The 72089-nt window shown below is 36.7% G+C and overlaps 2 protein-coding genes, 1 long non-coding RNA gene and 2 pseudogenes across 3 annotated transcripts; 2 read left to right on the forward strand and 3 right to left on the reverse strand.

The window, feature by feature from the left end:
* Nucleotides 1–7271: 7271 nt before the first annotated feature.
* LOC120181530 lies at nt 7272–15196 on the forward strand (annotated as a pseudogene).
* On the reverse strand, nt 9156–26446 carry LOC120181531. The gene is made up of 3 exons (XR_005521768.1): nt 26435–26446; nt 11082–11086; nt 9156–9291 (listed from the first exon to the last, which is right to left on the reverse strand). It is a non-coding gene; the product is annotated as an uncharacterized LOC120181531 (long non-coding RNA).
* Nucleotides 26447–28997: 2551 nt separating this feature from the next.
* Nucleotides 28998–30569, reverse strand: LOC120181529. The gene is made up of 2 exons (XM_039186629.1): nt 29636–30569; nt 28998–29314 (listed from the first exon to the last, which is right to left on the reverse strand). The coding sequence occupies exons 1-2, from the start codon at nt 30441–30443 to the stop codon at nt 29154–29156; spliced, it is 969 nt and encodes a 322-aa protein (XP_039042560.1). The 5' UTR covers nt 30444–30569; the 3' UTR covers nt 28998–29153.
* A 16-nt stretch (nt 30570–30585) lies between these two features.
* On the reverse strand, nt 30586–35239 carry LOC120181488. The gene is made up of 10 exons (XM_039186599.1): nt 34481–35239; nt 34280–34378; nt 33980–34176; nt 33542–33735; nt 33241–33347; nt 32811–33095; nt 32172–32196; nt 31651–32079; nt 31339–31420; nt 30586–31235 (listed from the first exon to the last, which is right to left on the reverse strand). Exons 1-10 carry the CDS (start codon nt 34546–34548, stop codon nt 30586–30588), a joined length of 2136 nt encoding a protein of 711 aa, XP_039042530.1. The 5' UTR covers nt 34549–35239.
* Nucleotides 35240–37077: 1838 nt separating this feature from the next.
* On the forward strand, nt 37078–47634 carry LOC120181489 (annotated as a pseudogene).
* Nucleotides 47635–72089: the final 24455 nt, after the last annotated feature.

The raw sequence follows: 72089 nt of genomic DNA on the forward strand, positions 1-72089 counted from the left end.
TACACGTTTAGCTTTGTTTGAGCTTTTATATTGTTAGGAGGCCAACACTCTATTACAGAGGCTGACACCCACGGAGGCTGAGCTTGCCACTGATTGGTGGCAAGCTAGTAAGCGTTTTTTTTATGGCACGGATGATGAGCAGCCTCCACTTCGAGAGCCATCACCTCACCCAGAGCCATCACCTGATCGACCACACTATACACCTCTACAACGAGAGCCATCACCTATTCCGTCACATCATCGAGCCTCTTCTCCACCATCACCTCATGATAGGCGACCGGCAAAGATGCCACGACATTTATCTCCCTGTTGTCCACCTCCACGGGATGAGTTAGGGGAGTTACGTGATGAGGTCAATGCCTTGCGTGAGGATGTCGGTACTTTACGCGATGACAATGGTGCATGGCGTGATGAGGTATCTACTTTATGTGGTGAGGTAGCGGCTCTACGTGAGATGGTAGCATCGTTGCAGAATGAAGTTCATACTCTACGCAACGAGGTAAGTTTAAGATTTTTCATATATTTAACTTGATTTACTCGTAATTTCACTTAGATTAACCATTTCACTTAGATTGCTTAGTAAATTCATTCGGTTGCTGCCAATACTGCTAAACAGTTCTAAAATAACCCTGTGAAGTTAGTATTTGCCTTTGTTTTGTCTTTTGGTTGAAGTAATGCAATCCATTCAAGTTTCAATTTGCAGAAGAAGAATAGTCGTAACACGAAACTTAAAATCACAACGCGAAAAATGACTATCGCAACGCGAAAATGACTATCGCAACGCGAATTTGACTATCGCAACGGGATAATCACAATGCGAAATAAAAATCGCAACGCGAAACCAAAATCGCAACGCGAAACTAAAATTGTGTTGCGATTTTCATTTTCGCATTGCGATTATCCCGTTGCGATAGTCAAATTCGCGTTGCGATAGTCATTTTCGCATTGCGATTTTAAGTTTCGTGTTGCAATTTTAAGTTTCAGAAACTATTCTTCTTCTGCAAATTGAAACTTGAATGGATTGCATTACTTCAACCAAAAGACAAAGACAAATATTAACTTCACAGTGTTACAAATTTAAGTTTCAAGAATAAACTACTACTCTTTATGTTGTCCTTGAACATGCACTAAACCTATATGTTGTTCTTTTAAATGTTTATATAAGTGCTTACTTCTGGAATGTTATCTGATGCATTTTGTGAACTATGATAGAATAATGACTTGGGTGAATACTATGCAAGTTTGAAACATATTTGTCTTTGTTTTCACTGTTTAATATCATGTCTGTTTATTTACTGATTTATGTATTAATTTATTTTTAACAGCCCGATAAGGTGGATGCTTTACGTCGGGTTTTTCTTACACGACGGGGTTCATGCATCAGACGGCGTGCACGTGCCATTATGTCTCTGTTCACCCCAATAGTGCAAAGACTCCATAAAAAGAAGCCCGACTCACCTGTCATCGTTCAAGAGGCCTCTCCTATCGTTCAAGAGGCCCCTATCATCCCTCAAGAGTCCCCTCCCATCGTTCAAGAGGCGCCTGTCATCATTGAAGAGGTCCCTCCCACCATTCAAGAGCCCGATTCACACGGCATAATATGTCTAATTATTGAGAAACCCTCTCACGTGCCAGACATGATGGATGACTGTTGGCTTTCGTATGAGTTACCGACCAGTACCATTCCGGCAGATGAAGTGGAGAGGAGAAAACTACCGAAAATTATTCTGGATAATACCCTTTGGGCTAAGACCGTAGTTGATTTTTATCTACATGAGCGGAGCCAGGGGTGTTACGCTGACATATACAAACTCAACGATGATATACATTTGTTGATTGATCGGTCTTGGTGGGGTGTGTTATTAGGGGTTGAAGACAAAGGCTATTTCGATGGGGGGTAAGTCTTATATTTTTTTTTATTTCATTTTGATTAATTTTTTTTAAAATTATGTAATTCACTAATATATGTCTTTTTTTTTTGTAAAATAACATATTGATGTATGGGTGTCACGTCTTCTAATGATAAGGAAAATGAGGAAAAATAAAAAAAAAATATGCGATATACAATTATGCCGACTTCTTTTCACGTAATTCACTTGAAGAATCAACGACAGGAATCATATGTGTTGGCTAATGGACAAGCTAAACTTTATCTTGTATGGTGGGAGGTCGATAAGGTTAGTATTTATTTTTTAAATATTTTAAAGGTGTTCATAAATAAGTGCGCAATTGAATTATTACTTATGATTGCAGGTGTTTATCCCTGTTTTGAAACGTACTCATTGGCTTCTCGTCAAGCTTCAGCTCCCATCCCTGAAGACAATAGTATATGACAGCATGATAAATTACATATCATTGTCTGATTTGAGAGATATTATTAAGGGATGGAGCTCTCATTTGGCTAAATTCTTGGATGCGATTAATTATTGGACTTATTCTGGAAACAAGAAGCCAAAAAAGTTCAATGTTACAGTTATCAGAGACGAGACCGTGCCACAACAAACAAATGAAGCCAGAGGGGATTGTGGTCCTCTCGTATGCATGTGCTTGGAGCGTTTGACGACAGGAAGTACACAGTTTCTACCTCTCACCGATAGAGATAGAGGTGTAGTAGGCTTGTGGTTTCGACATTTTATGGCTAGAGCGATATATGCGAGATGCTGCCTACCTGCATCCGCGTTATGAAAGTGTCCATAAACAATTTGTAAGTCAAATGCAAGTGTTGTTAAGTACCTAGAATTCAATAATAATTTGCTGTTTGTTGGTCTTAGATGTGTAGAAAGTGTTGTTTGAGCAAATGTTTGGTTTCTGCAGGTTAATCCTGAAGTGAGCTGCGTGAAATTGATGTATGGGTGCATAAACAACTGTCTGGGTAAACTTTTTTTGATTGTTTAATTGATTTGTAAAAGTTGATTTGTAAAAGTTGATTTGTTTAATTGATGTGTAAATAATTCTTATTTGTGCTTGTTTAATTGATTGAAATGTAAAAGTTGATTTGTTGATTTCAATCTGCATCATATTGAAGATAAAAGACCTGTTGAAGGTACACTTTCGCAACGCTAAACTCAAAATCGCAATACGAAAGTCAAAATCGCAATGCGATAGCCAAAATCGCAACGCGAAAGTTAATTCGCGTTGCGATAGTCTAATACGCTTTACGATTTTCTCGTTGCGATAGTCAAATTTGCGTTGCAATTTTTGCGTTGTGATAGTCAAATTCGCATTGCGATAGTCAAATTCGTGTTGCGATTTTCTCGTTGCGATAGTCAAATTCGCGTTGCGATAGTCAAATTTACGTTGCGATAGTCAAATTTGCGTTGCGATAGTCAAATTCGCGTTGCGATATTCAAATGAATATGTAATAAGTGATAACAACTGAACAGATCATAGTAATGTTCAAACTCAAGTTACTAATACATGCCTAACTGAAAATGTTAAAAGTTTACACATAAAATACACATAATAGTCAAATTTGCGTTGCGATATTCAAATGAATGTGTAATAAGTGATAACAACTGAACAGATCATAGCAATGTTCAAACTCAAGTTACTAATACATGCCTAACTGAAAATGTTAAAAGTTTACACATAAAATACACATAATACAACGTTTGCATTTAAAAATCACCTAAGTTAATAGTCCCAAAAGGTGAAGCCGGTTGTGATTGGGATTTTGATTTTGATTGCGATTTTGATTGCCTTTTTCTTGACACCATATGAGCTTTGGATTTTGATGAGGATCCATATTTTGGTAGAGGAAAAGATAATTGTGATGACACTGGTGATCCACATGTCAACCTTGTATGACCACTTTCCTTGCACCGACTACATGTCGATATCTTCTTCTCTTCACCCTTAGACGGTATACGATCGTGACTTTTTGGTTGGCCAGGTAGCCTTCTGTCCATGGCTGGTGGCAAAACTGTTTGTAAGTCATCTGGTATGTCCCACTCAGAAGGATGTGGAATAGGGTAGATAATCTCGGCATAAGTCTGTCGATATACTTCTGTAGTGTACCAATCCATAGCGTATGCACTTGAATCATCTTGGTTTAGATGAAGAGCATATAAAATGGCCACACGGATAACCAGATGTTTTCCATTTCATACAACTACACGTCTTTTCATTTAGATCGACAAGCCCATTTAAGTTATTATTCAGTACTTCAAACAAAGTGTTTGAACATGGTTCAACTCTCCATGACGTTGACTTCACAACACGTTTCGTTATCTTTTTTTCAGTCTATGGTGTAACACGATGTTCCAATGTTCCTGTAAATTTAAATAAATAATACTTAGTAAAATATATGATAAGTTACAAATTTAAAGAAATAATACCTGCATGGTTTCTTTTCTTGTTATACCACTGTTGAATAGAGGCTCGAAAAAACTCCATTAACATAGTAATGGTAATTTCTGAGAATGATGACTTAGAGCATTGATTGATTCTGCACTATTAGACGTCATGAAACCATATCTTGCTCCAAGTTGATGTACTCTTGACCATCTTTCAAACCCGACATCTTCTAGTGTTTGAGCACACTGAGGCAAAACACGTCTTAAACAATTTATATGCTTATTAAAATCCACTTCCCGATAAGCTTTTACAGCCTTCCAGTATGTCCATTTGTGATTTTTTATACCAGCAGACTTTGATTTTAGATTTCTATACAAATGAACACCACAAAGTCCATGAAAAGCATCTGGGAAACACCTTCTAACAACGTTGTCAATTGATTTTGCCCTATCGGATATGATTGTCAGATTGCTAATAGGACCTATGTAATCCCTAAGATGCCCCATAAACCATGTCCATGAATCAGAGGTTTCAGATTTGCCAACCCCGTAAGCTATTGGCAGTATCCCATTGTTAGCATCCATGGCTACTGCTAATAAGTTTACTCCAAGGTATCGACCTTTTAAATGTGCTCCGTCAACTATAATAACTGGGCGCATGCAAGTAATAAACGAACGAATCTACAAAATCATATACACAAGAAATATAATCATTTAAATGTGAAATACATGTAACTAACAAAAATGAGTCAACAAAATTATATTGATTTACTAACCGCAGCACCAATGGCGATAAATAGCAACTCAAAGCGTCCATCTCTATCTGTTTTGATATGAGTTACCGACCCAGGATTTTTCAGCTTTAAATTGTGACAATAAGCCGGCAGTTGGGCAAACGATGCTTCTGGCGACCCCCTCAACAATTCCAAGGCATAACATTTGGCTCTCCAAGCTTGAGAATATGAGATACTAATCTTGAACCGAGCATTCATGTCAGTCATAATTTCATGTCCCCGATATACCCTGCCATTCAAAAACATTAACTCAGCCAGAAAACCACCCAACACCTTTTTGTTTTCCTGTCTATGGTGAGGAAAAACTTGGGTTCTTAAACATGTATGTTTATCAATAAAAGTCCTAACTTGAAACATTTCGCAATCTTTTATCCTCTTTGCAATCATAGGCCACGTACAGTTTTTGTCAATCATACACCTTGTTTCGAAACGATCTTTGCTTGATTTGTTAACTTTTAGTTGATAGCCATTTTCCACACATTTCATATACAAAGCTATCTTCAAGTCTTCCTTTGTATCAAAACAATCATCTTTCTTGATACGAATAATTTTTGTGTAACAATCAACTGCTATCTTTACCAACTCTTCTTCTGGTATCTGAAGTAATTCTGGCATATTCCAGTTATACTCCCATGGCATTTTCTTCGGGGATTTCTTCTTCTTCTTTTTCTTCTTCAGGGTTATATGAATTACAGAATGGATGTTCAACATGTTCATTCATAGTCGTAACTTCCTCCTCATTATCATCAACAACATCTTCCTCGGCAGCGGCTGTTTCATCATCAAAATTTGGGTATTGACCAATATCAAAATTATTACACGCAGGGTCTGTTTCTTCTTCTGAAACATCATCAAAATCTGAGTATTGACCAAGATCAAAGTTCGGGTATTGACCAAGATCAAATTTCGAATACTGACTAGTACTCATAATTTTTTCTGTTGGCTCATCATCGTCTAACTGGTCAATACGAAAACCGAAATTTGGTGCTGAAAGTTGATTGGGATTTAGATTAGGGAAAGGTTGTGGGTTTTGAGATTGTGTTTGGTATTGGAAATGTGGTGAAACAAAATTTGCTTGGTGATAAAATTGTGGTGGAACCATTAAATTTTGAGCACCATAAACTGGGGTTGAAAAACTTAGTTGATTACTACCCGCTACTGACCCAACTTCACTACTTCTAGGTTCAACAACATACAATGTAACATCATCTTGCGAAACACTAATGTAAGCAATGAATCGTTCAACATCTTCATTGTCGGTTAACAAATAAACTTTACCTTTTCTCTGATAAGATAGCATAAATCCACTTAAGGGCTCTAAATTCAATTTATTTGCAACACGTAACATTAGAGTTTCATAAGTTAACTTTTTTAATGACAGTTTTAGTTGAAGATTCATGGGTAAAGGTATATATTGTAAAACACCATGAACATTTTCCCATGACCCTCCAAAACACAAATCTATACAAACATGATCAACATTAGATGATTTCATTATTGTAAATTAATTTACTAAACAAACGAGCTGCGAAACTAAAACCTGTTGCCGGATGGGGAAGGATGTCGTTGGATATAGGAACGAATGTCGCCGGAGAGAGTGATAGATGGAGATGAAATGAGTTGCGATTTAGGGATTTAGGTTATGAGTTGCTGCTGCTGCGTAGTTATATACCCAAAACATTTGTGTTGCGAAACTAAAACATGTTGCAAATTTGAAATTTAGCGTTGCGACAGTCAGAATCGCGTTGCGTTAGTCAGAATCGCGTTGCGATTTATATATTCGCATTACGATTTTTTAAAATCGCAACGCAAATTTGGAAAATCGCAATGCGATAGTCAAAACCACGTTGCAAATCTGGAAATTGATCTGTGATACTGGAGATCGCGTTGCGATTTTATTGGTCATTTTGGCATATCGAAAAAAAGTTGGTCAAAATCATATATTATAAGAAATTTTCGGTCACTGAGGTTCTTTTCTCTTTTTCTCTCCATCTAAGCTTCCCGAAGGCTGAGCCGCGGAGAGTTTCCCTCTTCCTTCTTTTGCTCTCGGCCGTGTTGCCATTGCCATTGCCATTGCCATTGCCAAATTATTAACTTCACATTCACGACAAAACCCCCAAATAAAAATAAAAAAAAAAAAAAAAATAAAATAAAAATAAAAATAAAAATAATTCGTTTTCTTCTCTTCCCAAACCCTAAATTTACCCGATCAATTCTCGTATCTTTTTCGTTTGTTTATTCATGGTTATCCCCAGTTTTCCTCACTTTTGATATCCCAAAATATTTCCCACCCTCTTTCTCCCTCTCCAAATTTTATGCCATGGATCATCGACAGCATGATCTTTCATCAATTCTAACTCAGAAACCTTCGGATCCCTACGATCTCATAAATCGTTCCTCGGTATGGCTCGAAATCCGTCTCTTCTACTTTCGGATCGCGCCGTGTGTTGTCGACAGCGTCCCCGACCACCTCACCCTCTTCCACCTCCGACGCGAGATCGGTGTCTCTCTCGAAATTAATGGCTCTCGTGTCCCGGCCTCTGATTCCGCCGTCCTTACCCTTAGTCGCGTTCGTCTCAACCGGGAAGCATCCGAGGTCACTTACTTGAGCACCGATAGCGTCCGCGTCACGGGCGGGTTCGAATTCGAGGCGTACGAGGATGAAAAGAAGGTGCTGTTGTGTGGATCGTTGGGAAGGATGGAAGGAGAGTGGAGCATGGACTGTTACCTGGCGGCAGTTGCTACGGAGCCTGGGAATTCGTCTTTTTTTCAGCCCAAGATGGGTGTTTCTGCTCCGGGGATTGAAGTTTATATCGCGGGCTGTTGTGCTGGTACGCCTGTGATATTGACCAAGAATATACTTGTGAGCCCTAAGAAGAAAGGCGTGCACAGGCTTAAATGGACGTTGGATGCAATTCCTGAGGACGAGGAGCACGGGAAAGGGGATGATAAGGGTGGCAATGGGCTGAATAGACAGCGGAAATTGAAGGTAAATTATATTTGGTTATAATGCCAAAGTTTTAAAATTTGATTGCTACTCATAATTTAGATGTAGATTCAAGCGTGGTAGAAGAATATTGGCATTGCGTGAGAAGTGTTGATTGTTTAAAAAATGTTACTTCTGGTCTTAGCATACAAAGATCATCTATTGGTTATAATTCGATTTGGTGAAATGCCATGTTTGTGTTGTCTATATATGATGGAAAGACCATCTTCATTCCATATGGTAGGCACCAGGTATATATGTATGCAGATACTTGTAGGGGTGTAACTATGCTCTACCTGTTTCCCGATAAGGGGTTTCTGTTTTCTTTGCTGTTGTTATGATGATTGGATCCTTCTTTTGCAACTCCAAGCACTTGGGGCCTTTTATCAGAGTATTTTGGGTAATGCCAGATGTTTTGAGTTCAAATTTTAGGGTGAAAATATGATCTTGTCGAGTTCTGCAGGAATACTTTCTTCTGATTTCTGTACTTCCCCATCCAAATTTGTTTCCTGGACTCACTTTCAGGGTGAAAATATGAATTTGTCAAGTTCTGATGGCATAAGAACTGTTACCTGTCACGACGACACAGCTCTGTAAATGACAATGGGAATAATGAAATGTGGTTGTTTAGTGTATTCAGGAAAATTTGCATAAGCTTCTATTTTTTTTTCTTGCAAGTCAATTTGTTTATAATTGGATGTCTTGTTATCACCTTTTTTTTTTACTAAAATGTAGAATAATCATTGTGGTCATGTTACAGGTTATAGATGCTGAAGTTGAAAACTATGATTCTGATGGGAAAATTGGGCATAGTTACTATGCTGAAGAAATGTATGCTGGTGAGGACGGCCAACTTTCATGGTTTAATGCTGGTGTTAGAGTTGGAGTTGGAATTGGCCTCGGAGTGTGCCTTGGAGTTGGAGTCGGAGTTGGACTTCTAATGCGATCATATCAAGCAACTACCCGGAATATCAGGAGGAGGTTTTTCTAAGTCGGAATATCTGGAGAAGGATATATTCCAGGATTTTGATAGCAGTCTGGAAGATATCAAGTTTGCAGGCCTGAAACTAAAGAAAAACTCCACGATGGCAACTCAAAACTTATAAATGTGAGGTACTGATGGGTTCTGGTAAAGTGGTGGAACTTATTTGCTTAGCTTGTTTCAGATATGAAATTGCTCGAGAATCTGCTAACAGCTATGGTATATATACCTAGACTATGGATTGTAAATGTGTTTTTTTAAGTATACCTTGAGCTTGCTGATGTTTATGGACTTGTTCAGCAGTTGGTTTGGTGTGAGGCTTTCAATTGTCATCCGCGAAATGCGTATCTAGGTTATCTATATCCTGTAGAAATTTTGATTTGGAAGGTCTGTGGGGAGATCATATGCTTGTTGTCATTGTAGGTAATATAAAAGGTCTACGTTTTGTATAAAACTTTCAGCAATTCTTGGATTCAATTTATGAGTTGCTAGCGTGTGAGCTGTCTGCTGCTTTCTGAAAAGTAAATAAATGTACAATTTTTAGCTCATTGATCATGATAATCAGGTAATTGTTGGCTGGAACGTATGGTGAGTTCTTCGAGACATGTTTGCTTCAATAAATTGGGGATATTTGCTACTAATTCCTACTTTTTCTTGTTAAATCCTTCCCAAGCACCATTACAAACAATAACATATCTACCTGTCTTCTGCTCTATGAGGTGATCAAACAAATCTACAATTTAATTTTTGCATTATGGAGCTGAGTAGCTTAATTACTGCACAATCTTAACTTCGGTTTTGGTTCCTCTACTATGTCAAATATGGGTCTTAGTCGTAATTTGATATTTATATTTTTGTAATATCAACTAAGCTACTAGTGTTAACTATTTGGACAATTATCAAATTAATAATATTAAAGAAGTAGAGGATTACTTGAAAAAAAGGAAATAGAGGATTTAATTGTGTTAAATTGAAGTGTATGGACTAAATTCCAAATTTGAACATAATATTAAGTATTTCTTTTTAGCTTTAACGCACAAATTTAACTATCGAACTATATAATTTTTCTTTGATACTTCAATATTTTTTTTGCCCCAATCTAATATTTTTTTATTAATCTAAAGTGATTACAAGTGTTAGTATATGTCCTAAAGATTTTCAACAATTTGATAATGAAAGCTCATCACCTTTGCAGTTTTTTATGCTTGAACCTGAAACTTTTAAAAATAACAATCATTTCTTTAACCACTGAGGTAGTTTAGTTTGTATTCTCAGTTTAACATCTCTCGTCTTATTTTGTTAACTAATTCACTTTTATAACGTTAAATACATAATACAAGATATATCTTAAAACCTGTCACATTTTATTTTGTTAAATAAATATATCTAAAATATTAAAAGAATAAAAATGACATTGGCTTTGATAATTATTGATTGGTTTTGATAAAAAAAAATATCTATATTAGTTGTCGTCGATAAATAGTTGATCAATACTGTTTGAGGTTGATCAAATTTTAAATTTGGATTTAAAAAAAAAATTAATTTATATTTTAAAATGTACTTCAATTTTGTTTCAAATAGATTTAAACAAGTATTGTAAGTTTGTAACACTCCAGGCAAGGGGGAAAAACATCAAATATGAAAACTGATACGTTTGAAGGATGAAATTATGCATTGACTCTTTGTATTAAAGAGGAAAGATTATTCGAATGAAGAAAACAAAGTGGAGAAGCAGGAATGGTTCTGGAAAGGGGTTCAGAGACCCCAAGGACGAACACAAGATGCAGAGGACTCTGTTGTAAAATATAAACAGGGCTTTCCCAAGAAAGATGAGGGAAATCGGGTTCCAAACATAGTACTCCACCAAGGGAGATGAGTAAATGTAATGTCACAATTCATAGCCCAGCCCTGCCCCTGCCCCTGCCCCTGCCGCCTGCCTTCAATTCAAATAGATGAATGAAATTAAGAGATATAGAGAGAGAGAGTCATACTCCCAACATCCCCAAAATCACAATAGGATGGACATCACCTCCTCCGCTACGACGCCGTCCGTGCTCAGATCCACTTCCGGAATGCGTCACCGCGACAACCCCGCGCCTCTCCCTCTGGTCGTTTCCCTCAACTGCGTCGAAGATTGCACCCTCGAACAAGAATCCTTAGACGGCGTCGCTCTGGTCCACCACGTTTCTCTCAGCAGCTTAGGCGATGGCAGGATCGAGGCCGCCTCCGCCGTTCTCCTCCATTCCCTCTCCTACCTCCCTCGAGCTGTTCAGCGTCGCCTCAGCCCTTACCAGCTCATCCTCTGCCTCGGCTCCTCTGACCGCGCCGTCGACTCCGCCTTAGCCGCTGACCTCGGCCTACGCGTCGTCCATGTTGATGTCTCTCGAGCTGAGGAGATCGCGGACACTGTCATGGCGCTGTTTCTGGGCTTGCTCCGTCGCACGCACTTGCTCTCTCGCCACGCTCTCTCGGCTTCCGGTTGGCTTGGATCAGTTCAGCCGCTTTGTCGGGGAATGAGGAGGTGCCGAGGACTAGTGTTGGGAATTGTTGGTAGATCTGCTTCGGCCCGATCTCTGGCGTCCAGAAGCTTAGCCTTCAAAATGAGTGTGCTTTATTATGATATTGTGGAGGTAAAACATAGGCTGATTTCCTGTATTTATGGTCCATTAGCTGAGTTTCTACTGCACTCTACCACTTAGCTTTCTTTAATTCTGTTACATTGCTACTTAAAACTTACCAAGCACTAATAATAACTTACTCTCTTTCTACTTTGGGTTGAAACTTTTTGATAACTGTTCCAGAATTTGTAATTGGAGTACATCTCAAAATGAACACTGTCGCAAATAGCATAAGCAATTTTTTATTGAACTGTGAAAGAGTGAAGCTCAGTTTAGCGGCATTGCCAATTCCTGTCGGCATTTTGAACTGGATGTAAAGATCTTAAAGGTGTATTCTCTTCTAACATGTTATTCAGTTGTATCTTATTAGGTAAACTGAAAGCAGATAATGGATCTATTGCAAACCGAGCTTCATTAATGTTTTTAGTGGTATATATGCTTGTCTTATGTTGTGTACGAGGTCTGTTAATTCAAAGGCACACCTTTTGGATTTTATTAGTTAGCAATTTATCTTTTTGCCTAACATTTTGTAAGATTGATTTTCCATCTGAATAAAAGTTCCTCTGAATATTGTTTTCACAGGAGAACGGAAAAGTAAGCAGGCATTCTGTAACATTCCCACCAGCTGTCCGTAGAATGGATACGCTTAATGATTTACTAGCTGCAAGTGACCTTATATCGCTGCATTGCACTTTAACAAATGAAACCATTCAGATTATCAATGCGGAATGTTTGCAGCATATAAAACCTGGTACATTTGGTTACATTTTCTGTTTTAAAAATTTATTATTCCTTCTCTTTTCTTTTGTATGAATTCGTTTTTTTTGGGATACTTGCCTTTAGGGGCTTTTCTTGTGAATACTGGTAGCAGTCAGCTCTTGGATGATTGTGCATTGAAGCAGCTTCTGATTGATGGCACTTTAGCTGGTTGTGCCCTGGATGGAGCTGAAGGCCCACAGTGGATGGAAGCTTGGGTATGATAATTGATTAAATGTCTTATGCTATGAATTCAGGTTTTTCTGTGCTATGCTGTTTACATAGGAAGGTAGTGGTTACTTAAAAATGTGTCCCTAGACCGAATTGGTTTCTGTTCTTTGGAACAGTGAAACGCTATCTGGGCTTGTAGTCAGGTTACAAGGTCAGCCCTCTAATTGAGATCATCTTTACAATAGATTCTTGTTTCTGTTCTGATATATACCCGATTTGTTCCATTTTCTATAACCTGTCATTTAAGTAGACTTCTTTTCCAGTACATGCAAATTTGAAGCATGTAGTTGGTTACAGTTATATTACAATTGGTTGGAAAGGGCATTAGATAGGGAGTGGAAGTGTGGGGAGTGATAGAGAATGCTCAGGTAAATCTTTTATAATTCCGCTTCTGTTTCTCTCCTTCACCATCTTCATCTAAGATAAAACAGTTGTGATTGTAAGAGTTGATTTCAACTGTGTTGAGGAAGTATATTTTAATTTTATATCACATAACTAAGATTACAGAAGATGTAATCAATCAAATTATCTTACCATCTCTACTTCAGGTGAAGGAGATGCCCAATGTATTGATACTTCCTCGAAGTGCTGATTATAGTGAAGAAGTGTGGATGGAGATAAGAGAGAAGGCTATCTCTATGCTGCAAACATTCTTTTGTGATGGGGTTATACCAAAGGATGCTATTTCTGACGAGGACGAGGAAGAGGAAGAAAGTGAAATAGTTGATGAAAAAGGACAGTTTAGCATACAAGAGAAAGAAAGTGCTTTGCAGGGATCTAGTGGTGAGCAATTGATTGATGATACTCAACGAAGTCCTGAAAGTTCCCTTAAAAAGGATACCAAAAAATCTAAGGATTATCCTAATCAAAACCAGTGTTCTGTCATGTCTTCTGGTACTGCAACTAAATCAGATCCAAAACGCAGCGGATTAGGTAAAAAAGCAAAAAAGAGGCATGCCCATCAAACTACCCTACAAAAATCAGATGAGCCCTTAATATTAGAGAGAGAAAGTACTTCACAAAGAGAAGATGACACTGCTATGAGTGGCACAGATCAAGCATTAAGTTCTGGTTCTCGCTCTCCTGGAGACTTGAGAAGTAGGAAAACACCTAAAGAATTACCGCAAGGGTCAACTTCTGACCACCTTCTTAAAACTAGCAAGAACCTAAGTGGGCAGTCTGGTGATATGCTAAAGGAGGGATATGTTATAGCTATGCACGCAAGAGATCGTCCTGCACTCCACCTGTCCAGGCAAAGAGTTAAAGGTGGTGGTTGGTTCCTAGATACCATGTCAAATGTAACCAAAAGAGATACTGCAGCACAGTTCCTTGTTGTCTATAGAAACAAGGTTTGTTGAGATGAATTTATCATTTTTCCAGTTGATCCGTACTGTCATCATTGCCTTGACTTCAAATTATTTTGGTGGGCTTTGTTTTTGTTAATTAACTATAGTTCTTGGCTTTTGGTAACTCTAGCTTAAAGTTTTATACAATTTTTCCAGGACACTATTGGTCTGCGTTCTTTTGCTGCTGGTGGGAAGTTGCTGCAGGTAAACTTTACATCTTACAAATTTAGGGAGCGCATTTCTAAGCTTGACTTTACTAAAAATCTTGTTCTATCTTTTGATCGATTCTTAGCTCAAAAACCTAAGCGAATTGGTTTTACCTTGTCATGAGAATAATGCAATTACTGTGACATTATCAGATAAGGTGACGGCTTTATTTTTGGTCCCAAAAGAGCATACTTGTTTTTTCTGTTGCAGTTCCCTTTAAATACAAAGCTGTGAGATCAAAATCCACATCTTACATGAAGTAAATAGACGTTTCAAAAGGGAAAAAAATAGATAGATTCAGTAGCAATGTATCTCAAAGAATGTTGCGTCTTTGAGATGGTTAATAAGTATGCTACCTGAGGCAGTTGTGTAGTGAGAACTCTTTATTCTTGTTTTCTAATCCATTCAAGTTTTTGCTTTTGATAAAGTCAGATTTTAATGTTCCATATTCTGATGCCAGATCAATAGAAGAATGGAATTCGTCTTTGCTAGTCACAGCTTTGATGTTTGGGAGAGTTAGACGGTGCAAGGTCCTTTAGAGGAATGTAGGCTGGTCAATTGCAGAAATCCTTCAGTAAGTTTGTATCATTTCTGTAATCCTCAATCACTGGGCCGTCAGCTATGAATTAGCCTCCCGGGTATTTAGTTTTAATATGTACTCTCTCTCACATTGTCTTTCCATAGATTGTTCTCCGTGTTATCTAGCTTTCATTCTGATTTGGTTCCACCACTTAAAATGGCAGGCAGTTTTGGATGCGCGCATAGAGATTCTGGCAGCTGTGGGGGAGGATGATGGGGTAACTCGGTGGCTGGATTAGGGTGTGTCAACAGATTTAGGGGGCTAACTTTTCTAATGCCCACTTTCTGATCATCTTCTTTTCTTCTTGTTTTGCTTTATCTTCCGAGTTTGTATTCCCCACAGATTCCCCAGAACGGTCTGTAAAGCTTTCTTTACTAATTTATTTCTTCTATATTTTATCCTATTTATTTGTTTTCGGGTGGGGGAAGCATCATCAGCATTGAAAACCTTATTTATTTGGTGCAAATATAAAACTAAAACCCAAGAGGAATAGAGCAGAAGAAAAAGAGAGCAGCATATGACTCCAAACATTCCATTACCAGCATATGGTATTTGTTCCCTTTTCTCTAAATTAATCAAGTCTTATCCCGTGCTGCATATCATTCCCTAAATTTTGTTTTTCTTTTTAGTTCTTACCCTAATTTTGTTTCAGCTGGAACCAAGCGGCCGTACTTGAAAAGGTTCTATCGCAGATAAAATTGTGAGGCTTGGTTCAATCATTTAGTTTGCTAAGAACTTGCTAAGAATAATAATATACCAGAAAGAGAGAAAACAAAAGGAACTGTAGGAATTATAGAGATAATTTATTACCATTCCTTTAGTTAAGGGATTTTGTAAATAGATTTTTATAATTTCTTATTTTAAGGGATCATATCCTAAGATTAGTATTTTTTCTTTCTTAGAGTTTTCTACTTTAGAGAGATAATTTGTATATAAATACGTAATTTGTCCTATTGAAAAGAATAAGAAAATACAGAGAATTACTCTAATTTCTACATGGTATCAGATTATGTTACGATTTCTTTCCAACCTAGACGATGTCTACCACTTCTTCTCCTACTCCAGAGATCATTTCGAATCCAGAAAATTTTTCTAGTTCTATTGCTCAATCAGAAGGTAATCTGGTTATGAAAGAACCAGAAGATAACCCTTATGCTACAGTTTGTTTCTCCTCCCAGTTGACTCCTAATCGGATCCTCGATTCTGGTGCTACGGATAATATGACTGGTAATAAAGATTTGTTTTGCAATTTTTTTCCAAACTTTGGTAAAGTTGTCAAAACGGCTGATGGTTCATTGTGCAAAATAGAAGGACATAACACTGTTATTATCAATGAACAGATTGTACTTAAAAATGTCTTTTTTTTTTATCAAATCTGGCTTGCAATCTCGTTTCAGTTAGTAAACTTTCCGACTTGCACTGCTATGCAATTTTTACTGATATTGATTGTATTTTCCAGGCACTGAACTTGAAAAAAAATTATTGGTAAGGCCAGCTTGCAGAATGGTCTCTATATTCTTCATACCTCTACTAAAATCGAAATCTCGAAATTTTTCACCGCTTTAGAAAAAATTGATAATGTTATGTTAAGACACTATGTTAAAAACATTTTGATGTTTCGATATAAAAAATTAAGTTAAATGAATTTTAAGATTTTACAAAAGGTTTTCTAAAGTATATTCGATATAATTATTCGAATATCAAAATATTACTCCAAGTCTTTCAAAGTTCATTTTAATCTTTACTAAAGTGTAAAAATATGTTAAACAAATTTACAAAGTATTTCGAGCCTTAATCGAATCAAAATCATTTCTTAATTAAAATCAAACCAAAATGGGCAGATTGCCCATAGGGTACCGAATCCCCCCCAAGAGGGTACCGATTCCCCCCCAAGAGGGAACCGATTCCCCCCTGTTCAACGGTCGAAATATTTGAATTTTACACTGCAGGAACTGATTCCATATGAGAGGGTATCGATCTCCAAGTAGTTTTATTAATTGTTTTCACACTTAAACGGCTCCATTAACTCCACTAATCATCCCCAACGTTCAGAATCAATTGAAGGAGTATTTAAACAAGCTTAGAAGCCATTGATCAACAATAAGAAACAACAATCAACAAAAATCAAGAGAGAATCAAAGAGAAAGCATCAAACCTCAAGTTTGAGCATTTTCAATCCTATTTCATTCAATATTCATTTTTTCTTTCAAGAACACTTATTGTGCTCAATTGTATTATTCTTGAGTGTTCTTTCTTTGTTCTAGAATTGTGCAAACATTTTGCCTTGTAAGGATTTTCTTGTAAGTTTGCAAAATTTGTATTGTTCTCTTTGGGAGAGCGTGTTCTCAAGAATTTGGGGTATAATTCTTGAGGGATTTGTAAGGTTACTCTTTGTACTCAAAAGAAAGAAAAATTAGTGAATTTGTGGAAAATCCTTAGTGTGGATAGTTAAGGTAGTGGACGTAGACTTTGGTTGAGAAAGTCGAACCACTCTAAATCGCTGTGCAAATATTTTCAATTTTCTGCAAAAGCTTCCACCAAAATTTTTATTGCCAATTCACCCCCTCTTAGCCTATTTCATCGATCGATTAACTCAACAATTGACATCAGAGCTTGACTCATTTGAAGGTTTAATCGCCTCTTGAGTAGATCCGGGAAGAGTTACATCGATAATCAAGTCATCAATGGCCTTCACTTCAAACTCCGACTTCAGTCTTGATTTATTACCCGTCAACAAGCCTCATTTCTTCAATGGAGCTAATTATGCTTATTGGAAGAATAAGATGATATATTTCATTCAAGCAAGTGACATGAGAGCATGGAATATTATAGAAGACATATACATCAAACCTTCCAGTGAAGGAGATACAAGAATGTTCCAGCTCAACTCCAAAGCCATCCATATTATCTTTTGTGCTCTTGGACCAGATGAATATGGGAGAGTTTCATCTTGTACAACTGCCAATGAAATATGGGACAAACTACAAGTCACTCATGAAGGCACCGACGAGGTAAAAGAATCTAAAATTAGTCTTCTAACTCATAGTTATGAAAATTTCAAGTTGAAACCGGATGAAGATATCAAAGGTATGACGAATAGATTTTCAACGATTGTCAATGGTCTCAAATCATATGGAGAGATCATTCCAAATGAAAAGTTTTTGAGGAAGTTGGTTTACTCACTTCCAAAATCATGGCAATCAAAGAAGACGACAATTATCGAGGCTAAGAACTTAAAGTCCTTAACCCTTGAAGTACTAATCGACTCACTCCTTACTCATGAAATGATGCTTCAAGATGAGGTAGACCTCGATAAGATTTATGAGACACCAATGGAGAAGGAGAAGAAAAAGAACGTTGGAGTTGCTCTCAAATCCACAAAAGATGAGAGTGATTTGGATGAAGATGACGATGAGGAGGAAATGCCATTATTTGCCAAACGGTTCAGAAAATTGATGAGGCCAAACCGAGGAAGAAAATTCAAACGAAATGAAGGCTTCAAAACTGAACCAAAGGAGAAGGACCCGATCATTTGCTACGAATATAAAAAGCTGGGGCATGTCAAATACGATTGCCCTCAACTGAAGAAAAATGGTCAATCAAAGAAGAAGCACAAGGCTCATGTAGCTACATGGAGCGATGAAGAAGGTTCTGATGAAGAGGAACAAGAAGTAGCAAACTTGTGCTTGATGACATTCGGGGAAAATTCTAAGGTAACCTCTAACTCATTCGATTTGGATGAATTATCTTATGATGAGTTATTAGAGGATTATAATGGGTTAGCTTCGGATTATAAGACTTTATTTTCAAAATACAAAAATGATATTTCAAAATTAAAAAATGAAAATAGTCTTATGTCCAAAACCAACAATGATCTTGAAAGTAAAATCACAAATTTTCAAATCAAACTAGAAGAGTTTGAAAAGAAAATTCTTGATTTGCAAAATTTACTTTCAGAGGTCAATGATGATCATCAAAAGAAAATTGATGATCTTAAAGGTTTTTTTTAAAGTTGGAACAAAACGTTTTGAAAATGGAGAAAATTCAAAATCCAACTTTGTTAGAAAAAGTTTTAAAAACTACAATCATAGAAGTCCCCGAAGAACCTCTAATGGAAAAATTGTTAGAAGTATATGGGTTCCTAAAGAACTCATTACTACTAAAGATAAGGATATCCTACACAAATGGATACCTAAGGGGACTAGGATTTTGGAAACTAATGAATATGAACCAAAAAGAATTTGGGTACCAAAAATCAAAAATTAATCTATGTTTGTAGGAAAAAGAGCATTGCTACAAGGCACGGGAAACAAATTCAAACTCATGGTACCTTGATAGTGGATGCTCAAGACACATGACCGGAGACAAAAGCCGGTTCATAGAGCTCAACGCCAAAAATGGAGGAGAGGTGACTTTTGGTGATAACTCAAAATGTCATATTGAAGGTATAGACATTATAGGTAATACCTCTTCCATACAAATTAAGAATGTTTTATATGTGAATGGATTAAAGCATAATCTATTGAGTATTAGTCAATTGTGTGATAAGGGATTCAATGTCATGTTTGATATTAATGGTTGTAAAGTCATTGACATTGCATCTAATTGGATTATGCTTGTTGGTCATAGAATAGGAAACATTTACATGGTGCATTTAGATTCTATAGATATGACTAATTTATGCCTAGTTGCTAAAGATGAGCATGATAGTTGGTTATGACATAGGAGACTAGGACATGCTAGTATGAGTGTTTTGCAATGACTAATTCAAGGAGACTTAGTTAGAGGGTTGTCAAAGCTAAAATTTGATAATGATAAAATCTATGATGCTTGTGCTAAAGGAAAACAAAAGCGAGTTTCTTTTAAATCCATTAATGACATATCCACTAGTAGAGTATTACAATTGATCCATTTAGATCTCTTTGGGCCATCTAGAACTACTAGCTTGGGTGGAAAACAATATGCATTTGTAGTGGTAGATGACTATTCTAGATATACTTAGGTTCTATTCTTAAATACTAAAGATGAAGCATTAGAAAATTCATCACGTTTTCAAAAGTAATCCAAAACGAAAAATGTTACTCTATAACTAGTGTTAGGAGTGATCATGGAACTGAATTTGAAAATCTTGGATTTACTGAATTTTGCAATTCTAACGGTATTAGCCATAATTTTTCAGCACCTAGAACCCCTCAACAAAATGGAGTTCTTGAGAGGAAAAATCAAACTTTAGTAGAAATGGCTAGAACCATGTTTTGTGAAAACAATTTGCCAAAATATTTTTGGACAGAAGCCACAAATACCGCTTGTTACGTTATTAATCGAGTAATGATTAGGCCTATTTTGAAGAAAACTCCATATGAACTTTTTAAAAATAAAAAGCCTAACATTAGCTATTTTCATCCTTTTGGATGTAAATGTTTTGTTTTAAACAACGGTAAAGACAATCTTGGCAAATTTGATGCTAAAAGTGATGAAGGAATTTTTCTGGGTTATTCCTTAAATTCTAAAGCTTATCGAGTATTTAATAAAAGAACTTTAGTTGTAGAAGAGTCTATACATGTTGTTTTCGATGGTAATCCCCTTCCGAGGAAGGATTCTTGTGTGAATGATGATGTAGGTATTATAAACATAAATGACGTTGTACATGACGTTGAAGAACCATCATCAAAAGAAGAAACGAAAGATGAGGAAACACAAGATCCTCTCGAGAATCCAACTATTGAAGAAAGGGAAGTCTCTTACCCAAGGGAATACAACTATGTCAAGGATGGTGAAATAATAGGTGATCCATCCAAAGGGGTAACAACTCGATCTTCTCTTAGAAATATTTGTAATTATGTGACATTTATCTCATGGATAGAGCCTAAGAATATTAAAGAAGCATTAAATGATGAACATTGGATTATGGCTATGCAAGAAGAGTTAAATCAATTTGAGAGGAGTAAAATATGGACATTAATTGAAAGGCCTAGTAATAAGTCTATTGTAGGTACTAGATGAGTATTTAGAAATAAACTTGATGAAAATGGTAATATAGTGAGAAACAAGGCTATACTTGTTGCTCAAGGGTATAGTCAAGAAGAAGACATAGACTATGATGAAACATACGCTCCCGTAGCTAGGATGGAAGCAATTAGAATGTTACTAGCATTTGCATGTTTCATTGAATTCAAATTATAACAAATGGATGTTAAAAGTGTATTTTTAAATGGTTTTATAAAAGAATAAGTGTATGTGGAACAACCTCTTGGTTTTGAAGATTCAAAATTTTCAAATCATGTTCTTAAATTGACAAAAGCGCTTTATGGTTTAAAACAAGCTCCTAGAGCTTGGTATGAAAGATTGTCAAACTTTTTAATTGAAAAAGGTTTTTCAAAAGGGAAGGTTGACACTACATTGTTTTTAAAGCATAAAGGTACAGATTTATTAGTAGTTCAAATTTATATTGATGATATATAATATTTGGTTCTACTAATGATGTTCTTTGCCAAGAATTTTTTAAGCTAATGCAAAGTGCATTCGAGATGAGCATGATGGGAGAGCTCTCATTTTTCTTGGGACTCCAAATCAAGCAAAGAAAAGATGATATCTTCATCAATCAAGCTAAGTATTTCAAAGATATGCTCAAGAAGTTTGGACTGGAAAACGGGAAGCCTCATGCCACTCCAATGAGCTCATCAACAAAGCTTGACAAAGATGAAGGAGGTAAATGTGTGGATGATAAATTTTATAGGTCTATGATTGGCTCTTTACTTTATCTAACCGCAAGTAGATTGGATATTATGTTTAGTGTTTGCTTATGTTCTAGATTTCAATCATGTCCTAAGGAATCACATTTACTAGCTGTCAAGAGAATCTTTAGATACCTTAAGGACACTCATAGTTTAGGACTTTGGTATCCTAGATACTCTAGCTTTAGCTTTCATACCTTCTCTGATGCGGATTATGGAGGATGCAAATTAGATAGGAAAAGCACCTTCGGTACTTGCCAATTCCTTGGAAATATGCTGATTTCTTGGTTTTCAAAGAAACAAAATTGTGTTGCACTATCTACCACTGAAGCGGAATACATTTCAGGCTGTAGTTGTTGTGCACAAGTTTTATGGATGAAACAACAATATTTTGATTATGGAATTGAAGTAGGTATCATTCCTATCAAGTGTGACAATACTAGTGTTATTTGTCTCACTAAAAATCCCATCCAACACTCTAGAACTAAGCATATTGAAATTAGACATCACTTCATTAGAGAATCCTATCAACTTGTTGATAATTTGCACCAATTAGCGGATATCTTTACAAAACCTTTAGACAAAGAAAGATTTTGGACACTTAGGAGAGAATTAGGTTTAATTGACCGATCTTCAATTAGTGTTTAAATTAATTTTAGCACTTTTAAGAAAAATGTTTATAATAATAATAATTTTGATTGCATTCTTTGCTATTAGTTAGGGGGTGTTTATGATTCTTAGTAAAAATTAATTTTATGTTCAAATGTAGTTTAAAGATAAAATTGATTGATTGAACATGATTAATTTTCAATATATGAGTCGCCAATACCACTAGAGCAAATTAATTTAGCATTCTAACTGTTTAAAATCAGATTTTTAGCATTTTGGTGCAGGAGGAATCGATACCCCCTTAAAGGGGGAACCGATTCCCCCTGGAGGGAATCGATACCCCCCACAGGGTCTGTTATTTTTAACGCCCAAACAACATATTCTCTCAAACCCTCTCTTCTCTTCTTTGCCGCCGTTCACTCTCTCCATCTCCCTAAATCTCTACTTTGCTTCAAAACATCGATTTCTAGTCGGAATCACTTCATATTTTATCTCCTAAACCTGCTAGAATAATTAAAATCGTGCAAACTTCATCCAATCTCACTCAAATCTGAAAATATTCAAGGTATTTTTCTAAAACTTCTATTTTATCAATTTTTTTATTTTAGGAGTAGTTTGAATTAGTTCTAGGTTAAATATTATATCGGACATTGATTGTTTAGTGTTTAAAAACTAGATTTTACAACAAAAATTCATCAAAAACGAACAATTTTTCAAAAATTTCTGTGAATTTTGAAATAAAAAAATATTTATTATTTTCTAGAATTATTGATGTTTTTGATTCAATTATGTTGTCTTTCATGCAAAATATACGGATTAAGACTTTCAAACCTTATTTTTCAATAGTTTTCAAAAACCTTGCACATTAGGATTGTTTTAAAGAACCTTGAAATATTGAGGACTCATTTGAGTTTTGGGATTGATATTTGTTGCATACATGTGTTTTAAAATTGCAGGTTACTATTTCCATTCCGATTATCTTACGTCATGTCTCATAAACGTTCTAGACCTTCCTCTAGTTGATCAAACCAACCTCTTAACTCACCTCTAAATCCTCCTCCTATCCAACAAATTCCTAATCCTAATCCCGATGATCTTCGTGCTTCAATGAACTCGGTCGTAAACAAAATCTTTTCTTTAAGTATTCTCAATACTTTGAGTCTTACAAAATCCGGGAAGAACGAATCCCATCTCTTTAAGTCATGTTAGACATCAATTTTCGACATCTTCCTACCCTACAAGAGTGGAAATTTGATAAACTCTTCGAACTTGAACCAATAGTTTATCATCAACTCGTTCGTATCTTCTACTCTAATGTCGTTTGTGTTCAAAACTGGGCTAAAACCGCAAACATAGGAATACGATCCTATCTTCTAGGACAATTCTTTTACATTGACCCGGATTACATAGCCAACGCATTAGGATTAGATAATGCATGCTTAGACAATGAAAAACAAATGGTAGGTTACGAAGGGATAGTGTGAGTGTTTTAGATCTCCATGACCATTTTCTTCATCTTATGATCTCTTGGTGGTTTCGACCATCCGGAGGCAGATACTACACTCTTCGAGATTTGGATATCTTTTGGCTACATTGCGTCCAAAATAATCTTAAAATAAACCTACCTCAGATCATCTTTGTCAAAATTGTCGTAACCATAAACCTTGTTCCTAATAATAAACTCTATTCATCTCTAATTTACGGTTGTATTCTGAGTAATCTATTTTCTAAAGCTGAGCTTAAGGGGATGCCGCTTTTCCACTCAAAAACCAAATCAATCTCTTTTCTTTAACTAAATCAGGATGGAAGATCAATGAAGAAACGAGTCTATGGGTTCGTATTAATGAGCAACCTCCGGAAGCTGACGAAGCCAACGATTAGTCGGAGCAGCACGAGGAGTAAGCACAACAAGAAGATCAAGTGCCTCCATACTTCTAATCATTTATGGAGAATCTTGATATGAGGTTTATATCCATCGAATCACATCTGACTGCTACCAACGAAATGATGAATCATCGTTTCGACACTTTGGATGAGAGGGTCCATACACTTTCACGTGATATGGCCAACATTTGGACACACTTATCTCCTCCTGATCCACCGATGGACGATTAGGCCCTGTTTTCTTGTTTAGCTTTGACCTTATTGTTTTCAACATTTTGAATGTTTTTGGATTGTTTTACTTTGGTTGTTGGATGTTTGAATTTGTTCGATATTGTTTTTGGATGATTTGAACTTATCTATATATGAGGATTTGCTTAATTTTGTGCATCATTTACATCATGTTAGAAATATGACCAATTTCACCATTTCACATTCGTTATGAATATTGATTATGAAACTAATGGCTAATGTCTTCTCTTGATTGTGATCTTAGCAGCTTAGAGCTTTAAATTTCTAAATCAATTGGCTAATGTTTTTCAAAACTTTGTTTAAAAACGTTTTAAAGTCTTTTTGATTTAACAAAGAGGGGGATAAGTGTAATAGTAAGGGGGAGTAATTTCAAAACTGATTTCAAAATTTATTTTCAATTAGAAAATCTTAAAATTACTAAAATGTTTTGTTATATCAAAAAGGGGGAGATTGTTGAAAACATTTTGATGTTTCGATATAACAAATTAAGTTAAATGAATTTTAAGATTTTACAAAAGGTTTTCTAAAGTATATTCGATATAATTATTCGAATATCAAAATATTACTCCAAATCTTTCAAAGTTCATTTTAATCCTTACTAAAGTGTAAAAATATGTTAAACAAATTTACAAAGTATTTCGAGCCTTAATCGAGTCAAAAATCATTTCTTAATTAAAATCAAACCAAAATGGGCAAATTGCCCAAAGGGAATCGATTCCCCCCCCAAGGGGGTACCGATTCCCCCTTAATGGTTTGGCTCCGAAAAATAACAAAATGCTCGGAGGGAACCGATTCCCCCTGTTCAACGGTCGAAATATTTGAATTTTACATTGCAGGAATCGATTCCCTCATGCTCCAAGCAGTTTTATTAATTGTTTTCACACTTAAACAGCTCCATTGACTCCACTAATCATCCCCAACATTCAGAATAAATTGAAGGAGTATTTAAACAAGCTTAGAAGCCATTCAGAATAAATTGAAGCAGTTTTATTAATTGTTTTCACACTTAAACAGCTCCATTGACTCCACTAATCATCCCCAACATTCAGAATAAATTGAAGGAGTATTTAAACAAGCTTAGAAGCCATTGATAAACAATAAGAAAGAACAATCAACAAGAATCAAGAGAGAATCAAAGAGAAAGCATCAAACCTCAAGTTTGAGCATTTTCAAGCCTATTTCATTCAATATTCATTTTTGCTTTCAAGAAAACTTATTGTGATCAATTATATTATTCTTGAGTGTTCTTTATTTGTTCTAGAATTGTGCAAACATCTTGCCTTGTGAGGATTTTCTTGTAAGTTTGCAAAATTTGTATTGTTCTCTTTGGGAGAGAATATTCTCAAGAATTTGGGGTATAATTCTTGAGGGATTTGTAAGGTTACTCTTTGTCCTCAAAAGAAAGACAAATTAGTGGATTTGTGGAAAATCCTTAGTGTGGATAGCTAAGGTAGTAGACGTAGACTTTGGTTGAGAAAGTTGAACCATTCTAAATCGCTGTGCAAATTTTTTCAATTTTCTGCAAAAACTTCTACCGAAATTTTTATTACCAATTCACCCCCTCTTGGCCTATTCCATCGATCGATTAACTCAACACACTATCGTTTAGGCCATCCTAGTTTCCACTATCTTGCAAAAAAAAATTCCTGCTTTATTCATTCATAAAATGCCAAATTCTTTTTCTTGCAAAGTTTGCTCTCTTGCCAAACATACTAAATCAACTTATTATCCTTTTACATACAAACCTTATCACCCTTTTACTTTGATCCACAGTGATATTTGGGGCCCTTCTCGGGTGAATAATGCTGATAATTGTAAGTGGTTTATCACTTTCATTGATGATCACAATAGGATAACTTGGACTTATTTGCTAAAAGATAAATATGAAACTGCTGGTGTTTTTGCCCAATTTTATAGCATGGTTCTCAATCAATTTGGGTCTAAAATTCAACTATTTAAATCTGATAATGGCAGTAACTTTTTTGCCAAGTCTTTGGGTGTTTTTTTAAGGGAAAATGGCATAGTTCAGCTTAGTTCTTGTGTTGGAACCCCACAGCAAAATGGCATTGCCGAAAGAAAAAAAAAGACACCTTCTTGAAGTTACCCGTTCTCTTCTATTTACCACTAATGTTCCAAAATATTTGTGGGGGAAGCCTTATTAACTTCCACATATTTAATCAATCGAATGCCTAATAAGGTTTTACAATTTCAAACACATCAATCTATATTTTTGCAATATTTTCCCCATTTTAAACCTATATCATCCTTTCTGCCACTTAAAGTATTTGGCTATACTGTTTTTATCTAAAACATTGCTCCTAATAAGTCCAAGTTAGATCTAAATCGTTAAAGTGTGTACTGGTTGGGTATTATTCACTTAAGAAGGGTTATAAATGTTATCATCCTCCTTCTAAACGATTTTTTACCACTATGGATATAAAATTTTATGAGCATGATCCCTATTTCACTCAGGCTAAAATTCAGGGGGAGACATGGAAGGATTTTCAGCCACGTCATGTATTTCCTCATACTCTTCATTCTCAACCTTCATAATTGCCACCAATTTTGTCTTTACCTACAGATTTGTCACCTGTCACTACTTCACCCACACCTACTTTAAACACCATTTCTGAAAATACACCTACTCTCATTCAAAATCTTCCACAAACATCACTAATCAAACAACTTCGTGTCTATACAAGGAAAATAAAACATATTCCTGAGGTTGTTTTGCAATCTGATGCTTGCCGAGAATTGGATTTGGGTCCAATTACCGAAATAGAAAAATAAATCAATAAGTCAACTTCCCCTACTCTAGATGACTTCCCTATTGCTATTAGAAAATGAGTTAAACAGTGCACCAAGCATCCTATTGAAAAATTTGCTGGTTATAATTAATTGTTGTCGTCTTTTCAAGTATTTACAACAACCTTGGATAAAGAACAGGTTCCCACAAGCATAGCTGAAGCTCTAAAGGATTCAAAATGGAGAAGGAATGTTGAAGAAGAAATTTGTGCACTAGAGAAAAATGCTACTTGGACCGTTACAGACATTTCTCAAGGAAAAAAGGTTGTTGGATGTAAATGGATATTTGTTGTAAAGTATAACTCCAATGGTAGTATTCAACGATACAAAGCTAGACTAGTGGCCAGAGGCTTTACGCAAACATATGGGATAAATTTCACAGAAACTTTTGCACCCATGGAGAAGCTGAATACTGTTCGAGTACTCCTAAGTTTGGCTGTAAATTACGATTGAAAATTACACCAACTTGAAGTAAAAAACGCTTTTCTTAATGACAAGCTGGAAGAAGAAGTCTATATGAAGTTTCCACCTAGCTTAAAGTCTGTTGAAGGAAGCAACAAGGTTTGCAAGCTCAACAAGTTTCTATACGGATTAAAACAATCACCCAGAGCTTGGTTCGAGAGGTTCACTAAAGTCATTATGAAAAACGGCTACAAGCAGTCCCTCGCCGATCATACTCTTTTCATCAAGGTAACTTCTACAAATAAGAAAGCTATCCTTATTGTGTACGTGGACGACATAATTCTTACCGAAGATGATGAAGAAGAGATTTGCAATTTGAAGAAATTGTTAAATAAGGAATTCGAAACCAAGGACTTGGGAAAACTAAGTTATTTCTTAGGAAAGGAGGTGGCAAGGTCAAAAGAATGACTTGTGATCAACCAAAGAAAATATGTACTTGATTTACTCAAAGAAACTGGTTTTTTTTTGTTGTAAGCTGATTGATACACCAATGGAGGCAAACTTGAAATTTATCAAAGAAGATGGATCCTTAGTAGACAAAGAGAAATTTCAAAGATTAGTTGAGAAACTAATTTATTTATCCTTGACAAGGTCAGATATAGTCTTTCCCGTAAATGTGAAAAGTCAACACATGACTAATCCTACTGAAGAGCATATGACAGCAGCAAATAGAATTCTCAAGTACTTGAAGAAAACTCCAGGACACAGTTTAATTTTTAAGAAGACACAAGACATAACTGTTAAGATCTTTACAGACTCTAGATGAGCCGGAGACCTTACTGAAAGGAGATCCACTAGTGGCTACCGCACCTTTGTTTGGGGAAACCTTACAACTTGGAGAAGTAAGAAACAATCTGTCGTTTTAAGAAGTAGTGCTGAAGTTGAATTCAGAGCACTAGCATTGGGAATATGCAAAGGAATTTGGCTACTTAAACTACTGAAAGAACTTGTCACTAATCAAAAGGATCACTTTGAAGTTTTGTGTGATAATCAATCTGCTATTCATATTGACAAGAACACAATTCAACATGATCAGACAAAACATGTTGAGATTGATAGGCATTTTATTATTGATCAAGTTAACAAAAAAACATCCACACTTTCATACATTCCTTCAGAAGAACAAGTTACATACATTCTGACTAAGACTTTGTCAAAGCCTGTTTTCAATAAATTCATATTTAAGCTGGAATTATACAGTGTATATTCTTTGCTTGAGGGGGAGTGTAGAAATTATAGAAATGTGATTTATAACCATTCCTTTAGTTAAGGGATTTTATAAATAGATTTCTACAATTCCTTATTTTAAAGGATCATATCCTAATATTAGTATCTTTCATTTCTTAGAGTTTCCTACTTTAGAGAGATAATTTGTACATAAATATATAATCTGTCCTATTGAAAAGAATAAAAAAAATACAGAGAATTACTCTAATTTCTACAAGAACAAAGGGGCAAATTGCAACCAAAATGCCAATTTCAAGTATGATAATGATCATTTTAATTACAGTGAGCCAGAGTAATCCCTCCATAATTAAGAACATCAAACTCATCCTCCAATTCTCGGAGAGAAACAATCCATTGGGAGAAGAGGCAAAACCACAACCAAAAGCCATTATCTATACTGAAAACCCATGTCTAACTCGTGACCGTAAACCCCTTGGCCTTGGCTAAGGCCAGACGCACCGAAAGGGCTCATCTGCTTTGACCTGAGTTCCATCTCGATAAGCCTCTGCAATGCCTCTGGATGATGGCTCCCACTGCCAACGTCATGACCTGAAATAATAAACAGACAATAATGTGCATATTATTAAACGTAACCATTATGGCGATGGTAGTTCATAATCCAGGGCAACCCACAATAGACTACAGGCAAATTTCTGTTTGTTTTTCCAACAGAATTGGGGGATCCTGAATGAGATAAACTTTTTGTGAAGTGCTAAAGTTTAGATGTGGTCGGATCATACTTCTTAAATTACCTTAACCCTAAAAACATTAGGTAACATTTACTGTAGGATTTTCCAAGAATAAAACGGGTTAAGTTCTCCAAAATTTTGAAATTGGCAAGGATGAGAAAGAAACAAGACAGTGAATTACCTGGCGGCATCCCAAGACCAGCAAAGTTGGGTTGGTGCTGCCGGTGACCATGCCCCAATGGAAAACCAAGCATTGGATTCAATTCTGGTAGCATACCAGTCATCTCATTATTTGAATGTGGCAGCAGCTGTGCAACACCAGGAAATCCTCGTTGCAAGTTTGGTGGAGGGGGTTTTCCAGGAATATGCATTTTCTGTAACATAGGATGATGAATTGGAGGATCAAATCCAGGTAGTCCATTGCTAGGATGATGGGCAGGACGAAACATAGTTGTAGGAATTTGATGATTTAGTGGGGCATCATGATGGATGATGCCTTCGGGAGCCATGAACTTCATCTGAGAACCAATGTTAGAAGGATGTGAATCTAATGAATGAAACAAAGGACCTCCAGGATTCAACTGAGGATGAAGGTTTGAAGAAGATGCATGGATATTTTGGTTCCGAAATGGAATATCTGGCTCCCTCGTATCATAGGGACCGGGAAGAAAAGGTGGACCTTCTTTCCCTCTGACAACAGGCCTTTCATCCTGGAAGACAGCCTTTAAAGCTGTTAGTTTCTCAGCTACACCATTAGGTGTCTCGTGGGAGGGCAATAACTCTGCTTTTACACTACCAGCCATGAAATTATGGAGTTCCACAGGATTATCGACAACAAGTAAATTGTCCTCTTCAGTAAGCCCAATTTCAGCAGACCCATCAAAACCACCAAGTTTAGATTCTAATCCAGCTTGGAGATGTGACGAATCCACAGCAGATGGAGCACCATTAAAGCCTAACAAATGCCCTTCAATGCCATCAGCTTTCATTTGTTCTCTTCGAGTAAATGGTAGAATATTTTTTTCAAATTTAGTCCTGTTTGACGCAATGTTATCAGTGGAAGGGAGGAGACTATCATCTGCGACGTTAAGTTGAAACCTGTTAGAATCGAATACATCAACTCTTGCAGACTCAAATGAACCCCTGAACAGAAGCCAGTGCTCCAACTGATTGTAGTTCCTTCATGAAAGCACTTCCAAAAAGTGCTTCAAGAGTTAGACTCTTCCCTGAACCAGAAGCATTTTCTGCATTTGTGTCTATCAAATGACAAGGTGCCATGTCACCAGTTGGTGTTTCAGCAGTTTGCACCATTTCTGAAGGCCTAATATCATGATTGGCAGATGATAGTATAGTGTTTGTACTTGTTTTATTTTGTAATAATGAAAGAAGGTGCTGGGATGCATGATTGTTGACATTAACTTCTTGCTTCTCACATTCGGCATCAGGAATTTTCCATCTTTCAACAGGAGGCAAACTCGGATCATTTTCAGAGCTTTCTGACAGAATAGACTTTTCAAGATCCTCACATGTAAGGACTGTTGGAACCGCTGCTGAGTTATTAACATCATTAATATTCCATGATTGCTCAGAGTTCACAATTCCCGTAGGCATCAAATTTGATCTAACATGCCTGACCCCAAATTCAGAGCATTGAAATGGGAAGTTTGACGCTACATGCTTAGTAACCATCCTATCATGGGAACCACCTTTCTCACCACCCTTAATTAATGAGAGCAAGTCTTTAGGCCTGTGATGGGAGAGATCATCCATTGATTTCTTCTCTGCCAAGACAAGATTAAAACAAGAATATTAGATCATAGTTTTTAATTGAGAACTAAGCGGATTCACTTAAAGCCAGGTTACATGTAACAAGCGCCAACAAACCTTCATCGAGAAACAAATGAGCAAACTTAGAAGAATGGGAACTGTCAAGGGACCAAGTCTCATCAGCATTGCTATCATTAGGCTGAAGATCAAGAAATATTAAAAGTCGTTAAATATTTCATCAAGCAAAACTAGACATGACAGGTTTCAAATAGAGTACCTAAAGAAACTACATGTAAATATTGATCAACCTAGTTTTAATCACATTGAGCAAGCGAATTAGAAATGAACATTCAACTGAAGTGATTCAATGTTGATGTCTTCTATATATGTGTTTGAATTTGAATGCGTGTCTCAAATCCAAAACAGTACCTCAGTGAAATTAGTTGAGCCAGCTCCATCTGCTATTACAGCACTGCCAAAAATCTTGTCTAGAATTGAAGTTGAACCATCTTGACTGGTTTCAGTCAACATTTTATTGGCTAGCTTCTTGGAATCAAGTTCAGTAACTTCAATGATTTCTGGGCCTAAAAAGGCTTCTGAAAGACTATAACTCTTGTATATATGAGAATCCTTGCTTATTGTCTCATTAAGTTTACCTAAAGCTGAAGAGAAATTTGGAGCCTTTGCACTCTTTTTATTGTCTAAAAGATGAATGATTTTACTTTCAAGCCTCTTCTCACTTGAAGTTTCCCCTTCACGCTGTTTAGACTGTTTGGCCGGAAGATCATCAGAAATCCCATTAAAGAGAAGGTTGCCTTTGGACTCTGACAGGTTTCCCTCAATCTCAGAACTCCCAACCTATAGAAGCATAACAGAATATATATTGCTAATCAAGCAACAGAAAAGGTATGTGATAAATATGAAACACAACATCAGTCAGTAAATGAAACATGTTTTGTCCTAGCAGAATCATCTCTGAGTTACAAACATGAAAAGTACAACTACTGAATGAAAACCACATGCAAGTTCTGTCCAATCAGTATATTAATATTGGCAAAAACAAGGAACAGAAAACTAACATGTCACTTTAAAGCAGAGCACAATGTAACCTTTAAGTGACTTACAAAATCATCTCTGTTAATGTCTTAGTTATGCATTTGTACCATTGGTGTCATACAGACATCTACAGAGTATAAAGCAGCACGTCTTTTCCAGTCAAATTCAAATGAATAGGGAAGAGATCCCAAAAATTCCCACTAATTTTAGTTATATAAGGTCAATTTCATGTGCTGATCTCAAGTGATAAATTTGTTTCTCTCCCCATTCCAACCAAAATAACGGAAATTTCAAAATTGCATCCATATTTTCAACTGATTCCCAAGTTTATTCCCGTTATGTTATAACTAGGGAAGCTGCCAGTACATGAAGATCAAGTAGTTGATTCAATGTTGCAATTAAAGATCATGCAATGGCAAAAATAACGAAAACTTTGAAAACCAATTATTGACACTTACAATCAAAATTACACGCCAAAAGATAAAAGAGACATAATGGGTATTTTAAATTCTGAAAACCAATGTAATACTAACCTGTGAAGAACGGGTTGCATTGAAGTTTTGATTCCAAAAGTCTTCTCCAAACCTGTACTTGCAAAACCAGGTGGTACAAGTGGTCTGGAAGCAGGAGTTTGTATGGAAAGAGACGATTTTTCAGAAACAATTTTTGATGCCAGAATAGGTTCATCTGATTCCATGTTTCTGTTTGCAGGTCCTTTATCATCTTTGGAGTCCACTAACAATTCAGAAAGATCAAAGTCATCTTTACGTCTTTCAGGATTAATCTTCTTCTCCTGGAATGCCTTCTGTTGTTCCTTCCTCCATGACTCAAAGGAAACTAAGAGGGAAAGTTATAATGCTTTAGCTTTTATTATTTGAAAACAAAACCAGAGAAGTGGTAGAAGATTAAACACATAAAAAATAAAATACAATCAGCATAGAGTTCTCTAGACAGAGATCCTACCTCTTCTTTTCTTCCTCTTCTGCCTTATCTTCACTAGTGCACTCAGTGGAACCAAATGTTTCATCATTAAACGAGTCATTAGTTTCCCTCCTTGAATGAGGTAGAGCCTGGAAAAATATCATCACAAAATAATATCTATTAAAACCATATTTCAATTGCTACTGGATCATCTTACAATTCCAGGCAGATATTATTTAAGCAGAATACTTTGAGATATATTTTTATGCTAAATTGAATGAAACAGTGATCACAATACCAGTCTAAACATCGTCTGCAAATGATAACAAAGAGAAACAAGTACCTTATAAGGGCGGGGTGGATGGTATGGCTCATTACTTTTATTTAGATGGTATTGATCAGTAGCTCGAAACTTTGGTGCAGAAACTCCTGCCGTAAATCCAGATGGTCGAGGAAAAGAACCACTCCCCAGAAGCCCATCATGCTCAGGACCTTGCCAAGATCGCCGGAATTGATTACCATGGCGTCGTCCATGATCTATATACCATTAGAATCATTTGATTTCAAATGTAATAGGATTTATTGAACGCTGTAAACAACACATAAATGAAGTGGATAAAACCCCTGACTACGAGAATAATTTTACCAAGCACCGTTGAGGTTGAGGTGATAGAGTGAATCACCACATGTATTAATATAAAATACAATGGACAAAGTTGTCCATACAAACAGTAAACACAAAATAATACTATTGATAGAACAAAAGAGCTATAAACATTACCAGAATCCCAATCAGATTGGGTATCACTATCTCTATCACTCTTTCCACAAGAGTGACTGTCCCACCGTCCATGAAGACCCCGGGAATAATTATCCAATTCCACTCTCGTAGGTGGTGATGAACTATATTCATTACGCCTGTAACCTGAGAAGGTGCCAGGAATTCTTTGCCGATCTTGTGATGTATCCTCAAAATCACTGTTCCAACCACAAAATAACCAATGAATGCCAGAAAGATCAAATTTTGCCTTCCTCATTTTCATAATTAAATGAAATTCATAATCCATGACCACAATCTCACCTCAAATTTTTTTTATCGAATCCTGGGGGTAACTTTTTGCAAACATCCAGCTCACTAAATGACAGCAAAAAATCTCTGGTATATGAAATTCTATATTTCCTGAATCATTTAAAAAACAAATTGATTATCAATGTCACTCAACTGAAAACATATGCAAAACATTAAACAAAAATTAAATATTCAGCAGAAAAAAGTTATTACTTTTGAGATTCCATGCTGGTAACCGCAGGCGGACCTAATGAATGATGTTCTTCATTTTCTAAGCTCATTTCTACACAAATCTAATGATGAGTATATACAAAATGCTCTTCAAAACAGTTTAGCTCTAACTGCCTCTCCAAGAAACTCACTCCTCAAGAACTCAAAATTTTAATCTGCTAATCAATTCTCATATATCTTATCCCAAACCCAAGTTCCTGAATGCTCCATAATCACAGCCTAACCATCATCAACTAACACCAAACCCAAAGTTTAAAAAAGACAGCTAGTTTAAATGGACATAAAGCTGATATTAAGCTACACCATTCTTTAATCAAAATAAATCTACAAATAAAACTCCCACATACTCAAAACAAAATATTACAATATCACAGCCACCAGAACTTCTCTCCGGGAATTCCCGAGATCAAACACGATCATTCGTTTCGATATGGACCAACAGGATGTTCACGCAAAAGTTAGCACATCGTGAATATACATATCATTCCAAACATTGAACCCAACTGGAGCTCCTAATTAAAAATCGGAGTTTATAGGGTTTCTGTGCTAAGCCGCGGAAGTTGAGGGAGAAAACTGGGATTTTGTTCTTCGCATAGAAAAATTTAAAATTGAAGACGAGCTACCTGGATCGAAAGAAGTGTGTGAGATGATAGAGCACGAGAAAGTCAGGTTTTGGATCTGTAAATTTCTCTTTTTCAGCTCTTTTTTCCCCCTTTTTCAATTGATCGATGGAAAATGAAGAGAGCAATTTGCGTGTTTTCTGGATGGAGAGAGAAAGTTTTCACCTTTTGAGGAGACCGGTGACTGGCAGGTTGCTCTCTCTCTCTCTCTCTCTCTCTCTCTGCGTAAATGACGTTATCGTCTTTTCACTAGGCTAATACAAACAAACAAATTAACGTAACCTCGTGCGATACACGCTCCAATTTCATTGGTTCATCTCACAAACAAGTATTTTAGCTTACCGTTTATGGCGCGTGGGCAGGAACTTGAGAAAATGGAAATTATATAACAACTAAAAATCATTTGGATCCTTTCTTTTTCTATATTAATCAGTGTTTGTTGTTTTCGGGTATTAAAATAGGTTTTCTATGTAAAAGGAAATTAATCTACAAATTGTGTTTAATAAAATATAAGTTTTAAATATTAATTATCAAAATATTAAGTTTGTTATCTGTAACAGTATCTCAACACATGTTAACGTTGAACAGTGGCAGGTGTACACTTCAATTTTCATTGGTATGATATTTTCAAAGCATTTTACAAGTGGAGAGCTCAAACCAGCCAAAGGCAACTTTGTCACTGGGACAATTAATTGATAGTTTAAGTAGTAAGTAGTTTAATATTATTTAAGTAAGTTTTGAGTTTGAGTTTTAGTGTATGTAAAAAAATTCTATTAGGAGACACTCACCAAAATTAAGTGTGCAATCCAAGTCAGTTCGAAGCCGTGAGAAACGGGAGGATCAAAGAAAAAAAACTGTCACTGGGCCAATGAAAATCAAACTTGAGTAATCCACTAAAAATCTCTCCTTTTTTTCTCTTTATTTCTCAATGAAGCTGCAGTCTTGATCACGGCAACGAGGAAACTTTGGGGTCTTTTATCCAAAAATCAAATGGAATTTGTGTAAATGAATGACTTTTGAGGTGAATTCGACAAAATTGACATGTGATTTCAACTTCTTTTTATTTTCGTCATCCATGAAGGTGCAGATCAAAGGTGTGGGGAACTGGTTCTTGGTTGCATGGAGACATATTCTTGGTGGTGCATGCCTGTTTAATGATAATTTGTTTATGTTCTCTAAAATTCTATAGTTTTATTCCTAGCATAAAATCTTACTTTTGTCCTAATTAAGACTTGAATATCCTGCCATATTGGCATGTTGTTGATTGTTATGTTCTTTATTCCCCTTCTTAAAAATCCAAACGCTAGGTCGTTTGCTCGGTTTCGGTTTTTGTAATAACTGTGCGACCACGCATCTTGTACATGCAAGAAGCTTGGGTGGTAGCTAGCTACTATTCTTATGCTTAAAAGGCATGTCTGCCGGAGCAAATGCAGACCCATCAGAACTGTATATTTATGTTATTTTTATATTTAAAATTATCTAATTACATATTTATATAAATTTAACACAACTTTTGTATTTTGCTTACATTATATAAAAAATTACAAGCATGTTAAAATGATGTCTAAAATTATAAAATGAAATCATTAAACTTTAAAACTTATAAAGTGATCGTTATAATTATTAAATTATTATAAAATGATTTTTGAAAAAATTATAATTAATTGTACTTGTTCGATAAATTTATGACTATTTTATAATTATTTAAAAAGTTTAATACCTATTTTGCAAATTTTGAAAGTTTGGTGAGTAAAATGATTTGTTTAGCATAGTTTAATGACCTATAGTAAACATTTTTATTTTTGAGCTAACAAAACGGATAGTGATAGTCGGGTCGAACGGGGGTATTAAAAACTGTACCCGTATAGAGACCATTTATACATGGAAGAGACTAAAACCATAGCAAAAACCCCTCCTATAGTTCTCTCTCTGGATTTGCCGATTCTTCATCGATACGACATGGCGTTTACGTGCATGGAAGCTGTTCTAGGTACGCTTTTCTCCTTTTTATTCTTGCTTTTGTTCGAGCTCGAATCCATTTCTTCCGGTTATTGAAATAAACTACGAAGCTCTTTTTTTTCAGTATAATTTAGAACAGATTAATTAAAATATACTTTTTTCCCCAGTTTCAATTAGTATCCATGCATATGAACGTGTTTTCTTGATTGGTTGTGATTGAAAAATCTAGGCTTTGAAGTTAGCTTGTAGGCATCTTTCAAGCTTCTTTATTGATTTCTTCCTTTCTTTTCCCGTTTCACATCTATAAAAGATAGAGAAAATATATGGAAATGAGTTGAATTATGTTAATAGTTTCTGTAACTCTGTAAGTATTATGTTTGTGATTGATGGAAGGGAAAGGGGGTCTATCTACTAAGAGGCTAGCGAGTTGCAGGTAAATGTGCAATCGTGATGTAATGAATCTTTTTCCGATTCAAGAATCGAAATATTCACTTGCATTTATGCCATGTCGCGGCTTTTTATGTTTTGTGTTCTTGGAAACTGGAAACTGTTGGTTGAAATGAATATACCTTATTGGTTCTTGGGTCCAATTATTTTTAAGATAAAGAATGTTAATCTCTGAAAGTATGTATTTTTCTCTCTTTTGCATTTCACTGAAATTCAACCTGTTTGGGCTTCACTTTTTTATGTTTATTAAGGAATGTTTTATGAAAAGTACATGTGTGAGACTTGTTAATCACTCAGTTGTTTATGTTCTTAAAGAAAGTTTTGATCTTGATGCTTGATGCTTGGAGTGTGTAACTATCAGTGTTTTGTTCTTTGTTTTCTTCCAGACTTACCCTCTATTATTTACAGGTTTGACGCTATTAATGTACCTCTTTGAAACTTACCTGGACTTCCGGCAACATGCTGCTCTCAAATTGCCTACTCTTCCGAAAACATTGCAGGGAGTAATCAGCAAAGAGAAATTTAAAATGTCTCGAGCCTATTGTCTTGATAAGAGGTTGGTTTTGTTGTTTCTATTGATCATTTACAAGATTACAGCATTAGGGACCAATCAAGCTTCCTTTTGACTTGATTTTACATTAACCATAATGCATCTCTTACTTTTCAGCCACTTCCATTTTGTTCATGAGTTTTTTACAATCTTGATAGATGTTGCAATTATATTCTTTGGCATATTGCCTTGGTTTTGGAAGGTGAGTTGTTTGGTGTTTAATTAATGGATCCTTCTTTTTGTTGATTTTCACTATCTTGTATGTTTGATTGTTATTTATTGCAGAAATCTGGAAATTTCTTGCCTTTAGCTTGTTTAAACAAAGAGAATGAAGTACTGCTCACTCTTTCGTTTTTTGGCTGGTGTTCTGATATGGTCACAGGTGAATTCACAATATTTCATTTGAGGATTCTTTATACAACCATCACTTTTAAGAAGATAGCATTGGCTGTTTAATTTGTTGTTTTATAGTGCAGGTCACCGACCTCCCTTTTTCTCTTTATTCAACTTTTGTGATCGGGGCCCATCAGGCTTTCAATAAAGTTTGTATTCTTAATCACTAAATCTCTTTCCCATACCATTTTGTTTCCTGGTTTACTCTTTTTTTTTTATTATACTTATCTCTCTGTTCCTGATAAATTTCTCTTTTTCAGCAGACAATATGGTTGTTCATTAGGGACCTTATCAAAGGAATGTGTCTTGCCATTGTTCTTGGTCCACCCATCGTTTCTGCTATCATTTGGATAGTACAGGTAAAATTGTGCTCATTTCTAGCATTCGGCTCTGTGGTGGAACATTGCCGATCCATGCTATTATAATCAGACAACTGTTATCTTAACAACAAGACTTTATGATCTTATTTACTCTCTAATATTTTTTCTATTATGTCACCCTTCTCTCACCACGGTGATTCTTAATTCTGAAATTGCAGGAAGGGGTCCATATCTGGCTGTCTATCTTTGGTCATTTTTGTTTGTCCTTTCTCTTGTGATGATGACAATTTACCCTGTTCTGATAGCAACGCTCTTTTAACAAGTTCACCCCTGTGAGTACTTCATAACCATCGTCTCATAGTTTCCTTCAAGCACCTTCTTTTCCCAAGTCTTAATTATATTGCTTGGAAATAGCTTCCTGATGGAGAGCTCAGGCTTAAGATTGAGAAGCTTGCTTCCTCCCTCAATTTTCCTTTAAAGAAATTGTTTGTTGTTGATGGATCCAAAAGATCAAGCCATAGCAATGTGTCATTGGTTGGTTCACTGTTGTGTTGTTTTCATATTCCATCATTTAAGATTACATCGTGTCTTTCTTCTGCAAAACAATTTGTTTAAAGGTTTGATCTATAGTCTAATACTCATTACTTCTATTATCTTACTTTAAAGACTCGTGGCTGCTATGTGTGTATGATATATACATACACTGGGAATATTATTGTCATGAATTGTTTAACGTGTCACTGTCAGATGGCATTGAGAATAAGCAAACTGTGTCTGTTTTCAGTTTGATAATATTCTTTACTTATTCACACTGAGACTGATTGCAGAAGTGACTTTTCATCCCACTTATGATTTAATGTTTTCAACATCATGCAGGCCTAACTATATGGATTCTTCTAGAACAAGCGTATTGTCCTTTATGACACTTTGATTCAGCGGGTATGGATCAAATACTATGTAAAAGTTTCTTCACGTCTGTTGTGTTTGTCCTGTCCTTGAGAATTTTGTATTGAACAAAGAATAGATGCAAAACATCCTTGTTTTTATTCAGTGGAAGAGTTGATATTATTGCCCGCGAGCCTTGATCATCGTCTTCATTTGTGAGGCACACAGGGCACTCTAGTAAAATGTATTAGGCCTTCATTTTAAACCTAGTAATGATGTTTTTCTATCCCAGCTATTTTCAGTGATTATAAAGTTTGTCGAAATCCCTGTCTTCTAGTCTTTAGTCATAATCATTCTCTTTTCAATCTTCTACTGTATTTCTTATACTATTGGGCATATAAGTACCTTGTGCCTTTTGCATAGTACATATTTTACTTGTATAATAGGCACATTGTCTGCCTGGAGGGTTTGAGTTTGTGACAAATTTGGTCTAATGTTTTGCCAGTAGATTTCTCTCTGTTAAAAGAGCTCAACATAAACCATTCTGGGCTAAAGACTATGTGCCCAAGTGAAGATTCTGCAGTATACACGAGAGCATGCTGTTTCATTATATTTTCAACACTTTCTTGTTAGTTGGAATTATGTTTTCCTATTCTTTAGCATATTGTTATTTTGAGTCAAGTCTTCCTAATTTTTAGCAAGACTATTAGCATTTTCTATTGTTAGTGGGATAGTGTAGTTGAGTCGTATTTCATCTAGTATTTATATGTGGGTTGTTTTCCATGAATGGAGATCAGAAAATTGCTTCAACTATTATCTTACTTTCTTCCTATATCATTTCTGGAGTTGAGTTCCCACTCGAAGTGGAACAACGTTCTTGATATCGCATATCATTTTGGTGCTTTCATTGAGAGAATGCCTCCGAAACACGACCAGTCCAAACCACAGTTAGAGGAGCAATTTGCTACTCTAAACGATTAGTTCCAAGCTTTTCGAACCCAAACAGAAGAGATGCAAAATCAAGTTTCTCTCATTTCACCCATGCAAAACACTCTAACCCAACTAGCTACTATGGTTGAAGGTATTCAACTTCAACTCACCCAAGCCATGAAACATAGTGAACAGGAAACAGGAAAATCTGAAAACTCCACAAACAAAGGTCCATACCAATACAGCTCTCCCAAATCTACCCTCAACTTACAGTCCACAAATCCAATGTCCTCTGTTAAACCCCCTAAACTGAGTCTTCCACCATTTGACGGATCCAACCCATTAGATTGGATTTTTCAAGCCGAACTATACTTCAACTATTACCAACTACCACCCGAAGATCGATTGAGTACAATCTCATTCTACATGCAAGGTCAAGCCTTGAGTTGGTTTATGTGGATGTATAATAACCAACAACTAACGACGTGGGACGCTTTTGTTCGAGACTTGGAAATGCGCTTTGGACCATCGTCTTATGATAACCACCGGGCAGCCCTATTTAAGCTCCGTCAAACAGGTACGGTCACAGACTACCAAGCAAATTTTGAAAATCTCTGTAATCGAGTTACAGGGCTACCAAATGAAGCTATTATAGACTGTTTCTTGTCGGGCTTAAAACCAGAAATTAGGAAGAGTTAGCCATCCTCAAACCTAGAACAATATATCCCTGGCTATTGGCCAAGCCAAACTAATAGAATCCAAACTTAGAGATCGCCGAGCTCGCTCTAATCCTGGGAGCATATTTCCTTTTAACCCAAACACTCCACCTACACAAAATCAACCAAACAAAACCCCTGTACCTTTATTGCCATCCCCACCAAGCATCAATATGCCTCCAGTTCGCCGTTTAACTCGAGCAGAGGCAGCTGAAAGAAGGCTCAAGGGCCTGTGTTATAACTGCAAAGAGAAATATGGACCAGGCCATATATGCAAGGGACCTCAGTTTCTGCTCCTAGTCGTAGACGAGGAAGAACAATCAGATATTCAACATCCTGAGTTACCACAATCAGTGCCTCATAACCAAGCTCAATGTCATACTATAACAGATTCAGAGTTCTATCTCTCACTTGCCGCCTATTTCGGACTCTCAAGTCCAAAAACACTAAGAGTGAGCGGAGAAATCCAAGGTCAGGTATACTCAATGTTAATTGATTCCGAAAGTACTCACAATATCATGCAGCCCTGTGTCGCATCTTTTTTGGGATTTCCAATTGTTGTTGTCCCAAGTTTTCAGGTAATGGTGGGAAATGGTGAGATGATCAAGTGTCAAGGAAAATGTGCAAATGTGAAGGTGCATATTCAAGGCTGTTGTTTCGAGATTTCTTTCTTGGTGTTGCCTATACAAGGGGCTGATTTGGTGTTGGGCGTAGAATGGCTAAGTTCATTAGGCCGATTCGTCTCGGATTATTCAATCCCAAGTATGGAATTTACATACCAACAAAAATAATAGGTCAGACTAATCGGAGGCCAAAATCTGTCTATAACTATCCCTTCTCAACTAAACCGCATGTTGCACACAGGTTCCGTCATGACGATGCACGCAATCATTTACAAAACCAACCCACCAAGTTCGATATTAGCCAACCAAAACAGTAACACAAATTACCTACCCCTGGACACATTGTTAACTGAGTTCAACACTATTTTCCAACCACCAACTGAATTGCCACCTTCCAGAAACCCTGATCATCATATACACCTCACTTCTGACTCCAAACCTGTGAATGTCAAGCCATATCGCTACCCTCACTATCAAAAAACCATCATGACTGAACTTATACAGAATATGTTAAAAGATGGGATTATCCGCCCCAGCCATAGTCTTTATTCTTCACCAGTTCTCTTAGTTCAAAAAAGAGATAGGACATGGCGCTTTTGTGTCGACTACCGTGCTCTCAATGCCATCACTATTAAGAATCGATTTCCAATCTCGACGGTGGATGAATTACTGGATGAGCTCCATGGTGCTACGGTCTTTTCAAAGATCGATCTGCGCTCTGGGTACCATCAAATACGTGTGGCAGCTGAGGACATTCAGAAAATAGCTTTCCGCACTGTAGATGGACACTATGAGTTTGTCATCATGCCCTTCGGGCTCTCCAACGGGCCCTCAACCTTCCAGGCTGCCATGAACGATTTATTTCGTGAAGTCCTACGACATTTTGTACTGGTCTTCTTTGACGATATCCTAATATACTCTGCAACACTCAAGGAACATGTCGAACATCTCCGTCAGATTTTCACCATCCTGAAATCACATCAGTACTACGCAAAATTATCAAAATGTGTTTTCAGCGTTGCTACTGTCCATTATTTGGGCCACATTATTTCAGGTGATGGTGTTCGAGTAGACCCAGAGAAAATTCAAGCCATTATGGAATGGCCCAAACCCACCACCGTATCAGCATTACAAGGGTTCCTTGGCCTCACAGGCTATTATAGCCACTTTGTTCGTCAATATGCAGGTATTGCCAGCCCGTTGTCTGACCTTCTTAAGAGCCAACAATTCAGGTGGAATGAACGAGCAGAGGTTGCATTCAAAGATCTTAAGGATGCCATGACCCAAGTTCTTGTACTAGCCCTTCCAGATTTCATGGCTACATTCGAACTTACAACTGATGCATCAGGAACCGCTATTGGAGCTGTACTTTCGTAAGGCGATCATCCCATAGCCTACTTCAGCAAGAAACTAGTGCCACGAATGCAAGTTGCATCTGCATACGTTCGTGAGTTATTCGCCTTAATAGAGGCTATAAAGAAATTCAGGCAGTATTTACTCGGTCGCAAATTTTTTATCTTCACTGACCAACAAAGTCTGAAATATCTCATGTCGCAATCAGTACAAACACCAGAGCAGCATAAATGGCTCACGAAATTGATGGGGTATGATTATGAGATAATATACAAACCTGGTAAAGAGAACAAGGTCGCTGATGCATTGTCACGAGTTCAGACATGTTCATATGCCGCCATCACAGCTCCTGAATTTACATGGCTCTCTTCCCTACGTGAATATTTTGCAACTGAGCCTAAAGGAATGGATTTCCTACAGAAGACCTCAATTCAGGTTTTACAGTACATGACGGGTTGATATACTTTAACGGAAGGTTATACATACCTGCAGAGGCCGAACTCCGACAACAACTACTTGTTGAATATCATACCTCCCCACTTGGTGGACATTCAGGCAACCGAGCCACACTAGCACGTCTGGCCTCTTTGTTCTTTTGGCATGCAATGTCCAAAGATGTGTATAAGTATATAAGTTCATGTCATATCTGTCAGACACACAAATACTCCACTCAAAAACCATATGGCCTTCTTCAACCACTACCATTCCCTCACAAGTTTGGGAAGACCTGAGAATGGACTTTATCACCAATCTTCCTCTTTCAACAGGCAAAACCACCATTTGGGTCGTTATAGACCGACTTACCAAGTTCGCACATTTTATATCTCTTCCACAAAAATATACTGCCCCATATCTTGCCTCTGTTTTTCTTAGTGAAATTTATAAGCTCCATGGCCTTCCTAAAACCATCGTTTCGGACAGAGACCCTCTTTTCCTATCTCAGTTTTAGAAGGAACTGTTTCGCATCCTTGGCACCAAACTCCACTACAGCAACTCCTACCACCCTCAGTCTGATGGCCAATCAGAGGTAGTGAATCGGTGCTTAGAATCGTATTTGTGTTGCTATACTAGCGACGAGCCAAAAACATAGAGCATGTATTTGCATTTAGCAGAATTCTGGTACAATTATAGCTTCCACTCTTCCATCCAAATGAGTAGGGGTGTTCATTCGGTTAATTCGGTGGCCGAACCGACCGAACTACCATTTTCGAATTAACCGAACTTTGTTTTTCTTTAACCGTTAACCGAACCGAACTTTTTTTCGAAAATATTAACCGAACCGAATAAATTTCGGTTAATTTTCGAATTAACCAAAAAATTTTAGAATTTTAGAATTTAATATTTTTTTAATTAAAAAATAATTTACAATTAATTTAAATAATATCTAATTATAAATAATATCTAATTAATTTGATTCAAACATTTTACATTTAATTTTGATATTATTTTAATTAATTAATATTGATTTGGGTTTTAAATGGATTTTAAATGGATTGGGCCTCTTAATATAATTATATTTAAAGGTTAATTCGATTAATTCGATTAATTAACCGATTTCGAACCGAATTAACCATTAACCGAATTCCAAAAAAATTCTTAACCGTTTCCCGATCGAATTAATTCGGTGGCCGATCGAATTAACCGAACTAATTCAATTCGATCGATTAATTCGGTTAAAACCGAATTTTGAACACGCCTACAAATGAGTCATTTCCAAGCTCTATAGGGCAGACCTCCTTTCCAAGCTCTATATGGCAGACCACCACCCACAGTACCTTCCTATATCATCAGTACCTCAAAAAATGCATCAATCGGTGCCATACTCATCGCGACCAACTCCTTAGTGAACTAAAACAAGCTCTCAGTCACTCTCAACAAGCAATGCATTCGCAGGCCATCTCAGAAATTAGCTCCAAGGTTTTTTGGCCCCTATCGCATTCTTCGACGAATCGGAAATGTGGCTTATGAAATCAACCTTCCTGCTACCTCTAGAATCCACAACATATTTCACATATCTCGTCTGCATCGCTGCTTAGATAACCCACCAGAACCCACTTTTCCGATTCCGACAAAAGATGAGGACGACAGACCAATAGTAACTCTGGAGAAAATTATTGATTGGAGACAACTATGGAGCAATGGAATTTCAAAAGAGCAATGTTTAATTCAATAGAGCAACACTGCACCGACCGATTGCACTTGGGAAGATGTTGAGGAGCTTCGTTGCAGTCACCCATCGCTCTTTTCTGATACTGATCCTTCAGGTTCCGTAGGAATGGATGACAGCAGCCTTGTGGACAAGGCTAAAGTCATGGAGGGGGGAATTGTTAAAATAGCTCAACATAAACCATTATGGGCTAAAGACTATGTGCCCAAGTGAAGATTCTGCAGTATACACGAGAGCATGGTGTTTCATTCTATTTTCAGCACTTTCTTGTTAGTTGGAATCATGTTTTCCTATTCTTTAGCATATTTGTTATTTTGAGTCAAGTCTTCCTAATTTTTAGCAAAACTATTAGCATTTTATATTGTTAGTGGGATAGTGTAGTTGAGTCGTATTTCATCTAATATTTATATGTGGGTTGTTTTCCATGAATGGAGATCAGAAAATTGCTTCAACTATTATCTTACTTTCTTCCTATATCATTTCTGGAGTTGAGTTCCCACTCGAAGTGGAACAACGTTCTTGATATCGCATATCACTCTCTTAGCAAACAATCTTATTGCTTATATAGGAATTTATACATAAGTCCATTCTATTTATCTTGATTTTGAGTATGCATTTTGACTTGATATGAAAGTTGTTGAGACAAAATATGTTCCTTTTCCTAGTTATGAAAGAAGTTGGAAAGAATGATAAATTATCTCATCATTGTCTGTGCAGTGAAGGCTCGCTCGACAGTTTGGAAAAGTCTTATTTGTTCAGTTTTATTTTTGTAGTGCAAAAATGATGAGGAAATTGTTGCTGTTATTGCTCATGAACTGGGGCACTGGAAGCTAAATCATACCATGTACTCATTTATCGCTGTGCATGTAAGCTACGGCTGTTTTCTTGCAAGCTTTTTCCTCTCTGGAGATTAAAAAGAAAGAAAAGCATATTCAGTCTTCTTTTATTTATTCTCTGAATAAATGATCGCCATGTTATGACTATATTACGGTTCATGGCTCTCGAGTTATGGTATGGTGACGTAGCTAGGGATGTCATTAAACATGGCCGGTGATAATAATTTTCTGTTAGAAAATAATTTGTTTTGTAGGTCTGAAAGAGAAGTTATTGAGGTGTTTTGCTTACTCAGGTATAGTTTCTTTGGGCAGTCAAACCTTATGAATGGTAGTTCTCTCCGAGCAAGATAATCATACTCCCAATCACTAAATATAAGAAGATGAAACCAAAAGCACGCAAGTGATACCTAACCCTGTGAAAATAGCAATTTATTCTATTTAACATTTAGAACACCAACTCTTTATGTCATCATATTATGCTCTGCTCAATTTCTCCAGTTGGAAGTGGATGTGTCTTATTTCTTGCTTCAGTAACTAGGTCCATGCCTTTATTTTGATGTTTGATTTATTTTTCTTCCTTCCATATGCAGATTCTTACGTCTTTTCAATTTGGAGGTTATACGCTGGTCAGGAACTCAACAGATCTTTTCCAAAGTTTTGGTTTTGACACACAGCCTGTACTAATTGGCCTTATCATATTTCAGGTACTAGAATATCAAAACAGTGTACTAGCAGTTGAAATATATAGTCTAACAATGGGATGTACTGTATAAGCTGTTAAGTGTTTAACCATTTTTTTACCTCGTTTTATGCAGCATACTGTAATACCATTCCAGCACCTTGTAAGCTTTGGTCTCGATCTTGTAAGCAGATCGTTTGAATTTCAGGTAACCTCTTTTTCTGCAGTAAACGCTGATTTTTGAGTTGTAACCTTATAGATTGATCTTAATGTTTTGTATTTATTGTTTTACGTAGGCTGATGCCTTCGCAAAGAAGCTTGGCTATGGGCCTTCTTTGCGTGCCTGTCTAGTGAAGCTGCAAGTGAATTTCTAGTCATTTTTACTTGGTGGTTTGAATCTGGATCTGCTATGTCGTTTCGAATATGGAGACTGCTTCATTTTTGTTAACTACTCAAGGCAAAACAGATCACCTCTTTGGTGCATGTTACTGGTGTGACTATACGTGTTACTGAGTCAAGAGTTTTGGGTGCATAACTTCCAAGAGGAAAGTCTATCGGCTATGAAACGGATCGGTGGTACTCTGCGTATCACTATTCTTATCCTCTGTTCATCGGAAGATCGGCTGCACTTGGCGAAGTGGAGAAGAAGGAAGAGTAATAGGGGTAGGCAGAGAATACAAAAACTGGGGTTGAACTCCTTCATTTGATTGTAATATTTTTGTTCGTTGATTTTGCATCGAGTTGCATGGCCTCCTCAAGTTCTCACTGGTTCAGGCACTTGGGCAAAAGAAGGCACACTTGGGCAGAAAGCTAGTTCAATGGGAAGGAACTAAACAGAACTGAGGGAAGAGTAGACGAAACTTTTATCAACTATTAACTTGTACTGAACTACTAATGGTTACATAATGTACTAATGTTTATTATTCATTCTCCTTTTTTTCTCTCTCTCCCCTTTTTCAATGAGATAGCTTGAGTGATTATCTAAAGAAAAAAAATGGTCAAATTAACTTGTAATGTGGCTAATATCTAAAGAAAAGGCTAAAAGCTCAGATGGTCAATACCAAAATTGACCTTTTAGGCTCAAAGTGATTATTTCTGAGCGTCCTTTTCATTGCAATATATTTCAAAATTTACGTAACATTCAAATTATGCTTAATAATTATTCAATGAAAAAAATATAAAACATATATAATGATGCATGTTTATTGGCTCAAATTTCACAAGAAGATTACAATTCATATCAAAGTTTGTCACCCCAGTTCTAAAGTATTGTTTCTGAAGAAAGCTCTGAACGTTCTGAACGCTCAGATCAGGAAACTGATATATTGACGAGAAGCAAGAAAAAGATTAAAGCTATCAAAGAAAGCATAGTGAAGGAGCCGTGATGGAGGAAGCTGATAGTTCTCCATCCCTCCCAGAAGCTTTCGATCCCAATAAGCCGTCCTACCGGAATATGCTCTTAGGCAAGAGTTTAATCAATGGCTTCGATGAGTCAGACGAGTTCGGACCAATTGAGAAAAATGAAGGTCTGATCACAATCGGAAGTAAAGATTCATGACAACTTCAAATAAGTTTAGAGCTAGTCTCCAGGTAAAATGGTCAAGTTGTTTGATTCTAAAGCTCCTTGGCAAATCCATAGGATTCCGTGCTCTTGATGAGAGAATAAAAAAGATGTGGATGCCGAAGGCAGAATATGAATTGATCGATGTAGGGGATGGCTACTTCCTAGTCAAATTTTCATCACTGGAGGATCTTCGGTTTGCTCTGGAGGAAGGGCATTGGATCATTTACGGTCACTACGAAAGTGATTTGTTGATTTCCATCCACTACTTCAATAGACTCCACGACTGCGTGGGTTCGATTTCCCAGGCTTCCCGTGCATTACTATAATGAACGCATGTTATATGCCATAGGAAATACTCTTGGAAGGGCCTTCAAAGTCGACCCCAATACTAGTTATGCTTCAAAGGGACGATCTGCCCGTGTCTGTATCGAAATTGATTTCGTCAAAACCCTTATGCCAAAGATAGAGGTTGATGGCAGATGTATAATGTCGAGTACGAAGGGATGTCATTAATCTGTTTCGACTGTGGAATGTTTGGCCATCGGGATTGTCTACTGTCCTCGACTAAAATGGCTACGAATGCTGCCCGAGAGAACAACATTGTTGCAGAACCTGAAAACCAACCAGAAATCACCAAACCTGATACGGGAACAGTTCCGGTGGTGCCTGAAACGGCAAGTGAATCGGATTTTGGACTCTGGATGATTGCTCAAAGACGCAAACCAAGAAAAGTCTCCAAGAATCAAGGAGAGATTAACAGGAAATGGAGCTATCATGGAAACCACAAATCAGGATCAAGATTTTCTCCCCTTGAAAAGAATCCTAGTGACCAGGATACCAATCCGGAGAGAGATTTGACTGACGATAATACGGGCTCTAGTTCTAGAGGACGAAATACTTTTAACAATGTGCACTTGCCGAAATTGAGAAAACAAAAGTCAATGCTAGATCAAAGAATTTGCAAACCCATGACAGTTGCATTCAATGACCAACCAATGAGGACCCCTGAGCTGCCCAAAACCAAGTCCAACACTTTGCATGCAGGGGTTAATGCAACTCCACGTGAAAATCTCATGCACATCCCAGCTACTCCAACAAAATCGTTACCAACTGCGAATGGCGATACTATCATGGAAGAGCCTCATGATGCTGAGTTTCGAATGGCTGACCACAGATCCCTCAAGCCGCCTGACGTTAATTGCATCCCCACTTCGTCGGGCTTCAGAGAATTGGATAAACAATCTCCCGTGTCTTCGATACCTCCAATAGACATGGTCGTCGATAATGATTATACAGATCTCCAAAGTGAACAAGTGCAACTTGGGAACCCTCAAAATTCTTTTTAATGAGTATTTTTATTTGGAATTACACAGGTGCTGGAAATAGAAGCTTTTCTTGCAATGCTCGTACATGATAAATTTACGGAAGCCGAGTCTCTTTGCCATTGAACCTCGAATTTCTGGCTCCTCAGCTTGTCGTGTTGCTAAGAGGCTACGTTTTTCCAAGACTCACATCGTAGACCCCGTTGGCTTTTCTGGTGGTATTTGGGTGGCTTGGTATGAGTCGTCTGTCTCAGTTGATATTCTCTTTTCCTCCCATCAAGTGGTCCACTGTATCGTCAAGTTTGGTGATACAGAACCGTTCTTATTCTCTGCTGTTTATGCGAGCCTTAGCATGGAGATTCGTAGAAGGCTTTGGCTGAGCTTAGAAGAGTTTGCGAGTACCATCTCCCTTCCTTGGCTGATTGCTGGCGATCACAATGATTTTTTTTTTCAAGTGAAAAGTTCGGTGGAAGAATTCCCTCGGCCCATCGTTGTCGGCTTTTCCATGAGATGATACCAAATTGTGATCTCCTTGATCTTGGGTATCAAGAAGCTCCATTCACATGGTGGAATATGAGGTATGGTATTGCTAAAGTCCAGACATGTTTGGACCGAGCTCTAGCGAACACTGACTGGAGGTCCCGCTATCCTGAAACCCTTGTGTCCCATCTTCCTAGGTTGCATTCTGATCACTGCTCTTTGCATATTCATCTAGCTCCTCATTAAGTCATTGCCAAAGATAGAAGACCATTCCGCTTTCAAGCGATGTGGTTGACCAAAACTGGTTTCCGAGAGTGGGTGAATTCTCTTTGGCCTTCTCTTGGTATGGATTTTGTGGTTGCTACCAAGGCTTTATCCGACAATCTTCAAGCTTGGAATCGGGAGCAGTTCAGTAACATCTTCGAACGTAAAGAGACGCTCTGTTCTCAAATAAACGTAATCCAACGTGTCCACCCAAATGATCGTTCTCATCAACTTGAGAATTCTTTGATTGTTGAACATAATAGATTGTTGGACCAGGAAGAAACATTTTGGTTGCAGAAATCCCACTGTAGACACCCGTTTTTGTCCGGGTATTTTCTATCTATTTTTATCTATTATTATTATTATTATTATTATTTTCATTTTTATTATTAATATAAATTACATTATTGTTCAGGCCATTTGAAGCCCAATATCATATTACAAGCCCGATTAACCCTGAAGCCTAGATCTCTCAACCCATTCTCGATTACAACCCAAGCCCAACAAAACCCTAACTCTAGGGTTTCTCCTTCTCTGCTCCAGCCGCCTCACTTTTGGTCGTTGGATCTGGACCCATCCAACGGTCCAGATCACACATAGCTTAGGGTTTGAAACCCTAAATATCATCAGCTCAGCTATTGGCCTTCAACTCTAGCTGCCAACCTTTTAACGTTCCAATCGTCGCGCGCCGATGTTGTAGTTGCCCAGCCGAGCCATACCCCGGCAGCCTCTGACGCCGCCGTAGACAGTCCTGCGCCAAACAGTGATGGCCATCCATCAAACAGTAGAAAGCACAAACAAAAATCAGAAGAAAATCCAAGCAAAATCCTATCTAGTCCATCAATGGAAATAGGATATCATTATCCTATTTTCTCAGCAATAGCATCAAATAGAGATATGCAATCAGATAAAGGAAGATTTTTGGATTCAGAAAAGGGGTATTCGGGTTTAGAAAAAAAGAGGAGAAAAAACAAAAAGAAAAAATCAGAGAGAAAAAGAACAAAAAAAACCAGAAGAAACGAACCTTACATTGTAGATCCAACCATAGAACGTTCATCGGAGCCAACCACGTCCCTCACCGAAGGTAAAGGCCTTCTCTTCTCTAGGGTTTTGTCAGGGGTTCGAGGCTAGTTGTTTTCTCTAGGGTTTGCGTTAACAGAAAGGGGGTGGCTATGTGAGTAAAGGTAGTCTGAGAGAAGGTTGTTTGGTTTAGGGGTAAGGATTGCTCCTCGTGGCCATTGATCTATGGTGGTCGGGAAGTTTTAGGGTCTCAATCCTCGGCTGAGGAGGGCTGAGAAGAGAGGTGTTAAGAGCCTTTTGGGTTCTCTGTTTTGAGAGAAAAGAATAAAGGGGAGAAATGAGAGATGCATCGGGTAAAAGCCTTTGGTTTGACTTTATAAACCAAGTCCAAAACGGTAGCGTTTAGTCAAGGGTCTGTTTGTAATTTCAGCATGGGTAAACTATGTAAAAGGGGTTCCCGCATTTTGTATATTTATAATATGGTCATTATCGTATTTTATTTATTTTGTATTTTATACCTCGAATTTGTATAGTTTATATATTGGTCACCTCGCAATAGTATTTTGTAAAGTTTGACATTGCACTCTGCATCTATAAAGTTTACATTTTGATCACTGTTTTGTTGTTTGGTTTAAATACCGAATTTACACTGAATGTTTTCTGTTTTTTATTTTAGTCATTTGTTCATAATATAAAAATGGTAATTTACGCATTTAATACCTGAGTTTTTCCTAGTGTAATTTGTAGTCACTGTTAAGACTTGTTTGGGTTATTTGTTTGCTTGGTCACTATTATTTTATTTAGTCTTTGTTTAAATTTTTTGTGAATATATATGTTTAATATTACTTATGTTGGTTTTTGTTTTATTTTTATTTATTTTATTTATTCTATTTCCTCTACTATTTGTTTGGTTGGAGTACATGTTAGAATATATTTATAAGTGCCTATATATTGATTAATAATCATATTATTTATAATAAATTTCAGTGAGTTTGTGATATTGTGGTTAAACTTAGTTATGCATTAAATATTCACTTTTCTTAGTATACACATTTATTTATTTATTTTTATTTCATTTTATTTATTTATTATTCTATTTTTGTGATGTTCAATGTGTTAATGGTTTTTTACGTCAATATTAATGATATACGTTTTAGACAAATAAAGCATATTTAATTTTCTACCCATGCTGATATTATTTGGTGGTAATTCGAAGATAGAATATTCTTTACGGATAAGAAATAAGTGAGATAGCTTTCTCGATGGAGGATTGCAAATCTCGGGATTTCTTATCAAGTGAAGGATTTCTATTATCTTAATTAATATTCAATAAATAGATCGTAATTTTACTCTTAATTAAAACTTTAAGTTCTACCATTACGACGATATATAAGCGACTAAGTACCGATTTTTGGGCGTTGTGGATGTTTATCTTTTCCACATGAGTAACCGACTTCCGAACCCCTAAATTTTTTCTGATAATGTAACTTGCACTTAAAAAAACGATTTTCCTTAAAATTGTTTTTTTTAAAAATTAGAAAACATGTTTTTAGGTATTCGACCTACCTAATTCAAAGGTCGATGGCGACTCCCTTTTCAATTTAATTCCTAAATTAATTCAGAATTTTCAATTTTTCAAAATTAAAATCATAATCGTTTTTTAAAAAATTAAAAAATACTTAATAAAAAAATGGTTATGACAGCTTGGCGACTCCGCTGGGGACCAGAGAGTCAGGCCGTCAGTCGCTTATATATGGTCGTTATAGTGGAAATTATAAGTTCGAATCTTTAGTTAAACTATGATCTATTATTGAATTTTTATTTATTATTTTATCTCTTTATTTTTATATACAAACATTTTAATTGTTTCGTTTTTTCATATATTTCTTAGTTCTCGTTAAGTTTTATTCTTTCCATGTTTTTGAGTCAAAGGTTTGTTTGTTTCTCCTCACACACATCACTTTCATTGGCATAACATGAGCTCTAGACACGAGCTTCGATCCAAATTAGTTAGGGTGATTGCTTTACTCTTGCAAGAATTTATTCTTCGTATGAGTTTTAGCAAATAACCCATGGGATACATACCTTATACCTTCGTAGGAATTTATTCCTCGTATGGGTATAAGGCAGTGAATCCCCTCGAATTAAACTCGTTCCGTTCGAAACCTGTAATGGGTGAGGATCGAGGGTTTGGCAGCCCAAGGGGGCACCGACATCAAGGACGATTCGAGTCCCTTTTTCTGTTAGAGCCGAAACCATACATATAGTGAACCATAGAACGATCACACTAGGTAGAGTCTTACCGAACCTCTGTCCCTCAGTAGGTACCCAAAATAGGTGTACACGATGGAGAAACCTACTCTAACCTTTTACTCCTTTTTTATTTTTTTTATGTAGAATAGATTTATTTTTTAAAGCATGTGAAATGGAACTTATGTGTAGATTAAATAAATTTAGGAGGGTAGAGAGCATGTTTGGGTAGGACCTTTTTTTTATGAATATTATTCGGGCAGATAATACATAAATGGAGTAGATTTATTTCCTGTTATACATATCTTTTTATGTTAAATTTATACAATTGTATTGACTAACTGTTTTGTTTTGTTTTGTTTTATTTTTTATTCATACTGCATGGACATATCATTAGAAAAGGCGATTGATCTGTGAGTATCGATAAAGTGGAAAGACCTTCATGATGGAAAGGAGTTTCCTAAACAAAGAAGTGAATCCGGCAGACTTAAGGAATTGGTCTGAAGCCAAGCAGAAATAGCAAGGGGATAGTCTCTCAGGGAACTACGTGTCAGATTTGTCTGATTATACACCAGCTTCTTTAAAACATAATGAGCTTCAGGGATTGAAAACAATTTGGGAAAGTTGGAATCCTACTGAAAGACAAGCTTTTCAACATACTTATGGGGATATATTTCATCTAATATATGTGAAGGTAGACCCGGTTCTCATACGAAGCATGATACAGTTTTGGAATCCGGCCTATAGTTGTTTCACCTTCAACCGAGAGGACATGACTCCAACCCTTGAGGAATATCACTTTGTGTTGAATTTGCCAAGTGTTAAAGTGGACAAAATTTACTCTCGATCAATAAAAGGACCTTCGTTTAAGTCAAAGCTTGCAAAGATCTCGGGCACGAGCGACAAATGGGTAAATGATCGCTTGCAACGAAAGGGAGAAAGTGAGGGAGTGTCGTGGTCCCACTTACAAAAGATAGCTGAAGCACACGTAGATGAAAACGTATGGAGAGATGTATTTGCTTTGGGTATATATGGTTTGATAATTTTTCCAAAGTGTTTGGGGCTAATTGAGCTGGCAGTAGTTGATTTGGTTGAGAAGTTAGAAAGAGAGGTAAATCCAGTCCACGCAATTCTTGCTGAAACTTTCCGATCTTTGAATATATGTAGAAGGCTGGGTGGAGGTCGTTTTATGGGTTGTGCTCAATTACTTACTGTATGGAGGTCGTTTTATGTTTCTTGAAAGATTACTCTCCTGTTGCTGAATACCTTACGAAGGAGTGGCCTAAAGTATCTCAGAAAGATCAATGGATTGAATTCTTCAGGAATCTACAGAGTCAAAACATAGAATGGCAAACTCCGTGGCCGATGCATACACAAATCTTGTTCAAGTGTGGAGATTTGGACTGGATTATATTATTGGGACTGTGGGGAGGAGTGGGATACGCTCCTTTGTTGGTATTGAGACAGTACGGTGCCCGACAATTTGTTCCCATGACTCATGGGTTGACTGGTGCTGAATTTGATTATAAAGAAGTCAATTATAGAAAGAAAATCAAAGATGTGGCTGATTCTTGGAGGTTGACTTTCAGGACTAAAGTAGTTGGAGCGGATGTTATCTTGACGCCCGATTATGAAGCCTGGAGAATCAAAAAGGTAAATGATAAAATTCCTTTAATATCTGGAGAGGGATCGAGGTCGATGGAAGAACAAATCAGAAATATCCCTTCGAATTTGGAAATCCAAAGAATGGAGTTTGAGATCGAAAAGGCTAAAGATTCCAAGAAAATAGAAGAGATGGAGAGAGAAAACTTCATGTTAACTATCGAGGCTGAATTTCATGCCAGACAGTTTATAATGATGAGGGAACGGAAAGAGGAGGTGAAAGCTGATTTAGAAGACCTAAAAAAGTATATTTGTTACTGAAGAAGATACTTCGAAAAATGAAGCATGGAAAATGAACTTCGATGGTGCTTCGAATGCTGTGGGACATGGAATTGGGGCAATACTAGTTTAACCTGAGGGAGATCATTATCCTTTTACTAGTAGGCTTTCCTTTGAATGCACTAACAATATGGCAGAATATGAAGCATGTATCTTGGGTATTCAAGCTGCAATTGAGCGCAAAGTTAAAAACCTGGAAGTATTCGGCGATTCTGCTTTGGTTATTTATCCACTTCGCGGGGAGTGGATGACTCGAGATTCCAAATTGATAGAATACAAGAACTTGGTGATGGATTTGATCAAAGAGTTTGAAGAAATTTCTTTTACTTATCTTCCCCGTGAAGAAAATCAAATGACAGATGCCTTGGCTACGCTGGCAGCTATGTTTAAGGCTGATGATCAATCTCGAATGATGCCTATTCGGATGAGTATAAGAGAAATGCCAGCTCATTGTTGCAACATTGAGGAAGAAGAGGATGATGGTCTCCCATGGTATTATGATATTCTCCAATATGTGAAGTATCGAGCTTACCCAGCTGAAGCAACTGAAAATGACAAACGGACCTTAAGAAGATTAGCAATGGGGTACATCCTTGATGGAGATATTTTTTACATAAAAGGCAAAGATCAGGTGCTTTTGAGATGTGTGAATAGAATTGAGGCCAAGAAAATACTTGAGGAAGTCCATGAAGGGGTTTGTGGAACATATGCTAATGGATTCACAATGGTTAGAAAAATCTTGAGGTTTGGGTACTATTGGTCCACTATGGAAGAAGATTGTATCAGATTTGCTCGAAGATGTCATAAATGCCAGATTCATGATAACCAAATACATGTTCCTCCTGCACCACTCCATGTAATGAACGTGCCTTGGCCATTTTCAATGTGGGGCATCGATGTCATTGGGGCAATTTCACCGAAGGCCTCAAATGGACATCGTTTTATCTTAGTGGCTATAGACTACTTCACCAAATGGGTTGAAGCTGCCTCTTATGCTAATGTCACAAAAGGAGCAGTATGCAGATTTTTAAAAAGAGAAATCATTTGTAGATATGAAACACCTGAAAGAATCATTACAGATAATGCATTGAATCTGAACAATGATTTAATGAAGGAAGTTTGCACAAAGTTAAAGATCAAGCATCACAATTCGGCTCCTTATCGCCCAAAAATGAATGGGGCAGTAGAGGCAGCGAATAAAAACATCAGGAAGATCATCAAAAAAGCGACTGAAACATATAGGGACTGGCATGAGAAATTACCTTTTGCGCTGCTCGCTTATCACACATCCGTTCGTACATCTACTGGGGCAACACCATTCTCTTTTGTATATGGGATGGAAGCAGTTTTACCTGTTGAGGTGGAAATACCTTCTCTGAGAGTATTGATGGAGTTGAAACTTGACAAGGCTGATTGGGTACAAAGTAGGTTTGATCAATTAAATTTGATTGAGGAGAAAAGGCTGAGAGCTATCTGCCATGGCCAAATGTACCAGAAAAGGATGATACGAGCATATGACAAGAAGGTCAGACCTCGAGAATTTCGTGAAGGCGATTTGGTGCTAAAAAAGATCCTACCTATGCAAAAAGACTTTCGAGGGAAGTGGATGCCGAACTGGGAAGGTCCCTATGTTATAAAAAAGGCATTCTCAGGATGAGCTTTGGTGTTAACAGAAATGGATGGAGAAGATTTACCTAATCCTGTGAATTCTGATTCGGTCAAACGATATTACACTTAAAGAAAAAGAAAAAAAAATGAAAAATGAAAAATGAAAAATGAAAAATGAAAAATGAAAAATGAAAAATGAAAAATGAAAAATGAAAAATGAAAAATGAAAAATGAAAAATGAAAAATGAAAAAATGAAAAAATGAAAAAATGAAAAAAGAGAAAAAAGAAAAAAATAAATAAATGAGGGTTCAAGATGAAAACCCAAAGTGGGCGTCTTGAAACCAAAGGAGGATTCGAGTTGAAAATCCGTAATGGACGGCTCGAATAGTCAGAAGTTGAAATGGCGGATTCCCTCAGAAGCCTAATGGTTAAGGGAAAGATTCTCATACTCACACATCTTTTGTATAATTTGAATCTTTGAGACACATGTCAACTTTCAAGAAAGATTTGGGGTGAAGAAATAGAAGGACTCAGCATTTGATGTTCACTATATTTGTCCTTTGTTCTTCTTTACTTGTTTTCTTGTCCCAAAATTTTGTACTTTCTCATTACCTATTTTCATTGAAATTTTTGAATTCATTGTCCTTGCATATATTCACCAAATTACTACTCAATAACAACATCAGTTATTATGCCTTACTCTGAAAAGTGTCAGAGTATGGGGATTTTAAAATAGGTGTTCATCAGAGAGCACGTACAAAGACACGTTCCCATAAGTCATTAAGCAAATCATTGAAAAAGAAGAGTTTAAATCAAAGAAATCAGTTTCAACATAATCATGCTTTTCCCAAGCAAAGAAGTCTCAATTTAAAGGCACACAACAAGGAGAGGACATTCTGAATGATTTTTCTCAGAAAAATCAATCAATGACCAAAGAATCAAATAGGCAAGATAAACTCTGTCGGGGTAGATCAAAGGGGCCAGGTCAAAGAATATTTAATGAGAGGTCAAGAAAGTAACCACGATCAAAGCCCAGGCTTAGGCAAACGCATAAATCTCGCATATTCCGATCAAAGAGCATGAGAGATTCCAAATACCAGGATCGAATTGAGCATAACCCTTTAAACATGCATTTAGATCATTCTTAGGGAGCATTGCCTACATGAAATCATGACATATAATCATTTTTACAGGGTTTTCAAGATTTATTTCCTTAGCGAAGCAATGAATCAGTCAACATCAGCTGACCAGATCTCCTCATCACGTAGGAGCAGTGTCAACATTAGATAACTAGCCGTCCTCATCACGTAGAAACCGTGTTATCACCCTTCTTAACGATGACCAGACCTCTTTATCACGTATGAGCCGTGTCATCCCCCGACCAGACCTCCTTATCATGTAGGAGCCGTGTCAACCATATATAACCAGTCGTCCTCATCAAGTAGGAACCGAGTTATCACTACTCTTAAAACTGGCCAATTGTCTTCATTACGTAGGAGCCAAGTCACCCCTAGATAACCAGTTGTCCTCATCATTCTTAGGAACTGAGTTATCACCCTTTTCTAAGATGACCAAACCACTTCATCGCGCATGAGCAGTGTCGTCCCCAACAACGAATAATCCAATTTCTAAGAAAAAAGAAGGAGAACCAGATAAAAACATGTGGTTTTGTCGTCTTTGCCCTATCATTGTTAACACAAGAATGTGCAAAGAGGGGCAGCTGTAGACACCCGTTTTTGTCCTGGTCTTTTCTATCTATTTTTATCTATTATTATTATTATTATTATTATTATTATTTTCATTCTTATTATTAATATAAATTACATTCTTGTGCAGGCCATTTGAAGCCCAATATCATATTACAAGCCCAATTAACCCTGAAGCCCAGATCTCTCAACTCATTCCCGATTACAACCCAAGCCCAACAAAACTCTAACTCTAGGGTTTCTCCTTCTCTGCTCCAGCCGCCTCACTTCTGGCCGTTGGATCTGGACCCATAAAACGGTCCAGATCGCACATAGCTTAGGGTTTGAAACCCAAAATATCATCAGCTCAGCTGTTGGCCTTCAGCTCCAGCCGCTAACCTTTCAACGTTTCAATCGTCGCGCGCCGATGTTGCAGCTGCCCAACCGAGCCATACCCCAGCAGCCTCTGACGCCGCCGTAGATAGTCCTGCGCCAAACAGTGATGGCCATCCATCAAACAGTAGAAAGCACAGACAAAAATTAGAAGAAAATCCAAGCAAAATCCTATCTAGTCAATCAATGGAAATAAGATATTATTATCCTATTTCCTCGGTAACAGCATCAAACAGAGATATGCAATCAGATAAAGGAAGATTTTTGGATTCAGAAAAGGGGTATTCAGGTTTAGAAAAAAAGAGGAGAAAAAACAAAAAGAAAAAATCAGAGAGAAAAAGAACAAAAAAAACCCAGAAGAAACGAACCTTACCTTGTAGATCCGACCATAGAATGTTTATCGGAGCCAACCACGTCCCTCACTGAAGGTAAAGGCCTTCTCTTTTATGGGGTTTTGTCAGTAGTTTGAGGCTAGTTGTTTTCTCTAGGGTTTGCGTTAACAGAAAGGGGGTGGCTATGTGAGTAAAGGTAGTTTGAGAGAAGGTTGTTTGGTTTAGGGGTAAGGACTGCTCCCCGTGGCTATCGATCTATGGTGGTCGGGAAGTTTTGGGGTCTCAATCCTCGACCGAGGAGGGCTGAGAAGAGAGATGTTGAGAGCCTTTTGGGTTCTCTGTTTTGAGAGAAAAGAATAAAGGGGAGAAATGAGAGATGCATCGGGTAAAAGCCTTTGGTTTGACTTTATAAACCAAGTCCAAAACGATAGCGTTTAGTCAAGGGTCTGTTTGTAATTTTAGTATGGGTAAACTATGTAAAAGGGGTTCCCGCATTTTGTATATTTATAATATGGTCATTATCGTATTTTATTTATTTTGTATTTTATACCTCGAATTCGTATAGTTTATATATTTGGTCACCTCGCAGTAGTATTTTGTAAAGTTTGACATTGCACTCTGCATCTATAAAGTTTACATTTTGATCACTGTTTTATTGTTTGGTTTAAATACCGAATTTACACTGAATGTTTTCTGTTTTTTATTTTAGTCATTTGTTCATAATATAAAAATGGTAATTTACGCATTTAATACCTGAGTTTTTCCTAGTGTAATTTGTAGTCACTGTTAAGACTTGTTTGGGTTATTTGTTTGCTTGGTCACTATTATTTTATTTAGGCTTTGTTTAAATTTTTTGTAAATATATGTTTAATATTACTTATGTTGGTTTTTGTTTTTGTTTTATTTATTTTATTTATTCTATTTCCTCTACTATTTGTTTGGTTGGAGTACATGTTAGAATATATTTATAAGTGCCTATATATTGATTAATAATCATATTATTTATAATAAATTTCAGTGAGTTTGTGATATTGTGGTTAAACTTAGTTATGCATTAAATATTCACTTTTCTTAGTATACACATTTATTTATTTATTTTTATTTCATTTTATTTATTTATTATTCTATTTTTGTGATGTTCAATGTGTTAATGGTTTTTTTACGTCAATATTAATGATATACGTTTTAGACAAATAAAGCATATTTAATTTTCTACCCATGTTGATATTATTTGGTGGTAATTCGAAGATAAAATATTCTTTACGGATAAGAAATAGGTGAGATAGCTTTCTCGATGGAGAATTGCAAATCTCGGGATTTCTTATCAAGTGAAGGATTTCTATTATCTTAATTAATATTCAATAAATAGATCGTAATTTTACTCTTAATTCAAACTTTAAGTTCTACCATTACGACGATATATAAAGCGACTAAGTACCGATTTTTGGGCATTGTGGATGTTTATCTTTTCCACATGCGTAACCGACTTCTGAACCCCTAAATTTTTTCTGATAACGTAGACTTGTACTTTTAAAAAATCGATTTTCCTTAAAATTGTTTTTTTTAAGTAGAAAACATGTTTTTAGGTATTCGACCTACCTAATTCAAAGGTCGATGGTGACTCCCTTTTGAATTTAATTCCTAAATTAATTCAGAATTTTCAATTTTTCAAAATTAAAATCGTAATCGTTTTTTAAAAAATTAAAAAATGCTTAATAAAAAAATGGTTATGACACCCACGTTCAATGGATTCAACATGGTGACAGAAATACTCGGTTATTTCATATCTCCACCATTACTCGACGTCAGAGGAACAAAATCTCCATGCTCAAGAATTCGGTGTTGCGGAATAAGATCGGATAGAGCAAAATCACAACTGATAATTTGAGAAAATAAAAATAAAGATAAAGAAGACACAAAATTTACGTGGAAAACCCCTAAATAATATAGGGTAAAAATCACGGGCAACGGTAGAAGAATTTTACTATGAGAAAATATGAATTACAACTTCTCTCGATCTAACAAGGAGAAAAAAAATGATAATTCTCTCTTGATAAAAAGGAGAAAATAACTCTCAAGAAAACTATCTAAATTCTCTAGTATTGGCAGAAAGCTAGAATGATTTGGGATGGTTTTGAAGCTAAATGAGTTAGGGTATTTATAGTTGAAGCTTAAGGACTAATCTTATAAAGAACCTAAAGTATAATGACTAAATTGTGATTTTACCAATTCCAAAAAATTCAACAAATGTGGGTGGAATATTTTATTCCAACTTTCGGTGCTTGTGCTTGCTACTTTCGGTGGCAAGTCTAACATTCAACAATCTCCCACTTGAAGATTTGATTGGAACAATCATATCTTCACACCATTCTTTTTACCTTGTACCTTCCTGTTGCTTACGTCTCTGACAGGCCACAAGAGGATCGACACCAAGTAAATTTATCAGCGATCGCCTTCATCATGAAATCTGCTATATTATCTTTGGTATGAATCTTCTGCATATCTACTGTTCCTTCTTTCACCTTTTCACGAATGAAATGGTATTGAACTTGTATGTGCGTATTGAACTCATATGTGCTTTGTCCTTGAATGAAATACTGGATTCCTTGCTAAATGCAAGGCGCTTTGACTGTCACAAAACAGAGAGACATACTCTTGATTGTGCCCAAGCTCCTCCAATAGCATCTTCAACCAAATTGCTTATTTACTGGCTTGTGTAGCTGCTACATATTCTGCATTTGTTGTGGATGTAGCCACAACTGAATGCAATTTTGAAACCTATCTTACAGCTCCACCAGCAACTTTAAACATATATCTTGTAGTAGATTTTCTTTTATCCAAATCCCCTGTATAGTCAGAATCGACATATCCATTGATAAGTAAGTTTGATCCTCCGTAACATAATGTAACATTTGAGGTCCCTTTGATGTATCTCAGGATCCTCTTTAATGTATTGCAATGCAAACCTCTTGAAATAAGCACAAGGGTCTGCATTAAGTCTGTTGTATCCAAGACACATAATGAAGGAATCAAATCTCTTATACCAACACCTCGACGCCTGCTTTAGACCGTATAGAGATTTGTTCAACCTGCAAACCAAGTTCTTCTTTTCTTTTTCTTCAAAACCTTCAGGCTAGAGCATGTAAATATATTCTTCAAGATTTCCATGAAGAAAAGTTGTTTTAACATCTAGCTGTTCTAGACGTAAGTTCAATGTAGCACATATTGCCAAAACTACTCGAACTTTTGTTAGTTGAACCACGGGAGAAAATATTTCATTGAAATCAATACATTCTTTTTGAACATATCCTTTGACCACCAGTCTTGCATGATACCTCTCAACTTGATCATCACCATTTCATTTGATTTTGAAGACCCATTTGTTACCAATTGGCTTCCTTCCTTGTGGTAGTGGTACAACCCATGAATTATTTTTATGAAGGGCTTCGATTTCTTCTTGCATCGCTGTCATCCACAGTGAAGCATCTGAGCTATTTATAGCCTCTTGGTATGTTGATGGCTCACCGTCGTCTGTTAAAAGGCAGTATGCAATATTTCCTTCTATAACGTAATCTAAGTGCCAATTGGGATGTCTTCTCACACGATCTGATTGACGAGTTGTTGGAGCTTCAGAACTCTTTGGTTCTTGTCCATCATGTGCTGGTTCTGCTTCAGAAGAATCTCCTTGTTCAAACTCATTTTCCACATGTATCTCTGTAGTCTCTGACTTTTTAGTGCTATAATCTTCTCCCTTTCCTTGTAGTTTATCTTCTACAAAGATAACATCTCTGTTGATGATCACTTTGCGGGTAGTGGGATCCCACACGCGATACCCCTTTACTCCATCAACATACCCCAAGAATTTGCATTTCCTGGATTTTGGATCCAACTTTGAAATTTCTTGGGAGTTGTACATCACGTACACAATACTTCCAAATACATGGAGGTTTGAATAATCAGCTGGTTTACCAGTCCACATCTTCATTGGTGTATTCAGCTCTATTGCAGTTGATGGAGCTCGATTGTCCAAATAACAGACGGTATTGACTGCTTTTGCCCAAAATGATTTTTCTAGGCCTGCAGCTCTCAGCATTGCTCTTGTTTTTTCTAACAATGTTCTATTCATTCGCTCTGTCACTCTATTTTGTTGAGGAGTGTTCGCCACTGTGAACTGTCTTTTGATACATTTTTTCCTGCAAAAGTCATCAAAGTCTTCACTTATGTATTCTCCTCCATTATCTGTTCTGAAACACTTGATCTTATTTCCATAATCAAGTTCCACCCGCGCTTTGAAGTTTTTGAAAGTTGAAAACACGTCTATCTTCTTTTTAATATGGTATACCCAATATCTCCTGGAGTAGTCATCAATAAACGAGACAAAATATTTTGCTCCGCCTAGGGATGTAACTGGTGATTACCATACGTCAGAATGAACCAATTCTAGAACACTTTATCTTCTATAATTTGATGTGTTGAATTTCAACCGGTGCTGCTTACTTGTTATGCAATGCTCACACAAAGTAAGTGATACCTTTGTTAAGCTTGGAAGTAGCTTTTGCTCCACATGAACTTTTATTCTTGTTTTGACATGTGTCCAAGTTTCTGATGCCATAACATTGCAGAATCTGAATTACATGAGGCAACAGAGGCTTCTGCTTCTAGCAAAGTCTCTCCCTTCAGCATATACAAGTTTGCTGCTATCTTTTCGCCTTTCATCTCCACAAACGCTCCACGGAACACCTTCATGATTCATTTCTGTGTTTCAATTTTGCTTGCATTATTATCCAACAATCCTTAGGATAATAAATTTTTCTTCAACCATTTCATGTGCTGCACATCTCGAACAACTTTAATTGTTCCATCATACATCTTCAATTTGATGGTTCCCATGCCAACAATCTCTAAGGATGATCATTGCAACTATACACAGATCCTCGTGAGACAGGTTCATAATTATGGAACCATTCTCTTCTTGATTTCATGTGATATGTTGCTCCTGAATCAATGAGCCATATATCTGCAAATCTCTTTTTGCCTTCCACGGTGGTTGACGCTTCATAACATAGAGCATCTCCATCATCTGAAGTGTTTGCGGTATTGCCTTATGGATTGGAGTTTTTATTTAAACTCCAACAATCCTTCTTCAAGTAACCCTTCTTTCCACAGTTATAGCACTTAAAATTCTTTTTTCTTCTCGACTTTGATCTACCATGTTTGTGACTGCTACTTTGGCTACGTTCTATTGATCTCCCTCTCATCGTTGTCAACACTTCTACTTGTTGCAAATTTACTTGTCTGTCTTCCTTGTTCTTGCGCCGATTTTCTTCTTTTAGAATAGCAACTGCAACGTCATTGAAGACTAGACTGGTGACATTACTGTTTGTCAAGTTGATGATGAGTTGATCATACGAATCAGGTAGACTTCGAAGTAGAAGTTCAACACGTTCTTGTTCTCCTATTGTACATCTTAAGGATGTAAGCTGAGAAAATAAAGTGTTCAGCGTGTTTAAGTGCTCTGTCACTGAAGTAGATTCTGGCATTTGAAGAGTGTAAAATTTCCTCTTAAGGAAAATTTTATTATGCAGCGATGCGGCCTCGTACAATTTGGTGAGATGATCTCATATCTCCTTAGTTGTATTCTTCTCCTCGATGCTTGACAATACTTCATATGTTAATGCTAGATGAAAGTTTGTCATAGCATTATCGTCCATTTTAATCCATTTGTTGTCATCTATGAAATCTATCATCCTTTTACTTATAGCTGCTAGACAACCGTCTTTCCTCAGGATGGCCTTCATCTTCAATTTCCACAATGAGAAATTTCTCCCATTGAACTTTTCAATATCAAATTCCGTTGCCATAACTTCTATTACGGATAACTCCCACTATTTCACTATCATGAATAATTCTCTGGAACTTTCAAAGAATAGGTAATACCTTCTTACTTTTTTATGTTGGAGGATCTACCTTTTGATGGCAACCACAAAGACAATAAGTATATATTACACACTCAAATCTGGCTCTGATACCAATTGTTAAGGAAAACGGCTATCAGATAGAGCAAAATCGCAACTGATAAATTGAGAAAATAAAAATAAAGATAAAAAGACACAAAATTTATGTGAAAACCCCTAAATAATATAGGGTAAAAACCACAGGCAACGGTAGAAGAATTTTACTATGAGAAAATAAGAATTACAACTTCTCTTGATCTAACAAGGAGAAAACAATGATAATTCTCTCTTGATAAAAAAGAGAAGACAACTCTTAAGAAAACTCTCTAATCTCTAGTATTGGGAGAAAGCTAGAATGATTTGGCATGGTTTTGAAGCTAAATGAGCTAGGGTATTTATAGTTGAAGCTTAAGGACTAATCTTATAAATACCCTAAAGTATAATGACTAAATTGTGACTTTACTATTTCCGAAAAATTCAACAAATGTGGGTGGAATATTTTATTACAACTTTCGGTGCTTGTGCTTGCTACTTTCGGTGGAAAATCCAACATTCAACATTCGGAGGGTGTTTAGATTAGCGATCTTCAACCTCTTCAAAATTTGATATATAATTACTTCGTAAATCTATATATTATTGATCCTATTGTCCCTAGTGCTTTATCAAACCTTGACTGCCGAAGCTTAACGTCAGATGATAGGAACTCTCTTCTGCTCGAAGTCAATGAATAAGAAGTTCAAAAAGCCTTATTCATGATGAAACCTTGGAAGACTCCGGGGGTTGATGGTTTCCACGTTGGCATTTTTCAAGAACTTTGGGGAACTTTCCGGAATGCCCTTACCTCGACCATTCGGACAGCATTGGACACGGCTAGTTTCCCTGCGGAGTTGAGCAGCACCTTAATTGCATTGATTCCTAAAGTCTCTCCTCTGGAATCTGTCAAAATTTTTTGCCCCATTAGCTTGTGCATGGATACTTATAAGATCATAATGAAGGTTCTTGTGAATCAAATTCGTCCTTTGCTTGAGAATTTGGTTAGTCTGCTCCAAGCGAGCTTTATTCCCAGAAGACATGTGGCAGATAATATCTTGCTCGCACAAGAGGTAATTCACAGAATAAAACACTTCAAAAGGAATAATAGGCTCGTGGCGGTTAAGATAAACCTTGATAAAGCTTATAACAGGGTCCGATGGGATTTTCTCGAAGTCACTCCTGGCTATTTTGGTTTTCCTAGGCGTTAGATTGACCTTTTTCTTCATAGTGTGCAAAGCTCAAAATTATCCGTTCTCTGGAATGGTGAAAAAATAGAATTCTTTTCTCCATCAAGGGGCTTAAGACAGGGTGATCCGATTTCTCCATACCTAATCGTCTTATGTATGGAGAGGCTTAGACACCTTATCCAAGAGGCAGTTGCTAATCGTTCTTGGAAATCGATCACTCTTAAAAAGGGCGGTATTTAGAAATCTCTTCTTCGCAGACTATCTCTTATTATTCGGAAGAGCGAGTGAGAAGCAGTCTATGGTAATAAAAAATGTTCTGAATTGTTTCTGCTCGGCCTCTGAGGCTAAGGTAAACTACAATAACTCAAAGTTCTACCTGTCACCTGTGGCTAGAGGTGGAATTAAGTGAATCTTCAGTCAAGTAATGAATATGTCTCCCTCTTCATACCTAGGTAAATACCTGGAAGTTCCTTTTATTCATGGACGAGTGTCGAAGATCATGTACAGAGAGCTAGTCGATAAGGTTAAGAGTCGTCTAAGTAGTTGAAAAGCTAAAACATTAACAATTGTGGGTAAATTCATTTTAATCAGCTAGGTCACTTTCGCCATTACCACTTATACCATGATGATTTCTAATCTCCCTCTTGGTGTGGTGGAAGAAATAGACAAGGTAAATCACTAATTTATTTGGACTAACAACTTTAATCGTCGGGCAGTTCATCTAGTTACTTGGAACGAAGTCTTTAAACCCAAACATTATGGCGGGTTGGGTCTTCGATCGATGGCTAATCATAATTCAGTCATTCTTCAGAAGACGACGTGGCATTTTCTCCATCAATCGAACAACCTGTGGGAGAGAGCCTTTAAAGAAAGTTACAGTGTTGTTGGAAATCCCCTAAAGTATGTGGCTGACGAGTCTGTGAGAAAGATGTCATAGTCCCAAAATCAGAAGTTTGGTTTATAGATTGCGGTGCTTAGTCCCAAAAGCAATTCATCGCAAAGGAAATGGTGTAGATACTTTTTTCTGGAAAGATAATTGGTTGGGTGAGCCTCTTGCAAACAATCAAGATATCTCTCCAGCTCTTGTCAATAGTCAAGCCAAAGTTTGTGATTTCATAGTGGCAAATTCTCATTGGGATCTTAATAGTATTTTTGCAATACTCCTGTTGGAAATTTCTCTTCGGATAGTTGGTTATCATCTTCTAGATTCTCGAGTATGAGTGAATGTAACACCCTAGACTCGGTTGGACCTAAAATGCCATATTGGGCTACTGAGGCAACCCCTGATTTACAAAACCTGAACATTTTTTTTCAAACATGCTGAATGAGATCATAATTAAAACATAAATAATGTTACAAAATCATTTACAAAACTGGAGTTTCGTGATACATAATTTAAAATCAAAATAATATAACTCTGAATAAACTGAATACGTAAGTAAGGTACTATAAATACATATGCCACTAAGCTACGGTACAATACTCTGAAGAAGATGCTGGAAGTCCCGCTATGACAGTGCTCCACGAACTGCTCATGCTACTAACCTGCCAACTGAAAACATCCGAAGGCTGAGCTTACAAAGCCCAACAATATAATCGTTAATCTAGAGCAACATAAGAAGTCATAAACCCAAGCATGTTAAAGACATAGTACTAAGCAGTAGGTACATACATGATCTAGATCAAGTGTTACCTACTTAAGGCTTATCTGCCCTATCTCTGAAGTGGAGGTGTCTAACCCTAATTTTTGAATTTGTTATGTATATTCTAAATACGGTACTGGCTCTACTGTGCATTATCTGAATGCCATGCTAACTCGGTAATGCATTATTTGAATGAAATATTGGTTCTACTATGCATTATATGAATGCAAGACTGACTCTATCATCACTTGTACGCTAGCTGAGGTAGGCATTATGGTGTGGCTGAGGGATGCTCCATCTCGGAGCTTACACACCCCTTTATCCTACCAGATACTAATATATGATACACAACAACAAACAATAATTTGTGGTGGGCATCATGGTGCGGCTGAGGATCATGTATAATACCCCGAATTTCAGGTCAGTAGTTTGGGTCAACACGAGACCCATAAGTCAAGCCCATTAGATATTCTAAATCAGTTTATACCAGTTATATTAGTATTGGGCTTATGGTGGGCCCAAAAGTTGAAGCTAAGTGGTGATTTTAAGTTGAGTTTTAAATGATATGGACCATAAGGGTAGTTTACCTATAGTTGATTTTAAGGGATAAAACCCCCTTATTTTAAGAGGATCCTCAAGTCTAGTTTGAAGCAACCAAGGTAAGAAGTCTAATCCCTATTCCTTAAAGCTATATTTACAGACCTTAGATTCAAGATTTAGTTAAAATTTCCAAAATGGGTTTTAAGGAGAGTTAAGGAATTCAAAGGACTCAAGTTTATTTTAGTAAATTTGAGTTGTTTGGAGTGTCCTTAATTATGTTTTAAGCCTTAGATAAGTTAGTAATCCTTTTATTACCTTTGATTAACCAAAGAGGTGAGAGAAAGTTCAAAGTCAAGAGGGAAAAAAAGTGAATCCTAGCTGGGTTGAGAATGATTCTAGCATCCAAGCAAGTCAGGTAACACACTCATAGCTTTATTATACCAGTTGTATATCATTAGCAAAGAGTTTTAGCTAGAAAGTGAATTTAAAACATATTTAGCAAGTTTTCATGGTAGATTCATTATAAAGATGTTTTAGTATACTTCTAAGCCTTATTTATGATCCCTAAGACCAAATAAAACTTAATAACACTTTGGGAAATCTTAAAGTAGGGAAATTTAAGAGTTTGGAATGTCATTTCGTGCCTAAATAGGGTATATTTGAGGGTTTAAGGTTTAGATACTACATAAAGCAATATCGTTACTATTCTTGAGGAAAACTTAAAATCAAGAGTTTTGAGAAGCATTATCGATACCCTTTCAAGGAGTATCGATATTGGGGGTTTTGTATCGATACCGAGATTCCAATAGTCAATTTTGGTATCAGTACTCAAGGGAGTATCGATACCCAAGGTCCCAATATCGATACTCCCCTAAGAGTATTGATATTTCTCCTTTAGTTCAAAGCTTTTCAGCACTAGGGTATCGATACTTTGGGCAAGGTATTGATACTGAAGAGGGGGTATCAATACAACAAGGCTAGTATCGATACCAAGGGTTTGGTTTGGGCATTAATTTAAGAGGATTTATAGAAGCGAATAAGGTTTCCCAAAAGCTTATATTTGCTCTCAAATAAGACTACAAGTGAAAATAGTATTAATGTTTAATTAAAACGTAGAAACGAAAATAAAGTAGGATCAAATAAGACTAACCTTGTTTGAATGCTCAGGAAATAATCATGACACTCGAGTTCCTTTAGAAAATCTAGTAGTGTCGAAAATATAGATTCAGTTCGGATATCCTTAGGGAGTGCGTAAGGCACTTTAAGCTGACTAGTTTAGGCGTATGGTCCGACACTCAAGGAGTGGTCTAGTCGAGGGTATGGTGTTCGATGCAGAAATTTTGGGTACCACATTCTCGGTAGACTAGAGGGGTATGCGAGTTCCGAGATGCAGAAACCTTAGCCACACCATGATGTCTATCATATAATAGAAAATGAGTATACAAGTATACTAACTAGAGCAGAGCATATTAGTAGACTTGATAGCTTGAGTCTTTCAGTGATTTACAATTAGTATAATTTAGATGTTAGTGTGGCACTGAGCTAGTTAGCTCAAAGTTTGGAATTTGTTTCCTTATGCAAATTAGGTGGAGTAGTTGAGGAGCAGCAGAGTGACCGAGGTTCAGACCAGACCAGTGCGGGTCAGAGTACGTCTCTACATTTTTAAAGGGCATGTATATTTGTAAGCATTGTTATCTAGTTGAGTCGTAGATTTAGTGAAATGGTCCGTATTATTTTTGAAATGAAAATATTTTCCTTTGGGATCCCCATTGTAAAGTTTAATTTATATTTTTATGAATATCTAAGTATGATAATGAATTTTTAAAATATTCATTTTTTAAAGTACAAGATTTGAGAAAAAGTTGGTTAGCCACTTTGGTGATTTCGTGTAGCACTCTAAATCGGTCGACTGTGTGTCGTACTAGTCTAGGGTGTTACATACTGGATCTTGGAGCTCACACACCCCTCTAGCCTGCCGGTATACCCAAGGTACACCTGGGCAAGATCCAGAATCTGCATCGAAAACGTACACCCACCAACTTACCCTGTCGAGTCTTAGGGCATCTGCGCCCAGCTAACAAATAAGTGTTGTAGCACTAACTGATATATACCTGGACACACTGAAAAAAAAAACAATCACCCTACTGTTAAGGTGACTCGATGTCCTGGTTGTTTCCCGAGTGTCACACAAAGGCTAGTTTTATGGCATCCTAGTTGTTATTGTTACGGTTATTGATTCTGTCTCTATTATTGTTTTGGCTGTTACTGAGTTATTATTGATTTTGTTTACTATTCACCCTAGTTGTTAACTCACTCGTTTTTTAATCTAGAACTTTATACGATGAAATACTAGTATGTCATTATTGATTTTCTATACTAATCTGGTTATACGTTATTAGAGGATATTTTAGTCATTCTTTGACTCTGGGGAAGTCTCTACGTGATTCGAGACTTCACAACGATTACTGTGTTTACTATTTACTAACTAGAACCCGGTATCTGACTCGGGTTCATTTCTGGCCAATAGTGTTTTTTCTCTAATAATATGATTTCCCTTAATTTTCCCTCAAATTAAAAGAATAACTGTGCGCACAACACTCTCGGTCGTTCTTGTGATATACGACATTTCTGACTCATAATCTGATTACTTGGTCGTACCCCTTGTCTGTACACCCTGCGTACTGATCCTCCATCCATATATGTCTGTTACATGCTTACTGAAGATACTTGGACGCATTATATCTACTATGGTTACTCTGGTTGTAACCACTCATACGAGTGTCGTTGGGAACCTTTGGCCATTTACGTTCTTCTCGGACCAAACTTTATCCTTACGGGCCATCCCAAGCTCTTACAGACCTTAATAGGGTCGAATCTGATCATTTGAGGTGGGTAG

Source organism: Hibiscus syriacus, unplaced genomic scaffold, assembly GCF_006381635.1.
Source record: "Hibiscus syriacus cultivar Baekdansim isolate YM2019G1 unplaced genomic scaffold, ASM638163v2 tig00112528_pilon, whole genome shotgun sequence".
NCBI classification, from domain to species: Eukaryota; Viridiplantae; Streptophyta; class Magnoliopsida; order Malvales; family Malvaceae; genus Hibiscus; species Hibiscus syriacus.

Excerpts from the sequence above, each read along its gene's own strand:
- LOC120181529 (XM_039186629.1), bottom strand. The coding sequence starts at position 30,443 with ATGAAAGCTGATGGCATTGAAGGGCATTTGTTAGGCTTTAATGGTGCT. Across the intron at positions 29,315-29,635 it reads TGGTCTTGGGATGCCGCCAG|GTCATGACGTTGGCAGTGGG; the intron begins GTAATTCACTGT and ends TTATTATTTCAG.
- LOC120181488 (XM_039186599.1), bottom strand. The coding sequence starts at position 34,548 with ATGAGCTTAGAAAATGAAGAACATCATTCATTAGGTCCGCCTGCGGTT. Across the intron at positions 32,080-32,171 it reads ATTCTGCTAGGACAAAACAT|GTTGGGAGTTCTGAGATTGA; the intron begins GTTTCATTTACT and ends ATGCTTCTATAG. Across the intron at positions 31,236-31,338 it reads TCATTTGTTTCTCGATGAAG|AGAAGAAATCAATGGATGAT; the intron begins GTTTGTTGGCGC and ends TTGTCTTGGCAG.